Source organism: Phalangium opilio, unplaced genomic scaffold, assembly GCF_054372755.1.
Source record: "Phalangium opilio isolate 3A_F unplaced genomic scaffold, DU_Popi_V2 ptg000329l_1, whole genome shotgun sequence".
In the NCBI taxonomy this organism is placed as follows: Eukaryota; Metazoa; Arthropoda; class Arachnida; order Opiliones; family Phalangiidae; genus Phalangium; species Phalangium opilio.
Genome location: NW_028324226.1, coordinates 12,183,574 through 12,253,456, shown reverse-complemented (window position 1 = coordinate 12,253,456; position 69,883 = coordinate 12,183,574). Strand labels below are relative to the sequence as shown.

Genomic DNA, 69,883 nt, shown 5'->3' with positions numbered 1-69,883 from the left:
ATGAGATACGGGGATGTCCTTTGAGTATGTTATAGTCCAATTTGTCCCCCATCTAACCATTCTAAAAAAAATTGAGCTACGACAAACAGGGGCCGAGTAATTAAGCTAAACGTAAACAAACAACCCGTCCATAGGAAATGCAGTAGACTATATTTTGCAGGCCCATAACTCTGTGTCTACTAGAGATACGGGGATGTCCTTAGGATATGTTATAGTCCAAATTGTCTCCCATCTAACCATACTAAAAACATTGAGCTACGACAAACAGGGGCCGAGATATTAAGCAAAATGTTCGTCAACTTTGGTATCGTCTCACTTATTTTTATTATGTTACTTATGATTTTTGCACGAAACTTTGGAGGCTCATAACTCTTGTTCTACAAGAGATACTGGGCTCTCCTTTGGATATGTTATAGTACTCTTTACTCCCCATACAAGGATACTTTAAACTTGAGGCTACCTCAATATCGTCGTCAACTTATTTTTTGTCTCACTTATTGTTAGAAGGTTACTTTTGATTTTTGAAAATAAACTTTGCAGGCTCGTAACTCTGTTTCTACTGGATATACGGGGATGTCCTTTGAGTATGTTATAGACCAATTTGTCCCCCATCTAGCCATACTAAGAATTAGGGCTACGACAAACAGTAGTCGAGTAATTAAGCTAATCGTAAACAAACAAAGGAAATACATTAGACTAAATTCTGGAGGCTCGTAACTCTGGTTCTACCAGAGATACGGGGATGTAAATAATGTGACCTTGACACAAATGTTCGGATAATTATAAAGGTCTTTGCATGTTCCAAGCAAAAAAAAAAACTTCGCGGTTTCGAACCTGTGGCCTTCCGGGAGTGAGGCGGATGCGATAACCGCTACACTAAAGATATGTTATTATTTTTAATCGAAAGAACAGGGTCAAGTAATTAAGCAATACGTGAACAAACAAACCCCTCCATAGAAAATGCATTAGACTATACTTTGCAGGCTCGTAACTCTGTTTCTACTGGAGATACGGGGATGTCCTTTGAGTATGTTATAGTCCAATTTGTCCCCCATTTAACCATTCTAAAAAAATTGAGCTACGACAAACAGGGGCCGAGTAATTAAGCTAAACGTAAACAAACAACCCGTCCATAGGAAATGCAGTAGACTATATTTTGCAGGCCCATAACTCTGTGTCTACTAGAGATACGGGGATGTCCTTACGATATGTTATAGTCCAAATTGTTCCCCATCTAACCATACTAAAAACATTGAGCTACGAGAAACAGGGGCCGAGATATTAAGCAAAATGTTCGTCAACTTTGGTATCGTCTCACTTATTTTTATTATGTTACTTATGATTTTTGCACGAAACTTTGGAGGCTCATAATTCTTGTTCTACAAGAGATACTGGGATCTCCTTTGCATATGTTATAGTACTCTTTGCCCCCCATACAAGGATACTTTAAACTTGAAACTACCTCAATATCGTCGTCAACTTACTTTTTGTCTCACTTATTGTTAGAAGGTTACTTTTGATTTTTGAAAATAAACTTTGCAGGCTCGTAACTCTGTTTCTACTGGAGATACGGGGATGTCCTTTGAGTATGTTATAGACCAATTTGTCCCCCATCTAGCCATACTAAGAATTAGGGCTACGACAAACAGCAGTCGAGTAATTAAGCTAATCGTAAACAAACAAACCCCTCCATAGGAAATACATTAGACTAAATTCTGGAGGCTCGTAACTCTGGTTCTACCAGAGATACGGGGATGTAAATAATGTGACCTTGACACAAATGTTCGGATAATTATAAAAAGTCTTTGTATGTTCCAAGCAAAAAAAAAAACCTCGCGGTTTCGAACCTGTGGCCTTCCGGGAGTGAGGCGGATGCGATAACCGCTACACTAAAGATATGTTATTATTTTTAATCGAAAGAACAGGGTCAAGTAATTAAGCAATACGTGAACAAACAAACCCCTCCATAGAAAATGCATTAGACTATATTTTGCAGGCTCGTAACTCTGTTTCTACTGGAGATACGGGGATGTCCTTTGAGTATGTTATAGTCCAATTTGTCCCCCATCTAACCATACTAAAAACATTGAGCTACGAAAAAACAGTAGTCGAGTAATTAAGCTAATCGTAAACAAACAAACCCCTCCATAGGAAATCCATTAGACTAAATTCTGGAGGCTCGTAACTCTGGTTCTACCAGAGATACGGGGATGTAAATAATGTGACCTTGACACAAATGTTCGGATAATTATAAAAAAAAACTTCGCCGTTTCGAACCTGTGGCCTTCCGGGAGTGAGGCGGATGCGATAACCACTACACTAAAGATATGTTATTATTTTTAATCGAAAGAACAGGGTCAAGTAATTAAGCAATACGTGAAAAAACAAACCCCTCCATAGAAAATGCATTAGACTATAATTTGCAGGCTCGTAACTCTGTTTCTACTGGATATACGGGGATGTCCTTTGAGTATGTTATAGACCAATTTGTCCCCCATCTAGCCATACTAAGAATTAAGGCTACGACAAACAGTAGTCGAGTAATTAAGCTAATCGTAAACAAACAAAGGAAATACATTAGACTAAATTCTGGAGGCTCGTAACTCTGGTTCTACCAGAGATACGGGGATGTAAATAATGTGACCTTGACACAAATGTTCGGATAATTATAAAGGTCTTTGCATGTTCCAAGCAAAAAAAAAACTTCGCGGTTTCGAACCTGTGGCCTTCCAGGAGTGAGGCGGATGCGATAACCGCTACACTAAAGATATGTTATTATTTTTAATCGAAAGAACAGGGTCAAGTAATTAAGCAATACGTGAACAAACAAACCCCTCCATAGAAAATGCATTAGACTATACTTTGCAGGCTCGTAACTCTGTTTCTACTGGAGATACGGGGATGTCCTTTGAGTATGTTATAGTCCAATTTGTCCCCCATTTAACCATTCTAAAAAAATTGAGCTACGACAAACAGGGGCCGAGTAATTAAGCTAAACGTAAACAAACAACCCGTCCATAGGAAATGCAGTAGACTATATTTTGCAGGCCCATAACTCTGTGTCTACTAGAGATACGGGGATGTCCTTACGATATGTTATAGTCCAAATTGTTCCCCATCTAACCATACTAAAAACATTGAGCTACGAGAAACAGGGGCCGAGATATTAAGCAAAATGTTCGTCAACTTTGGTATCGTCTCACTTATTTTTATTATGTTACTTATGATTTTTGCACGAAACTTTGGAGGCTCATAATTCTTGTTCTACAAGAGATACTGGGATCTCCTTTGCATATGTTATAGTACTCTTTGCTCCCCATACAAGGATACTTTAAACTTGAGGCTACCTCAATATCGTCGTCAACTTACTTTTTGTCTCACTTATTGTTAGAAGGTTACTTTTGATTTTTGAAAATAAACTTTGCAGGCTCGTAACTCTGTTTCTACTGGAGATACGGGGATGTCCTTTGAGTATGTTATAGACCAATTTGTCCCCCATCTAGCCATACTAAGAATTAGGGCTACGACAAACAGCAGTCGAGTAATTAAGCTAATCGTAAACAAACAAACCCCTCCATAGGAAATACATTAGACTAAATTCTGGAGGCTCGTAACTCTGGTTCTACCAGAGATACGGGGATGTAAATAATGTGACCTTGACACAAATGTTCGGATAATTAAAAAAAAAAAACTTCGCGGTTTCGAACCTGTGGCCTTCCGGGAGTGAGGCGGATGCGATAACCGCTACACTAAAGATATGTTATTATTTTTAATCGAAAGAACAGGGTCAAGTAATTAAGCAATACGTGAACAAACAAACCCCTCCATAGAAAATGCATTAGACTATATTTTGCAGGCTCGTAACTCTGTTTCTACTGGAGATACGGGGATGTCCTTTGAGTATGTTATAGTCCAATTTGTCCCCCATCTAACCATACTAAAAACATTGAGCTACGACAAACAGTAGTCGAGTAATTAAGCTAATCGTAAACAAACAAACCCCTCCATAGGAAATCCATGAGACTAAATTCTGGAGGCTCGTAACTCTGGTTCTACCAGAGATACGGGGATGTAAATAATGTGACCTTGACACAAATGTTCGGATAATTATAAAAAAAAACTTCGCGGTTTCGAACCTGTGGCCTTCCGGGAGTGAGGCGGATGCGATAACCGCTACACTAAAGATATGTTATTATTTTTAATCGAAAGAACAGGGTCAAGTAATTAAGCAATACGTGAAAAAACAAACCCCTCCATAGAAAATGCATTAGACTATAATTTGCAGGCTCGTAACTCTGTTTCTACTGGAGATACGGGGATGTCCTTTGAGTATGTTATAGTCCAATTTGTCCCCCATCTAACCATACTAAAAACATTGAGCTACGACAAACAGGGGCCGAGTAATTAAGCTAAACGTAAACAAACAACCCGTTCATAGGAAATGCAGTAGACTACATTTTGCAGGCCCATAACTCTGTGTCTACTAGAGATACGGGGATGTCCTTAGGATATGTTATAGTCCAAATTGTCCTCCATCTAACCATACTAAAAACATTGAGCTACGACAAACAGGGGCCGAGATATTAAGCAAAATGTTCGTCAACTTTGGTATCGTCTCACTTATTTTTATTATGTTACTTATGATTTTTGCACGAAACTTTGGAGGCTCATAACTCTTGTTCTACAAGAGATACTGGGATCTCCTTTGGATATGTTATAGTACTCTTTGCTCCTCATACAAGGATACTTTAAACTTGAGGCTACCTCAATATCGTCGTCAACTTATTTTTTGTCTCACTTATTGTTAGAAGGTTACTTTTGATTTTTGAAAATATACTTTGCAGGCTCGTAACTCTGTTTCTACTGGAGATACGGGGATGTCCTTTGAGTATGTTATAGACCAATTTGTCCCCCATCTAGCCATACTAAGAATTAGGGCTACGACAAACAGTAGTCGAGTAATTAAGCTAATCGTAAACAAACAAAGGAAATACATTAGACTAAATTCTGGAGGCTCGTAACTCTGGTTCTACCAGAGATACGGGGATGTAAATAATGTGACCTTGACACAAATGTTCGGATAATTATAAAGGTCTTTGCATGTTCCAAGCAAAAAAAAAAACTTCGCGGTTTCGAACCTGTGGCCTTCCGGGAGTGAGGCGGATGCGATAACCGCTACACTAAAGATATGTTATTATTTTTAATCGAAAGAACAGGGTCAAGTAATTAAGCAATACGTGAACAAACAAACCCCTCCATAGAAAATGCATTAGACTATACTTTGCAGGCTCGTAACTCTGTTTCTACTGGAGATACGGGGATGTCCATTGAGTATGTTATAGTCCAATTTGTCCCCCATTTAACCATTCTAAAAAAATTGAGCTACGACAAACAGGGGCCGAGTAATTAAGCTAAACGTAAACAAACAACCCGTCCATAGGAAATGCAGTAGACTATATTTTGCAGGCCCATAACTCTGTGTCTACTAGAGATACGGGGATGTCCTTACGATATGTTATAGTCCAAATTGTTCCCCATCTAACCATACTAAAAACATTGAGCTACGAGAAACAGGGGCCGAGATATTAAGCAAAATGTTCGTCAACTTTGGTATCGTCTCACTTATTTTTATTATGTTACTTATGATTTTTGCACGAAACTTTGGAGGCTCATAATTCTTGTTCTACAAGAGATACTGGGATCTCCTTTGCATATGTTATAGTACTCTTTGCCCCCCATACAAGGATACTTTAAACTTGAAACTACCTCAATATCGTCGTCAACTTACTTTTTGTCTCACTTATTGTTAGAAGGTTACTTTTGATTTTTGAAAATAAACTTTGCAGGCTCGTAACTCTGTTTCTACTGGAGATACGGGGATGTCCTTTGAGTATGTTATAGACCAATTTGTCCCCCATCTAGCCATACTAAGAATTAGGGCTACGACAAACAGCAGTCGAGTAATTAAGCTAATCGTAAACAAACAAACCCCTCCATAGGAAATACATTAGACTAAATTCTGGAGGCTCGTAACTCTGGTTCTACCAGAGATACGGGGATGTAAATAATGTGACCTTGACACAAATGTTCGGATAATTATAAAAAGTCTTTGTATGTTCCAAGCAAAAAAAAAAACCTCGCGGTTTCGAACCTGTGGCCTTCCGGGAGTGAGGCGGATGCGATAACCGCTACACTAAAGATATGTTATTATTTTTAATCGAAAGAACAGGGTCAAGTAATTAAGCAATACGTGAACAAACAAACCCCTCCATAGAAAATGCATTAGACTATATTTTGCAGGCTCGTAACTCTGTTTCTACTGGAGATACGGGGATGTCCTTTGAGTATGTTATAGTCCAATTTGTCCCCCATCTAACCATACTAAAAACATTGAGCTACGAAAAAACAGTAGTCGAGTAAATAAGCTAATCGTAAACAAACAAACCCCTCCATAGGAAATCCATTAGACTAAATTCTGGAGGCTCGTAACTCTGGTTCTACCAGAGATACGGGGATGTAAATAATGTGACCTTGACACAAATGTTCGGATAATTATAAAAAAAAACTTCGCCGTTTCGAACCTGTGGCCTTCCGGGAGTGAGGCGGATGCGATAACCACTACACTAAAGATATGTTATTATTTTTAATCGAAAGAACAGGGTCAAGTAATTAAGCAATACGTGAAAAAACAAACCCCTCCATAGAAAATGCATTAGACTATAATTTGCAGGCTCGTAACTCTGTTTCTACTGGAGATACGGGGATGTCCTTTGAGTATGTTATAGTCCAATTTGTCCCCCATCTAACCATACTAAAAACATTGAGCTACGACAAACAGGGGCCGAGTAATTAAGCTAAACGTAAACAAACAACCCGTTCATAGGAAATGCAGTAGACAATATTTTGCAGGCCCATAACTCTGTGTCTACTAGAGATACGGGGATGTCCTTAGAAAATGTTATAGTCCAAATTGTCCGCCATCTAACCATACTTAAAACATTGAGCTACGACAAACAGGGGCCGAGATATTAAGCAAAATGTTCGTCAACTTTGGTATCGTCTCACTTATTTTTATTATGTTACTTATGATTTTTGCACGAAACTTTGGTATCGTCTCACTTATTTTTATTATGTTACTTATGATTTTTGCACGAAACTTTGGAGGCTCATAATTCTTGTTCTACAAGAGATACTGGGATCTCCTTTGCATATGTTATAGTACTCTTTGCTCCCCATAAAAGGATACTTTAAACTTGAGGCTACCTCAATATCGTCGTCAACTTACTTTTTGTCTCACTTATTGTAAGAAGGTTACTTTTGATTTTTGAAAATAAACTTTGCAGGCTCGTAACTCTGTTTCTACTGGAGATACGGGGATGTCCTTTGAGTATGTTATAGACCAATTTGTCCCCCATCTAGCCATACTAAGAATTAGGGCTACGACAAACAGCAGTCGAGTAATTAAGCTAATCGTAAACAAACAAACCCCTCCATAGGAAATACATTAGACTAAATTCTGGAGGCTCGTAACTCTGGTTCTACCAGAGATACGGGGATGTAAATAATGTGACCTTGACACAAATTTTCGGATAATTAAAAAAAAAAACTTCGCGGTTTCGAACCTGTGGCCTTCCGGGAGTGAGGCGGATGCGATAACCGCTACACTAAAGATATGTTATTATTTTTAATCGAAAGAACAGGGTCAAGTAATTAAGCAATACGTGAACAAACAAACCCCTCCATAGAAAATGCATTAGACTATATTTTGCAGGCTCGTAACTCTGTTTCTACTGGAGATACGGGGATGTCCTTTGAGTATGTTATAGTCCAATTTGTCCCCCATCTAACCATACTAAAAACATTGAGCTACGACAAACAGTAGTCGAGTAATTAAGCTAATCGTAAACAAACAAACCCCTCCATAGGAAATCCATGAGACTAAATTCTGGAGGCTCGTAACTCTGGTTCTACCAGAGATACGGGGATGTAAATAATGTGACCTTGACACAAATGTTCGGATAATTATAAAAAAAAACTTCGCGGTTTCGAACCTGTGGCCTTCCGGGAGTGAGGCGGATGCGATAACCGCTACACTAAAGATATGTTATTATTTTTAATCGAAAGAACAGGGTCAAGTAATTAAGCAATACGTGAAAAAACAAACCCCTCCATAGAAAATGCATTAGACTATAATTTGCAGGCTCGTAACTCTGTTTCTACTGGAGATACGGGGATGTCCTTTGAGTATGTTATAGTCCAATTTGTCCCCCATCTAACCATACTAAAAACATTGAGCTACGACAAACAGGGGCCGAGTAATTAAGCTAAACGTAAACAAACAACCCGTTCATAGGAAATGCAGTAGACTACATTTTGCAGGCCCATAACTCTGTGTCTACTAGAGATACGGGGATGTCCTTAGGATATGTTATAGTCCAAATTGTCCCCCATCTAACCATACTAAAAACATTGAGCTACGACAAACAGGGGCCGAGATATTAAGCAAAATGTTCGTCAACTTTGGTATCGTCTCACTTATTTTTATTATGTTACTTATGATTTTTGCACGAAACTTTGGAGGCTCATAATTCTTGTTCTACAAGAGATACTGGGATCTCCTTTGCATATGTTATAGTACTCTTTGCTCCCCATAAAAGGATACTTTAAACTTGAGGCTACCTCAATATCGTCGTCAACTTACTTTTTGTCTCACTTATTGTTAGAAGGTTACTTTTGATTTTTGAAAATAAACTTTGCAGGCTCGTAACTCTGTTTCTACTGGAGATACGGGGATGTCCTTTGAGTATGTTATAGACCAATTTGTCCCCCATCTAGCCATACTAAGAATTAGGGCTACGACAAACAGCAGTCGAGTAATTAAGCTAATCGTAAACAAACAAACCCCTCCATAGGAAATACATTAGACTAAATTCTGGAGGCTCGTAACTCTGGTTCTACCAGAGATACGGGGATGTAAATAATGTGACCTTGACACAAATGTTCGGATAATTAAAAAAAAAAACTTCGCGGTTTCGAACCTGTGGCCTTCCGGGAGTGAGGCGGATGCGATAACCGCTACACTAAAGATATGTTATTATTTTTAATCGAAAGAACAGGGTCAAGTAATTAAGCAATACGTGAACAAACAAACCCCTCCATAGAAAATGCATTAGACTATATTTTGCAGGCTCGTAACTCTGTTTCTACTGGAGATACGGGGATGTCCTTTGAGTATGTTATAGTCCAATTTGTCCCCCATCTAACCATACTAAAAACATTGAGCTACGACAAACAGTAGTCGAGTAATTAAGCTAATCGTAAACAAACAAACCCCTCCATAGGAAATCCATGAGACTAAATTCTGGAGGCTCGTAACTCTGGTTCTACCAGAGATACGGGGATGTAAATAATGTGACCTTGACACAAATGTTCGGATAATTATAAAAAAAAACTTCGCGGTTTCGAACCTGTGGCCTTCCGGGAGTGAGGCGGATGCGATAACCGCTACACTAAAGATATGTTATTATTTTTAATCGAAAGAACAGGGTCAAGTAATTAAGCAATACGTGAAAAAACAAACCCCTCCATAGAAAATGCATTAGACTATAATTTGCAGGCTCGTAACTCTGTTTCTACTGGAGATACGGGGATGTCCTTTGAGTATGTTATAGTCCAATTTGTCCCCCATCTAACCATACTAAAAACATTGAGCTACGACAAACAGGGGCCGAGTAATTAAGCTAAACGTAAACAAACAACCCGTTCATAGGAAATGCAGTAGACTACATTTTGCAGGCCCATAACTCTGTGTCTACTAAAGATACGGGGATGTCCTTAGGATATGTTATAGTCCAAATTGTCCCCCATCTAACCATACTAAAAACATTGAGCTACGACAAACAGGGGCCGAGATATTAAGCAAAATGTTCGTCAACTTTGGTATCGTCTCACTTATTTTTATTATGTTACTTATGATTTTTGCACGAAACTTTGGAGGCTCATAATTCTTGTTCTACAAGAGATACTGGGATCTCCTTTGCATATGTTATAGTACTCTTTGCTCCCCATAAAAGGATACTTTAAACTTGAGGCTACCTCAATATCGTCGTCAACTTACTTTTTGTCTCACTTATTGTTAGAAGGTTACTTTTGATTTTTGAAAATAAACTTTGCAGCCTCGTAACTCTGTTTCTACTGGAGATACGGGGATGTCCTTTGAGTATGTTATAGACCAATTTGTCCCCCATCTAGCCATACTAAGAATTAGGGCTACGACAAACAGCAGTCGAGTAATTAAGCTAATCGTAAACAAACAAACCCCTCCATAGGAAATACATTAGACTAAATTCTGGAGGCTCGTAACTCTGGTTCTACCAGAGATACGGGGATGTAAATAATGTGACCTTGACACAAATGTTCGGATAATTAAAAAAAAAAACTTCGCGGTTTCGAACCTGTGGCCTTCCGGGAGTGAGGCGGATGCGATAACCGCTACACTAAAGATATGTTATTATTTTTAATCGAAAGAACAGGGTCAAGTAATTAAGCAATACGTGAACAAACAAACCCCTCCATAGAAAATGCATTAGACTATATTTTGCAGGCTCGTAACTCTGTTTCTACTGGAGATACGGGGATGTCCTTTGAGTATGTTATAGTCCAATTTGTCCCCCATCTAACCATACTAAAAACATTGAGCTACGACAAACAGTAGTCGAGTAATTAAGCTAATCGTAAACAAACAAACCCCTCCATAGGAAATCCATGAGACTAAATTCTGGAGGCTCGTAACTCTGGTTCTACCAGAGATACGGGGATGTAAATAATGTGACCTTGACACAAATGTTCGGATAATTATAAAAAAAAACTTCGCGGTTTCGAACCTGTGGCCTTCCGGGAGTGAGGCGGATGCGATAACCGCTACACTAAAGATATGTTATTATTTTTAATCGAAAGAACAGGGTCAAGTAATTAAGCAATACGTGAAAAAACAAACCCCTCCATAGAAAATGCATTAGACTATAATTTGCAGGCTCGTAACTCTGTTTCTACTGGAGATACGGGGATGTCCTTTGAGTATGTTATAGTCCAATTTGTCCCCCATCTAACCATACTAAAAACATTGAGCTACGACAAACAGGGGCCGAGTAATTAAGCTAAACGTAAACAAACAACCCGTTCATAGGAAATGCAGTAGACTACATTTTGCAGGCCCATAACTCTGTGTCTACTAGAGATACGGGGATGTCCTTAGGATATGTTATAGTCCAAATTGTCCCCCATCTAACCATACTAAAAACATTGAGCTACGACAAACAGGGGCCGAGATATTAAGCAAAATGTTCGTCAACTTTGGTATCGTCTCACTTATTTTTATTATGTTACTTATGATTTTTGCACGAAACTTTGGAGGCTCATAACTCTTGTTCTACAAGAGATACTGGGATCTCCTTTGGATATGTTATAGTACTCTTTGCTCCCCATACAAGGATACTTTAAACTTGAGGCTACCTCAATATCGTCGTCAACTTATTTTTTGTCTCACTTATTGTTAGAAGGTTACTTTTGATTTTTGAAAATATACTTTGCAGGCTCGTAACTCTGTTTCTACTGGAGATACGGGGATGTCCTTTGAGTATGTTATAGACCAATTTGTCCCCCATCTAGCCATACTAAGAATTAGGGCTACGACAAACAGTAGTCGAGCAATTAAGCTAATCGTAAACAAACAAACCCCTCCATAGGAAATACATTAGACTAAATTCTGGAGGCTCGTAACTCTGGTTCTACCAGAGATACGGGGATGTAAATAATGTGACCTTGACACAAATGTTCGGATAATTATAAAGGTCTTTGTATGTTCCAAGCAAAAAAAAAAAACCTCGCGGTTTCGAACCTGTGGCCTTCCGGGAGTGAGGCGGATGCGATAACCGCTACACTAAAGATATGTTATTATGTTTAATCGAAAGAACAGGGTCAAGTAATTAAGCAATACGTGAACAAACAAACCCCTCCATAGAAAATGCATTAGACTATATTTTGCAGGCTCGTAACTCTGTTTCTACTGGAGATACGGGGATGTCCTTTGAGTATGTTATAGTCCAATTTGTCCCCCATCTAACCATACTAAAAACATTGAGCTACGACAAACAGTAGTCGAGTAATTAAGCTAATCGTAAACAAACAAACCCCTCCATAGGAAATCCATGAGACTAAATTCTGGAGGCTCGTAACTCTGGTTCTACCAGAGATACGGGGATGTAAATAATGTGACCTTGACACAAATGTTCGGATAATTATAAAAAAAAACTTCGCGGTTTCGAACCTGTGGCCTTCCGGGAGTGAGGCGGATGCGATAACCGCTACACTAAAGATATGTTATTATTTTTAATCGAAAGAACAGGGTCAAGTAATTAAGCAATACGTGAAAAAACAAACCCCTCCATAGAAAATGCATTAGACTATAATTTGCAGGCTCGTAACTCTGTTTCTACTGGAGATACGGGGATGTCCTTTGAGTATGTTATAGTCCAATTTGTCCCCCATCTAACCATACTAAAAACATTGAGCTACGACAAACAGGGGCCGAGTAATTAAGCTAAACGTAAACAAACAACCCGTTCATAGGAAATGCAGTAGACTACATTTTGCAGGCCCATAACTCTGTGTCTACTAGAGATACGGGGATGTCCTTAGGATATGTTATAGTCCAAATTGTCCCCCATCTAACCATACTAAAAACATTGAGCTACGACAAACAGGGGCCGAGATATTAAGCAAAATGTTCGTCAACTTTGGTATCGTCTCACTTATTTTTATTATGTTACTTATGATTTTTGCACGAAACTTTGGAGGCTCATAACTCTTGTTCTACAAGAGATACTGGGATCTCCTTTGGATATGTTATAGTACTCTTTGCTCCCCATACAAGGATACTTTAAACTTGAGGCTACCTCAATATCGTCGTCAACTTATTTTTTGTCTCACTTATTGTTAGAAGGTTACTTTTGATTTTTGAAAATATACTTTGCAGGCTCGTAACTCTGTTTCTACTGGAGATACGGGGATGTCCTTTGAGTATGTTATAGACCAATTTGTCCCCCATCTAGCCATACTAAGAATTAGGGCTACGACAAACAGTAGTCGAGCAATTAAGCTAATCGTAAACAAACAAACCCCTCCATAGGAAATACATTAGACTAAATTCTGGAGGCTCGTAACTCTGGTTCTACCAGAGATACGGGGATGTAAATAATGTGACCTTGACACAAATGTTCGGATAATTATAAAGGTCTTTGTATGTTCCAAGCAAAAAAAAAAAACCTCGCGGTTTCGAACCTGTGGCCTTCCGGGAGTGAGGCGGATGCGATAACCGCTACACTAAAGATATGTTATTATGTTTAATCGAAAGAACAGGGTCAAGTAATTAAGCAATACGTGAACAAACAAACCCCTCCATAGAAAATGCATTAGACTATATTTTGCAGGCTCGTAACTCTGTTTCTACTGGAGATACGGGGATGTCCTTTGAGTATGTTATAGTCCAATTTGTCCCCCATCTAACCATACTAAAAACATTGAGCTACGACAAACAGTAGTCGAGTAATTAAGCTAATCGTAAACAAACAAACCCCTCCATAGGAAATCCATGAGACTAAATTCTGGAGGCTCGTAACTCTGGTTCTACCAGAGATACGGGGATGTAAATAATGTGACCTTGACACAAATGTTCGGATAATTATAAAAAAAAACTTCGCGGTTTCGAACCTGTGGCCTTCCGGGAGTGAGGCGGATGCGATAACCGCTACACTAAAGATATGTTATTATTTTTAATCGAAAGAACAGGGTCAAGTAATTAAGCAATACGTGAAAAAACAAACCCCTCCATAGAAAATGCATTAGACTATAATTTGCAGGCTCGTAACTCTGTTTCTACTGGAGATACGGGGATGTCCTTTGAGTATGTTATAGTCCAATTTGTCCCCCATCTAACCATACTAAAAACATTGAGCTACGACAAACAGGGGCCGAGTAATTAAGCTAAACGTAAACAAACAACCCGTTCATAGGAAATGCAGTAGACTACATTTTGCAGGCCCATAACTCTGTGTCTACTAGAGATACGGGGATGTCCTTAGGATATGTTATAGTCCAAATTGTCCCCCATCTAACCATACTAAAAACATTGAGCTACGACAAACAGGGGCCGAGATATTAAGCAAAATGTTCGTCAACTTTGGTATCGTCTCACTTATTTTTATTATGTTACTTATGATTTTTGCACGAAACTTTGGAGGCTCATAATTCTTGTTCTACAAGAGATACTGGGATCTCCTTTGCATATGTTATAGTACTCTTTGCTCCCCATAAAAGGATACTTTAAACTTGAGGCTACCTCAATATCGTCGTCAACTTACTTTTTGTCTCACTTATTGTTAGAAGGTTACTTTTGATTTTTGAAAATAAACTTTGCAGGCTCGTAACTCTGTTTCTACTGGAGATACGGGGATGTCCTTTGAGTATGTTATAGACCAATTTGTCCCCCATCTAGCCATACTAAGAATTAGGGCTACGACAAACAGCAGTCGAGTAATTAAGCTAATCGTAAACAAACAAACCCCTCCATAGGAAATACATTAGACTAAATTCTGGAGGCTCGTAACTCTGGTTCTACCAGAGATACGGGGATGTAAATAATGTGACCTTGACACAAATGTTCGGATAATTAAAAAAAAAAACTTCGCGGTTTCGAACCTGTGGCCTTCCGGGAGTGAGGCGGATGCGATAACCGCTACACTAAAGATATGTTATTATTTTTAATCGAAAGAACAGGGTCAAGTAATTAAGCAATACGTGAACAAACAAACCCCTCCATAGAAAATGCATTAGACTATATTTTGCAGGCTCGTAACTCTGTTTCTACTGGAGATACGGGGATGTCCTTTGAGTATGTTATAGTCCAATTTGTCCCCCATCTAACCATACTAAAAACATTGAGCTACGACAAACAGTAGTCGAGTAATTAAGCTAATCGTAAACAAACAAACCCCTCCATAGGAAATCCATGAGACTAAATTCTGGAGGCTCGTAACTCTGGTTCTACCAGAGATACGGGGATGTAAATAATGTGACCTTGACACAAATGTTCGGATAATTATAAAAAAAAACTTCGCGGTTTCGAACCTGTGGCCTTCCGGGAGTGAGGCGGATGCGATAACCGCTACACTAAAGATATGTTATTATTTTTAATCGAAAGAACAGGGTCAAGTAATTAAGCAATACGTGAAAAAACAAACCCCTCCATAGAAAATGCATTAGACTATAATTTGCAGGCTCGTAACTCTGTTTCTACTGGAGATACGGGGATGTCCTTTGAGTATGTTATAGTCCAATTTGTCCCCCATCTAACCATACTAAAAACATTGAGCTACGACAAACAGGGGCCGAGTAATTAAGCTAAACGTAAACAAACAACCCGTTCATAGGAAATGCAGTAGACTACATTTTGCAGGCCCATAACTCTGTGTCTACTAGAGATACGGGGATGTCCTTAGGATATGTTATAGTCCAAATTGTCCCCCATCTAACCATACTAAAAACATTGAGCTACGACAAACAGGGGCCGAGATATTAAGCAAAATGTTCGTCAACTTTGGTATCGTCTCACTTATTTTTATTATGTTACTTATGATTTTTGCACGAAACTTTGGAGGCTCATAATTCTTGTTCTACAAGAGATACTGGGATCTCCTTTGCATATGTTATAGTACTCTTTGCTCTCCATAAAAGGATACTTTAAACTTGAGGCTACCTCAATATCGTCGTCAACTTACTTTTTGTCTCACTTATTGTTAGAAGGTTACTTTTGATTTTTGAAAATAAACTTTGCAGGCTCGTAACTCTGTTTCTACTGGAGATACGGGGATGTCCTTTGAGTATGTTATAGACCAATTTGTCCCCCATCTAGCCATACTAAGAATTAGGGCTACGACAAACAGCAGTCGAGTAATTAAGCTAATCGTAAACAAACAAACCCCTCCATAGGAAATACATTAGACTAAATTCTGGAGGCTCGTAACTCTGGTTCTACCAGAGATACGGGGATGTAAATAATGTGACCTTGACACAAATGTTCGGATAATTAAAAAAAAAAACTTCGCGGTTTCGAACCTGTGGCCTTCCGGGAGTGAGGCGGATGCGATAACCGCTACACTAAAGATATGTTATTATTTTTAATCGAAAGAACAGGGTCAAGTAATTAAGCAATACGTGAACAAACAAACCCCTCCATAGAAAATGCATTAGACTATATTTTGCAGGCTCGTAACTCTGTTTCTACTGGAGATACGGGGATGTCCTTTGAGTATGTTATAGTCCAATTTGTCCCCCATCTAACCATACTAAAAACATTGAGCTACGACAAACAGTAGTCGAGTAATTAAGCTAATCGTAAACAAACAAACCCCTCCATAGGAAATCCATGAGACTAAATTCTGGAGGCTCGTAACTCTGGTTCTACCAGAGATACGGGGATGTAAATAATGTGACCTTGACACAAATGTTCGGATAATTATAAAAAAAACTTCGCGGTTTCGAACCTGTGGCCTTCCGGGAGTGAGGCGGATGCGATAACCGCTACACTAAAGATATGTTATTATTTTTAATCGAAAGAACAGGGTCAAGTAATTAAGCAATACGTGAAAAAACAAACCCCTCCATAGAAAATGCATTAGACTATAATTTGCAGGCTCGTAACTCTGTTTCTACTGGAGATACGGGGATGTCCTTTGAGTATGTTATAGTCCAATTTGTCCCCCATCTAACCATACTAAAAACATTGAGCTACGACAAACAGGGGCCGAGTAATTAAGCTAAACGTAAACAAACAACCCGTTCATAGGAAATGCAGTAGACTACATTTTGCAGGCCCATAACTCTGTGTCTACTAGAGATACGGGGATGTCCTTAGGATATGTTATAGTCCAAATTGTCCCCCATCTAACCATACTAAAAACATTGAGCTACGACAAACAGGGGCCGAGATATTAAGCAAAATGTTCGTCAACTTTGGTATCGTCTCACTTATTTTTATTATGTTACTTATGATTTTTGCACGAAACTTTGGAGGCTCATAATTCTTGTTCTACAAGAGATACTGGGATCTCCTTTGCATATGTTATAGTACTCTTTGCTCCCCATAAAAGGATACTTTAAACTTGAGGCTACCTCAATATCGTCGTCAACTTACTTTTTGTCTCACTTATTGTTAGAAGGTTACTTTTGATTTTTGAAAATAAACTTTGCAGGCTCGTAACTCTGTTTCTACTGGAGATACGGGGATGTCCTTTGAGTATGTTATAGACCAATTTGTCCCCCATCTAGCCATACTAAGAATTAGGGCTACGACAAACAGCAGTCGAGTAATTAAGCTAATCGTAAACAAACAAACCCCTCCATAGGAAATACATTAGACTAAATTCTGGAGGCTCGTAACTCTGGTTCTACCAGAGATACGGGGATGTAAATAATGTGACCTTGACACAAATGTTCGGATAATTATAAAGGTCTTTGTATGTTCCAAGCAAAAAAAAAAAACCTCGCGGTTTCGAACCTGTGGCCTTCCGGGAGTGAGGCGGATGCGATAACCGCTACACTAAAGATATGTTATTATGTTTAATCGAAAGAACAGGGTCAAGTAATTAAGCAATACGTGAACAAACAAACCCCTCCATAGAAAATGCATTAGACTATATTTTGCAGGCTCGTAACTCTGTTTCTACTGGAGATACGGGGATGTCCTTTGAGTATGTTATAGTCCAATTTGTCCCCCATCTAACCATACTAAAAACATTGAGCTACGACAAACAGGGGCCGAGTAATTAAGCTAAACGTAAACAAACAACCCGTCCATAGGAAATGCAGTAGACTATATTTTGCAGGCCCATAACTCTGTGTGTACTAGAGATACGGGGATGTCCTTAGGATATGTTATAGTCCAAATTGTCCCCCATCTAACCATACTAAAAACATTGAGCTACGACAAACAGGGGCCGAGATATTAAGCAAAATGTTCGTCAACTTTGGTATCGTCTCACTTATTTTTATTATGTTACTTATGATTTTTGCACGAAACTTTGGAGGCTCATAACTCTTGTTCTACAAGAGATACTGGGATCTCCTTTGGATATGTTATAGTACTCTTTGCTCCCCATACAAGGATACTTTAAACTTGAGGCTACCTCAATATCGTCGTCAACTTATTTTTTGTCTCACTTATTGTTAGAAGGTTACTTTTGATTTTTGAAAATATACTTTGCAGGCTCGTAACTCTGTTTCTACTGGAGATACGGGGATGTCCGTTGAGTATGTTATAGACCAATTTGTCCCCCATCTAGCCATACTAAGAATTAGGGCTACGACAAACAGTAGTCGAGCAATTAAGCTAATCGTAAACAAACAAACCCCTCCATAGGAAATACATTAGACTAAATTCTGGAGGCTCGTAACTCTGGTTCTACCAGAGATACGGGGATGTAAATAATGTGACCTTGACACAAATTTTCGGATAATTATAAAGGTCTTTGTATGTTCCAAGCAAAAAAAAAAACCTCGCGGTTTCGAACCTGTGGCCTTCCGGGAGTGAGGCAGATGCGATAACCGCTACACTAAAGATATGTTATTATGTTTAATCGAAAGAACAGGGTCAAGTAATTAAGCAATACGTGAACAAACAAACCCCTCCATAGAAAATGCATTAGACTATATTTTGCAGGCTCGTAACTCTGTTTCTACTGGAGATACGGGGATGTCCTTTGAGTATGTTATAGTCCAATTTGTCCCCCATCTAACCATACTAAAAACATTGAGCTACGACAAACAGGGGCCGAGTAATTAAGCTAAACGTAAACAAACAACCCGTCCATAGGAAATGCAGTAGACTATATTTTGCAGGCCCATAACTCTGTGTGTACTAGAGATACGGGGATGTCCTTAGGATATGTTATAGTCCAAATTGTCCCCCATCTAACCATACTAAAAACATTGAGCTACGACAAACAGGGGCCGAGATATTAAGCAAAATGTTCGTCAACTTTGGTATCGTCTCACTTATTTTTATTATGTTACTTATGATTTTTGCACGAAACTTTGGAGGCTCATAACTCTTGTTCTACAAGAGATACTGGGATCTCCTTTGGATATGTTATAGTACTCTTTGCTCCCCATACAATGATACTTTAAACTTGAGGCTACCTCAATATCGTCGTCAACTTATTTTTTGTCTCACTTATTGTTAGAAGGTTACTTTTGATTTTTGAAAATAAACTTTGCAGGCTCGTAACTCTGGTTCTACCAGAGATACGGGGATGTAAATAATGTGACCTTGACACAAATGTTCGGATAATTATAAAGGTCTTTGCATGTTCCAAGCAAAAAAAAAACTTCGCGGTTTCGAACCTGTGGCCTTCCGGGAGTGAGGCGGATGCGATAACCGCTACACTAAAGATATGTTATTATTTTTAATCGAAAGAACAGGGTCAAGTAATTAAGCAATACGTGAACAAACAAACCCCTCCATAGAAAATGCATTAGGCTATATTTGCAGGCTCGTAACTCTGTTTCTACTGGAGATACGGGAATGTCCTTTGAGTATGTTATAGTCCAATTTGTCCCCCATCTAACCATACTAAAAACATTGAGCTACGACAAACAGGGGCCGAGATATTAAGCAAAATGTTCGTCAACTTTGGTATCGTCTCACTTATTTTTATTATGTTACTTATGATTTTTGCACGAAACTTTGGAGGCTCATAATTCTTGTTCTACAAGAGATACTGGGATCTCCTTTGCATATGTTATAGTACTCTTTGCTCCCCATACAAGGATACTTTAAACTTGAGGCTACCTCAATATCGTCGTCAACTTACTTTTTGTCTCACTTATTGTTAGAAGGTTACTTTTGATTTTTGAAAATAAACTTTGCAGGCTCGTAACTCTGTTTCTACTGGAGATACGGGGATGTCCTTTGAGTATGTTATAGACCAATTTGTCCCCCATCTAGCCATACTAATAATTAGGGCTACGACAAACAGCAGTCGAGTAATTAAGCTAATCGTAAACAAACAAACCCCTCCATAGGAAATACATTAGACTAAATTCTGGAGGCTCGTAACTCTGGTTCTACCAGAGATACGGGGATGTAAATAATGTGACCTTGACACAAATGTTCGGATAATTATAAAGGTCTTTGTATGTTCCAAGCAAAAAAAAAAAACTCGCGGTTTCGAACCTGTGGCCTTCCGGGAGTGAGGCGGATGCGATAACCGCTACACTAAAGATATGTTATTATTTTTAATCGAAAGAACAGGGTCAAGTAATTAAGCAATACGTGAACAAACAAACCCCTCCATAGAAAATGCATTAGACTATATTTTGCAGGCTCGTAACTCTGTTTCTACTGGAGATACGGGGATGTCCTTTGAGTATGTTATAGTCCAATTTGTCCCCCATCTAACCATACTAAAAACATTGAGCTACGACAAACAGTAGTCGAGTAATTAAGCTAATCGTAAACAAACAAACCCCTCCATAGGAAATCCATTAGACTAAATTCTGGAGGCTCGTAACTCTGGTTCTACCAGAGATACGGGGATGTAAATAATGTGACCTTGACACAAATGTTCGGATAATTATAAAAAAAAACTTCGCGGTTTCGAACCTGTGGCCTTCCGGGAGTGAGGCGGATGCGATAACCGCTACACTAAAGATATGTTATTATTTTTAATCGAAAGAACAGGGTCAAGTAATTAAGCAATACGTGAACAAACAAACCCCTCCATAGAAAATGCATTAGACTATATTTTGCAGGCTCGTAACTCTGTTTCTACTGGAGATACGGGGATTAGAGAGCTGCAACTCCGTGGAATAACTCCGAAACCCGCTGGGTTCCGCGTTTAAGTGATGGGAACTCCAGGAGTTGGAAATGCTTTTCTGAGATAAAATTGGAGTTGGGTGGCAGTGGAAGTTTTCGTGTGCGGAGTTGGGAGGCAATGGGAATAATTATAATTATAATTGCGGAGTTGGGAGGCAATGGAAAATTATCTTAAAACATGGAAATCTACGGAGTTGGAAAACTTGAGTCTGGTAATTGGTAGGGCTCCAATTTAAAAGCGGACTTTGGCGTTGTTTGTCTTCTGAAGCTTCGTACAAAATTCTTTTTCACCCGTAACCCCACGTGACACGTCCCCTCAGTGAGTCTCTCACACAATGGGGCCGAGGGCGCTTTCCTTTTCTCTTAAACCCATTGACAAAAGTCTCCTTTCTAGCTTTGATGCATATTAAAGTAAGGCAGTAGGCATATTGGCAGGCACAACTAATAACAGAATGGACTGTAGTGTTAGTATTTCTTGATTCGTGAAGTTCGTGGCCTTGTCCTTCAAAATAGCAGTTGCGAAGCGAATCAGTCCGATTTTAATTACATAGCTAATTTAAGAAACTAAGCGTAAAATATGACCCAACGACAACGCGTAGCGCCTTTCCTCCCCAAATCTCAAGTTTTAATGTCCAGAATTATTTTAAGAGTAAATATTATTTCTTATTTGAAAATGATAATTTATAAGCACTCGTGATATCAATCTCAGGTCAAACTTGAAAGAAAACTAATGTTCTACACGTTTTACTTGAACTTTCTATTTTTCCAATTCTAAAGAGTAAAGAAATCTTCCAAAGACTAGAAACTAGAAAGGTTTTAATGGACGAAGTTAGAAGGAGTTTAAGAAATTTTAATTTTCAGGGAAGGAGTTGGAAGGAGTTTAAGAAATTTTAGTTTTCAGGGAAGGAGTTGGGAGGAGTTAAAGGAATTTTAATTTTCATGCAAGGAATTGGAAGTAGTTTAAGAAATTTTATTTTTCATGGAAGGAGTTGGGAGGAGTTTAATAAATTTTAATTTTCATGGAAGGAGTTGGGAGGAGTTATACATTTCGCTTGGTGGAGTTCTGCGGAGTTGAAACTTTTGATTATGGCATTGGGAGGAATTGGAGCCATTGTTGTGTATTGCCTTGGAGTTGGAAGGAGTTGGAGGTTAATATTTTCATTTTGCAGCTCTCTAACGGGGATGTCCTTTGAGTATGTTATAGTGCAATTTGTCCCCCATCTAACCATACTAAAAACATTGAGCTACGACAAACAGTAGTCGAGTAATTAAGCTAATCATAAACAGACAAACCCCTCCATAGGAAATACATTAGACTAAATTCTGGAGGCTCGTAACTCTGGTTCTACCAGAGATACGGGGATGTAAATAATGTGACCTTGACACAAATGTTCGGATAATTATAAAAAAAAACTTCGCGGTTTCGAACCTGTGGCCTTCCGGGAGTGAGGCGGATGCGATAACCGCTACACTAAAGATATGTTATTATTTTTAATCGAAAGAACAGGGTCAAGTAATTAAGCAATACGTGAACAAAAAAACCCCTCCATAGGAAATGCATTAGAATATATTTTGCAGGCCCATAACTCTGTGTCTACTAGAGATACGGGGATGTCCTTAGGATATGTTATAGTCCAAATTGTCCCCCATCTAACCATACTAAAAACATTGAGCTACGACAAACAGGGGCCGAGATATTAAGCAAAATGTTCGTCAACTTTGGTATCGTCTCACTTATTTTTATTATGTTACTTAAGATTTTTGCACTAAACTTTGGAGGCTCATAACTCTTGTTCTACAAGAGATACTGGGATCTCCTTTGCATATGTTATAGTACTCTTTGCTCCCCATACAAGGATACTTTAAACTTGAGGCTACCTCAATATCGTCGTCAACTTACATTTTGTCTCACTTATTGTTAGAAGGTTACTTTTGATTTTTGAAAATAAACTTTGCAGGCTCGTAACTCTGTTTCTACTGGAGATACGGGGATGTCCTTTGAGTATGTTATAGACCAATTTGTCCCCCATCTAGCCATACTAAGAATTAGGGCTACGACAAACAGCAGTCGAGTAATTAAGCTAATCGTAAACAAACAAACCCCTCCATAGGAAATACATTAGACTAAATTCTGGAGGCTCGTAACTCTGGTTCTACCAGAGATACGGGGATGTAAATAATGTGACCTTGACACAAATGTTCGGATAATTATAAAGGTCTTTGCATGTTCCAAGCAAAAAAAAAAACTTCGCGGTTTCGAACCTGTGGCCTTCCGGGAGTGAGGCGGATGCGATAACCGCTACACTAAAGATATGTTATTATTTTTAATCGAAAGAACAGGGTCAAGTAATGAAGCAATACGTGAACAAACAAACCCCTCCATAGAAAATGCATTAGACTATATTTGCAGGCTCGTAACTCTGTTTCTACTGGAGATACGGGGATGTCCTTTGAGTATGTTATAGTCCAATTTGTCCCCCATCTAACCATACTAAAAACATTGAGCTACGACAAACAGGGGCCGAGATATTAAGCAAAATGTTCGTCAACTTTGGTATCGTCTCACTTATTTTTATTATGTTACTTATGATTTTTGCACGAAACTTTGGAGGCTCATAACTCTTGTTCTACAAGAGATACTGGGATCTCCTTTGGATATGTTATAGTACTCTTTGCTCCCCATACAAGGATACTTTAAACTTGAGGCTACCTCAATATCGTCGTCAACTTATTTTTTGTCTCACTTATTGTTAGAAGGTTACTTTTGATTTTTGAAAATAAACTTTGCAGGCTCGTAACTCTGGTTCTACCAGAGATACGGGGATGTAAATAATGTGACCTTGACACAAATGTTCGGATAATTATAAAGGTCTTTGCATGTTCCAAGCAAAAAAAAAAACTTCGCGGTTTCGAACCTGTGGCCTTCCGGGAGTGAGGCGGATGCGATAACCGCTACACTAAAGATATGTTATTATTTTTAATCGAAAGAACAGGGTCAAGTAATTAAGCAATACGTGAACAAAAAAACCCCTCCATAGGAAATGCATTAGAATATATTTTGCAGGCCCATAACTCTGTGTCTACTAGAGATACGGGGATGTCCTTAGGATATGTTATAGTCCAAATTGTCCCCCATCTAACCATACTAAAAACATTGAGCTACGACAAACAGGGGCCGAGATATTAAGCAAAATGTTCGTCAACTTTGGTATCGTCTCACTTATTTTTATTATGTTACTTAAGATTTTTGCACTAAACTTTGGAGGCTCATAACTCTTGTTCTACAAGAGATACTGGGATCTCCTTTGCATATGTTATAGTACTCTTTGCTCCCCATACAAGGATACTTTAAACTTGAGGCTACCTCAATATCGTCGTCAACTTACATTTTGTCTCACTTATTGTTAGAAGGTTACTTTTGATTTTTGAAAATAAACTTTGCAGGCTCGTAACTCTGTTTCTACTGGAGATACGGGGATGTCCTTTGAGTATGTTATAGACCAATTTGTCCCCCATCTAGCCATACTAAGAATTAGGGCTACGACAAACAGCAGTCGAGTAATTAAGCTAATCGTAAACAAACAAACCCCTCCATAGGAAATACATTAGACTAAATTCTGGAGGCTCGTAACTCTGGTTCTACCAGAGATACGGGGATGTAAATAATGTGACCTTGACACAAATGTTCGGATAATTATAAAGGTCTTTGCATGTTCCAAGCAAAAAAAAAAACTTCGCGGTTTCGAACCTGTGGCCTTCCGGGAGTGAGGCGGATGCGATAACCGCTACACTAAAGATATGTTATTATTTTTAATCGAAAGAACAGGGTCAAGTAATGAAGCAATACGTGAACAAACAAACCCCTCCATAGAAAATGCATTAGACTATATTTGCAGGCTCGTAACTCTGTTTCTACTGGAGATACGGGGATGTCCTTTGAGTATGTTATAGTCCAATTTGTCCCCCATCTAACCATACTAAAAACATTGAGCTACGACAAACAGGGGCCGAGATATTAAGCAAAATGTTCGTCAACTTTGGTATCGTCTCACTTATTTTTATTATGTTACTTATGATTTTTGCACGAAACTTTGGAGGCTCATAACTCTTGTTCTACAAGAGATACTGGGATCTCCTTTGGATATGTTATAGTACTCTTTGCTCCCCATACAAGGATACTTTAAACTTGAGGCTACCTCAATATCGTCGTCAACTTATTTTTTGTCTCACTTATTGTTAGAAGGTTACTTTTGATTTTTGAAAATAAACTTTGCAGGCTCGTAACTCTGGTTCTACCAGAGATACGGGGATGTAAATAATGTGACCTTGACACAAATGTTCGGATAATTATAAAGGTCTTTGCATGTTCCAAGCAAAAAAAAAAACTTCGCGGTTTCGAACCTGTGGCCTTCCGGGAGTGAGGCGGATGCGATAACCGCTACACTAAAGATATGTTATTATTTTTAATCGAAAGAACAGGGTCAAGTAATTAAGCAATACGTGAACAAACAAACCCCTCCATAGGAAATGCATTAGAATATATTTTGCAGGCCCATAACTCTGTGTCTACTAGAGATACGGGGATGTCCTTAGGATATGTTATAGTCCAAATTGTCCCCCATCTAACCATACTAAAAACATTGAGCTACGACAAACAGGGGCCGAGATATTAAGCAAAATGTTCGTCAACTTTGGTATCGTCTCACTTATTTTTATTATGTTACTTATGATTTTTGCACTAAACTTTGGAGGCTCATAACTCTTGTTCTACAAGAGATACTGGGATCTCCTTTGCATATGTTATAGTACTCTTTGCTCCCCATACAAGGATACTTTAAACTTGAGGCTACCTCAATATCGTCGTCAACTTACTTTTAGTCTCACTTATTGTTAGAAGGTTACTTTTGATTTTTGAAAATAAACTTTGCAGGCTCGTAACTCTGTTTCTACTGGATATACGGGGATGTCCTTTGAGTATGTTATAGACCAATTTGTCCCCCATCTAGCCATACTAAGAATTAGGGCTACGACAAACAGTAGTCGAGTAATTAAGCTAATCGTAAACAAACAAAGGAAATACATTAGACTAAATTCTGGAGGCTCGTAACTCTGGTTCTACCAGAGATACGGGGATGTAAATAATGTGACCTTGACACAAATGTTCGGATAATTATAAAGGTCTTTGCATGTTCCAAGCAAAAAAAAAAACTTCGCGGTTTCGAACCTGTGGCCTTCCGGGAGTGAGGCGGATGCGATAACCGCTACACTAAAGATATGTTATTATTTTTAATCGAAAGAACAGGGTCAAGTAATTAAGCAATACGTGAACAAACAAACCCCTCCATAGAAAATGCATTAGACTATATTTTGCAGGCTCGTAACTCTGTTTCTACTGGAGATACGGGGATGTCCTTTGAGTATGTTATAGTCAAATTTGTCCCCCATCTAACCATACTAAAAACATTGAGCTACGACAAACAGTAGTCGAGTAATTAAGCTAATCGTAAACAAACAACCCGTCCATAGGAAATGCAGTAGACTATATTTTGCAGGCCCATAACTCTGTGTCTACTAGAGATACGGGGATGTCCTTACGATATGTTATAGTCCAAATTGTCCCCCATCTAACCATACTAAAAACATTGAGCTACGACAAACAGGGGCCGAGATATTAAGCAAAATGTTCGTCAACTTTGGTATCGTCTCACTTATTTTTATTATGTTACTTATGATTTTTGCACGAAACTTTGGAGGCTCATAATTCTTGTTCTACAAGAGATACTGGGATCTCCTTTGCATATGTTATAGTACTCTTTGCTCCCCATACAAGGATACTTTAAACTTGAAACTACCTCAATATCGTCGTCAACTTACTTTTTGTCTCACTTATTGTTAGAAGGTTACTTTTGATTTTTGAAAATAAACTTTGCAGGCTCGTAACTCTGTTTCTACTGGAGATACGGGGATGTCCTTTGAGTATGTTATAGACCAAATTGTCCCCCATCTAGCCATACTAAGAATTAGGGCTACGACAAACAGCAGTCGAGTAATTAAGCTAATCGTAAACAAACAAACCCCTCCATAGGAAATACATTAGACTAAATTCTGGAGGCTCGTAACTCTGGTTCTACCAGAGATACGGGGATGTAAATAATGTGACCTTGACACAAATGTTCGGATAATTATAAAGGTCTTTGTATGTTCCAAGCAAAAAAAAAAACCTCGCGGTTTCGAACCTGTGGCCTTCCGGGAGTGAGGCGGATGCGATAACCGCTACACTAAAGATATGTTATTATTTTTAATCGAAAGAACAGGGTCAAGTAATTAAGCAATACGTGAACAAACAAACCCCTCCATAGAAAATGCATTAGACTATATTTTGCAGGCTCGTAACTCTGTTTCTACTGGAGATACGGGGATGTCCTTTGAGTATGTTATAGTCCAATTTGTCCAATATCTAACCATACTAAAAACATTGAGCTACGACAAACAGTAGTCGAGTAATTAAGCTAATCGTAAACAAACAAACCCCTCCATAGGAAATACATTAGACTAAATTCTGGAGGCTCGTAACTCTGGTTCTACCAGACATACGGGGATGTAAATAATGTGACCTTGACACAAATGTTCGGATAATTATAAAAAAAAACTTCGCGGTTTCGAACCTGTGGCCTTCCGGGAGTGAGGCGGATGCGATAACCACTACACTAAAGATATGTTATTATTTTTAATCGAAAGAACAGGGTCAAGTAATTAAGCAATACGTGAAAAAACAAACCCCTCCATAGAAAATGCATTAGACTATAATTTGCAGGCTCGTAACTCTGTTTCTACTGGAGATACGGGGATGTCCTTTGAGTATGTTATAGTCCAATTTGTCCCCCATCTAACCATACTAAAAACATTGAGCTACGACAAACAGGGGCCGAGTAATTAAGCTAAACGTAAACAAACAACCCGTTCATAGGAAATGCAGTAGATTATATTTTGCAGGCCCATAACTCTGTGTCTACTAGAGATACGGGGATGTCCTTAGGATATGTTATAGTCCAAATTGTCCGCCATCTAACCATACTAAAAACATTGAGCTACGACAAACAGGGGCCGAGATTTTAAGCAAAATGTTCGTCAACTTTGGTATCGTCTCACTTATTTTTATTATGTTACTTATGATTTTTGCACGAAACTTTGGAGGCTCATAATTCTTGTTCTACAAGAGATACTGGGATCTCCTTTGCATATGTTATAGTACTCTTTGCTCCCCATACAAGGATACTTTAAACTTGAGGCTACCTCAATATCGTCGTCAACTTACTTTTTGTCTCACTTATTGTTAGAAGGTTACTTTTGATTTTTGAAAATAAACTTTGCAGGCTCGTAACTCTGTTTCTACTGGAGATACGGGGATGTCCTTTGAGTATGTTATAGACCAATTTGTCCCCCATCTAGCCATACTAAGAATTAGGGCTACGACAAACAGCAGTCGAGTAATTAAGCTAATCGTAAACAAACAAACCCCTCCATAGGAAATACATTAGACTAAATTCTGGAGGCTCGTAACTCTGGTTCTACCAGAGATACGGGGATGTAAATAATGTGACCTTGACACAAATGTTCGGATAATTATAAAAAAAAACTTCGCGGTTTCGAACCTGTGGCCTTCCGGGAGTGAGGCGGATGCGATAACCGCTACACTAAAGATATGTTATTATTTTTAATCGAAAGAACAGGGTCAAGTAATTAAGCAATACGTGAATAAACAAACCCCTCCATAGAAAATGCATTAGACTATAATTTGCAGGCTCGTAACTCTGTTTCTACTGGAGATACGGGGATGTCCTTTGAGTATGTTATAGTCCAATTTGTCCCCCATCTAACCATACTAAAAACATTGAGCTACGACAAACAGGGGCCGAGTAATTAAGCTAAACGTAAACAAACAACCCGTTCATAGGAAATGCAGTAGATTATATTTTGCAGGCCCATAACTCTGTGTCTACTAGAGATACGGGGATGTCCTTAGGATATGTTATAGTCCAAATTGTCCGCCATCTAACCATACTAAAAACATTGAGCTACGACAAACAGGGGCCGAGATATTAAGCAAAATGTTCGTCAACTTTGGTATCGTCTCACTTATTTTTATTATGTTACTTATGATTTTTGCACGAAACTTTGGAGGCTCATAATTCTTGTTCTACAAGAGATACTGGGATCTCCTTTGCATATGTTATAGTACTCTTTGCTCCCCATACAAGGATACTTTAAACTTGAGGCTACCTCAATATCGTCGTCAACTTACTTTTTGTCTCACTTATTGTTAGAAGGTTACTTTTGATTTTTGAAAATAAACTTTGCAGGCTCGTAACTCTGTTTCTACTGGAGATACGGGGATGTCCTTTGAGTATGTTATAGACCAATTTGTCCCCCATCTAGCCATACTAAGAATTAGGGCTACGACAAACAGCAGTCGAGTAATTAAGCTAATCGTAAACAAACAAACCCCTCCATAGGAAATACATTAGACTAAATTCTGGAGGCTCGTAACTCTGGTTCTACCAGAGATACGGGGATGTAAATAATGTGACCTTGACACAAATGTTCGGATAATTATAAAGGTCTTTGTATGTTCCAAGCAAAAAAAAAAAAACCTCGCGGTTTCGAACCTGTGGCCTTCCGGGAGTGAGGCGGATGCGATAACCGCTACACTAAAGATATGTTATTATTTTTAATGAAAGAACCGGGTCAAGTAATTAAGCAATACGTGAACAAACAAACCCCTCCATAGAAAATGCATTAGACTATACTTTGCAGGCTCGTAACTCTGTTTCTACTGTAGATACGGGGATGTCCTTGGGATTTGTTATAGTCCAAATTGTCCTTCATCTAACCATACTAAAAACTTTGGGCTACGACAAACAGGGGCCGAGTACTTAAGCAAAACGTAAAGAAACAAACCCCCTCCATAGGAAATGAGTTAGACTATATTTTGCAGGCTCGTAACTCTGTTTCCACTGGAGATACGGGGGTGTCCTTTGAGTATGTTATAGTCCAATTTGTCCCCCATCTAACCATACTAAAAACATTGAGCTACGACAAACAGGGGCCGAGTAATTAAGCTAAATGTAAACAAACAACCCGTCCATAGGAAATGCATTAGACTATACTTTGCAGGCCCATAACTCTGTGTCTACTAGAGATACCGGGATGTCCTTAGGATATGTTATAGTCCAAATTGTCCCCCATCTAACCATACTAAAAACATTGAGCTACGACAAACAAGAGCTGAGATATTAAGCAAAATGTTCGTCAACTTTGGTATCGTCTCACTTATTTTTATTATGTTACTTATGATTTTTGCACGAAACTTTGGAGGCTCATAACTCTTGTTCTACAAGAGATACTGGGATCTCCTTTGGATATGTTATAGTACTCTTTGCTCCCCATACAAGGATACTTTAAACTTGAGGCTACCTCAATATCGTCGTCAACTTATTTTTTGTCTCACTTATTGTTAGAAGGTTACTTTTGATTTTTGAAAATATACTTTGCAGGCTCGTAACTCTGTTTCTACTGGAGATACGGGGATGTCCTTTGAGTATGTTATAGACCAATTTGTCCCCCATCTAGCCATACTAAGAATTAGGGCTACGACAAACAGTAGTCGAGCAATTAAGCTAATCGTAAACAAACAAACCCCTCCATAGGAAATACATTAGACTAAATTCTGGAGGCTCGTAACTCTGGTTCTACCAGAGATACGGGGATGTAAATAATGTGACCTTGACACAAATGTTCGGATAATTATAAAAAAAACTTCGCGGTTTCGAACCTGTGGCCTTCCGGGAGTGAGGCGGATGCGATAACCGCTACACTAAAGATATGTTATTATTTTTAATCGAAAGAACAGGGTCAAGTAATTAAGCAATACGTGACGAAACAAACCCCTCCATAGGAAATGCATTACACTATATTTTGCAGGCCCATAACTCTGTGTCTACTAGAGATACGGGGATGTCCTTAGGAAATGTTATAGTCCAAATTGTCCCCCATCTAACCATACTAAAAACATTGAGCTACGACAAACAAGGGCCGAGATATTAAGCAAAATGTTCGTCATTTTTGGTATCGTCTCACTTATTTTTATTATGTTACTTATGATTTTTGCACTAAACTTTGGAGGCTCATAACTCTTGTTCTACAAGAGATACTGGGATCTCCTTTGGATAAGTTATAGTACTCTTTGCTCCCCATACAAGGATACTTTAAACTTGAGGCTACCTCAATATCGTCGTCAACTTATTTTTTGTCTCACTTATTGTTAGAAGGTTACTTTTACTTAGCTCAATGTTTTTAGTATGGTTAGATGGGGGAAAAATTGGACTATAACATACTCAAAGGACATCCCCGTATCTACAGTAGAAAGAGAGGTACGAGCGTGCAAAGTATAGTCTAATGCATTTTCTATGGAGGGGTTTGTTTGTTCACGTATTGCTTAATTACTTGACCCTGTTCTTTCGATTAAAAATAATAACATATCTTTAGTGTTGCGGTTATCGCATCCGCCTCACTCCCGGAAGGCCACAGGTTCGAAACCGCGAAGTTTTTTTTTTATAATTGTTGTAGTTTTCTATTTGATTATCTTAATAAACGTTTGTGCATAATAAAAGATTTATTTGTCACGATAAAAAGTACGCGTTGCTACATGGTAGCTGATCTTAAGAGAAGTGCTTCCTTGAAATATATCTACCGATAAGGAAGACTCGGTTTCACTCTTGTTTTATCTTATGCCAATAGATAAAATAGTTTTTTAACTAACATAGTTTTTTACATTATACAACAAGCTTTTTTTTTTTATACGGTCTATGCAGGTGAGAACCACGCCGGAGTTTTCAATGGTCGTCCATACGATGAAGTGGGTGTCTTGACAATTGTTTGTGGGAAAGGTGGTACGGTTGGTGGTCGAGATTTTATTAGAGCAGTTTGTTGTGGGATCATCCTTGGCCCGGTTTCATCACGTGTTGACGTCTCTTGCAGGGATTGTCTTGATGGGTTCACGATGTGTGATTCGAAAGGGTGGTTAGCATCTAATTCATGGATATCTGGAAGATTAGGTAGGATAGATGATCGCTGGGAGTGATCTGTCAATGCACTGGAAGATCTCGGAGACGTCGTCTCTGTCACAGCGACAGGTTTGTACGCATAATGAGCCACTTTAGGGGTTTTGTTGAAAGCTTCTTCAAGGAGGTTAGCACATGAGTTGTTTTGAAATCTTTGTGCGTTAATCCTTCTCGGAATTTCTGGCTTATTTTGATTGTCGGGTTTTCGTTGAATTTGAGGGCGAAGGTGAATTCTTGATCGCCGGAAAATTTGATTTTGTTCCGTTTCTATGATGTAGGAATCTGGGGAGGTAGCTTTATGGAGTATTATTGCCGGTTTCTAAGAACGTGTTCCCACGAAGTACCAGACTTTCTCCCCTATCTCGAGTGGACGTAGATTTCTATGCGGTTTTGTGTCAGCATGTCTTTGCATGGTGAACTGTCTGTGTTGTAGTCCAGATATGATTTCTTGTGTCGGAAAATTCGGGTTGAGTGATGCGTCATTCATTGTGATGGGACTACGAAGTTTTCTCCCCATTAGCATTTCTGCAGGTGTGAGAAGATTTTCCAATGGAGTCGTCCGGTATTCTAGCAAGATTTGATTGAGGTCTTTGCCTTCAGGTTGCGATTTAGCTAGGTAGCTCTTTAGCGTTTGGACCATGCGCTCTGCTAATCCATTACTTTGCGGGTGATAAGGACTCGATGTGATTTGTTCCACGCCCCATTTTTCGAGAAATTTCGTAAACATGTATGAGGAGTAGGGTGGTCCATTGTCCGACTGAAAACGTCTTGGAATGCCATGGCGGGCAAAATTTGGTGTTAGGAACTTGATGACAGCTTCAGCATTCGTAGTTGTCAATTCTTGTGCTTCTACATATTTCGAAAAGTGGTCAATCAGAAGAATATAGTTTTTAGAGCGGAATTTGAACAGATCAGACGAGACCGTGTGCCATGGATGTGGTGGAATTGTCAAGGGATGTAAAGGCATCGCAGTGTTTTCGCGTTCTCTTTCCTTGCAAACGGGGCAATTTGCTATAAATCTGGTAATGTCGGCAGTCATTGTCGGCCAGTATACATTCATTTTGGCTTTTGCGAGACAAGCTGTAACACCTTGATGTATGGCGTGTATCTGCTTCATAGTGTCTCCTTGTAATATTGCCGGAACCAACAGACGATCGCCTCTGTATAGGAGTCCGTTCTGTGAGTGTATTTCCTCCTGTAGTGCCCAGAATGCCCTTACGCCAGGAAGACGGATTGACTTGTGATGCAAGGGCCAGCCATTTTCCACGTAGCTTTGAATCTGTTGCAGGTCAGGATCTTGATTTGTTGCGTGTTTTAACTTGCGGAGTCGGTCATCGGAAAGAGTGGTCAGAGTATATATTGTTGCAGCGGGACCTTCCAAAAAGTCCGTTGTCATTGTGCAGTTGGGTTGTGGTACTCTCGAGAGGGCGTCAGCGATGAAAAGCTTGGTACCAGGAACATAAATTAATGTCGGGTCATACCGCGCCAACCGCAATGTTAGGCGCTGGAGCCTCGGAGAGAGAAGATGGAACGGCTTCCGGATAATGGCAAGCAGCGGCTTGCGGTCTGTCTGCACTGTTAGTGGGGCGGCTGCCACATAATAATGAAAGTGTTCGCATGCATATAATATGGCGAGCAGCTCCTTTTCAATTTGAGCGTAGCGCGTTTGTGCGGATGTAAAGGTCATCGACGCGTATTCAATAGGTTTGCCTTGCTGCAGAAGTACGGCACCAATTCCATGTTGACTAGCGTCGACGGATACAGTGTTATGTAGTTTGGGATTGTAAAATGTTAACACTGGCGCTGAAGTGATGGCTTGTTTCAAGTCGTCATAAGCGTCTTGGTGGGTTTCGTCCCATCGAAATACTGTGTCTTGCTTGAGAAGAGGCCGTAGGGGAGCAGTTCGTTCGGAATATCCAGAAATAAATTTTGCCATGAAGTTAACCATGCCCAGAAATCTTAGTAGTGCCGGTTTGTCCGCTGGTGGTGGTAGTTCTCTGATCGCTCCAACCTTCTCCGGATCAGTTTCGACGCCCTTGGGAGATATGATATGACCGAGATATTTGATGCGGGTAACGGCTAGTTGGATCTTTTTGGAATTAAACATCAGTCCTTTTCTTTGCGCCCGTTCCAATACTGTATATAGGATTTTGTTTTATTCTGCTTCGTTTGAACCGTGTATAAGGAAGTCGTCTGTGGCAATTCGTGTTCGAGGTATATCGCCAAATATAGAATTCATTATCCTTTGGCAGTATTCAGAAGCAGTGGATATCCCGTAGGGTAGACGCGTGAATCGGAAATTTCCAAATGGCGTTGCAAATGTGCACATTCGAGAGCTCTCTGGTGTAAGTTCGATTTGCCAAAAGGCCGATTTGGCATCCAATGCGGTGAAAACTTGGGCGTCAGATAACTCAGAGAAGATTTGTTGGGATGTTGGCATGGGATAGTGTTCTCTTAATAGTGCCTTGTTCAAATTGCGCGGATCCAAACAAATGCGGATGTCATTGCCTGGTTTGGGAACCACTACCATTGGATGAAGCCATTCTGTGTGTTCGGTGACAGGAACTATGACCTGAGCAGCGACCATGCGTTGTATTTCGGCTTGAACCCGTGGAATCAGTTGGATCGGGATTTTGCGGGCTGGTGTTCTTGTTGGGATCGCATCCGGGCGAAGTTTCATGTGATGTTGTCCCGGGAGTTTTCCTACCGTGTCAAAAACATCAGGGAATCTCTTCATTATTTCTTGTGGCGTGCTAGTCGCAACATCAGGTGGCACTGTGCAAGAATGTAGGGACGCGGTTGCTTGCGGTGGAGTCCTAATACCAACGGCAGGTTGGAGTGCCATGAATGGGGGAATTGCGCTATGTTCATTGTGTGGTAATCTTGTGATTAGGCCGAGTTTTCGAGATGCACTCGCTCCAATGATGGGAGTTTGATCCTTTGGCGTTATATAGAAGTCGAGCGGTATGGAGGCGAGGTTTGAGGAGCAGATGAGTTGAGTCATACCCAGAACTTCGACAGCATGCCCAGAATATGCTTTGATTATGTGTCTTGGGGTTAACATGGCGGGCCGTGGATGTAGCCGAGAGTACAGTGCTTCCGGAATAACGTTGACTTGGGAGCCCGTATCGATTTTAAAGGTGGTCGGTGTATTCGCCACCATGGGTTGTGCCCGCCAGAGATGGTCATCTTCCAGATTTGCAAATGTTGCGTGTAGTGTCAGAGAAGATAAGTACAAGAATTCGTCATTTTGGATTGTGTGGTTGTCGTCATACATTATTTCGTCTGCACGTCGGATGTTGTGTCCGTGTTCTTCGTCAGTGGTACGGGAAATTGGTAGATAAGCATTAAGTTCATTGATGGCACGGCAAACCGTTGACCAGTGGTTCGGTCCTCCGCAAGCCCGACATGTGGATCCCATTGCGGGACATTGTTGTGATAGGTGTCGCAGACCGCATCGTGTGCAGGTTGGGTCTGAAGATGCAGAATTCTGGCTTGGTCGACGTCGTGGCGGCACAGCGGATCGAAATTGCGAGGTTGGGCGGAAGTTGTTCCTGTCTGGAGCGATTTGGTGGTAATTGTTGTTGCGAGTCCTTGGCCGACCCCGTTGTGCATGATATTGGCTTGTAGATTGGCGGTCGCGCCAGTGTTGGACGTTAGTGAGGCTATTCACTTCATGTACCATAGAATATTCCTGCTCTGGCTGTCCGTATGAGGAGGTGAGTATGGATTTTGTTGGATTGATTACTTGGGCCTGAAGCATGGACGTTTCCTCAGCTTGGGCTATGGCTATAGCTTGGCCCAGCGAGAGTGGTTCTAGTTTTAGTAGTTGTTTTCGAACCTCGGCATTGGTCGTTCCTATCGCAATCTGGGTGGCTACCAGCGAGTCCGTCAGGTTGGGTTTGTCCAGATCACATTGGGCTGCGAGAGTTTTGATTTTCGTCAGGTAGACATCAAATGGTTCGCCTGACTCTTGTTTCGTTGTAAAGAACTTGTACAGAGAATAGGTTACGTTTTTATATGGTTTATAATAGGCGTCGAAGGCATCATAGACGTTTTGTAGCGTACGATTGCCGATGGTGGATGTAAACGAGAGTGTTTTGTAAATCCGTAGTCCCTCCGTACCGATGACGTGTAGAAATACATTAAGTTGCAGTTCATGCTCTTCCTTGTTAAGTTTTGAGGCAATGGCGTAAATTTTGAAGCGTTCCTTGTAAGCCTCCCAGGCTTCCGCTGGACTGTTCCCAGGTGTAAAAGGTTCCGGACTTTTGAAGGAGGCCATCATATTTGTAACGATACGCGAGTGGGTGGTTGGGCCTGAATTATAAAAATTACCCCACTTCTGACACCATGTTGTTGTTTTCTATTTGATTATTTTAATAAAAGTTTGTGCATAATAAAAGATTTATTTGTCACGATAAAAATTACGCGTTGTTACATGGTAGCTGATCTTAAGAGAAGTGCTTCCTTGAAATATATCTACCGATAAGGAAGACTCGGTTTCACTCTTGTTTTATCTTATGCCAATAGATAAAATAGTTTTTTAACTAACATAGTTTTTTACATTATACAACAATAATTATCCGAACATTTGTGTCAAGGTCACATTATTTACATCCCGTATCTCTGGTAGAACCAGAGTTACGAGCCTCCAGAATTTAGTCTAATGTATTTCCTATGGAGGGGTTTGTTTGTTTACGATTAGCTTAATTACTCGACTACTGTTTGTCGTAGCCCTAATTCTTAGTATGGCTAGATGAGGGACAAATTGGTCTATAACATACTCAAAGGACATCCCCGTATCTCCAGTAGAAACAAAGTTACGAGCCTGCAAAGTTTATTTTCAAAAATCAAAAGTAACCTTCTAACAATAAGTGAGACAAAAAATAAGTTGACGACGATATTGAGGTAGCCTCAAGTTTAAAGTATCCTTGTATGGGGAGCAAAGAGTACTATAACATATCCAAAGGAGATCCCAGTATCTCTTGTAGAACAAGAGTTATGAGCCTCCAAAGTTTAGTGCAAAAATCATAAAAAACATAATAAAATAAGTGAGACGATACCAAAGTTGACGAACATTTTGCTTAATATCGCGGCCCCTGTTTGTCGTAGCTCAATGTTTTTAGTATGGTTAGATGGAGGACAATTTGGACTTTAACATATCCTAAGGACATCCCCGTATCTCTAGTAGACACAGAGTTATGGGCCCGCAAAGTATAGTCTAATGCATTTCCTATGAACGGGTTGTTTGTTTACGTTTAGCTTAATTACTCGGCCCCTGTTTGTCGTAGCTCAATGTTTTTATAATGGTTAGATGGGGGACAAATTGGACTAAACCATACTCAAAGGACATCCCCGTATCTCCAGTAGAAACAGAGTTACGAGCCTGCAAAGTATAGTCTAATGCATTTCCTATGGAGGGGTTGTTTGTTTACGTTTAACTTAAGTACTCGGCCCCTATTTGTCGTAGCCCAAAGTTTTTAGTATGGTTAGATGGGGGACAATTTGGACTATAACATATCCTAAGGACATCCTCGTATCTCCAGTAGAAACAGAGTTACGAGCCTGCAAATTATAGTCTAACTCATTTCCTATGGAGGGGGTTTGTTTCTTTACGTTTTGCTTAAGTACTCGGCCCCTGTTTGTCGTAACCCAAATATTTTAGTATGGTTAGATGAAGGACAAGTTGGACAATACCATACTCAAAGGACATCCCCGTATCTCCAGTAGAAACAGAGTTACGAGCCTGCAAAGTATAGTCTAATGCATTTCCTATGGAGGGGTTTGTTTGTTCACGTATTGCTTAATTACTTGACCCTGTTCTTTCGATTAAAAATAATAACATATCTTTAGTGTAGCGGTTATCGCATCCGCCCCACTCTCGGAAGGCCACAGGTTCGAAACCGCGAAGTTTTTTTTTTTGCTTGGAACATGCAAAGACCTTTATAATTATCCGAACATTTGTGTCAAGGTCACACTATTTACGTCCCCGCATCTCTGGTAGAACCAGAGTTACGAGCCTCCAGAATTTAGTCTAATGTATTTCCTATGGAGGGGTTTGTTTGTTTACGATTAGCTTAATTACTCGACTACTGTTTGTCGTAGCCCTAATTCTTAGTATGGCTAGATGGGGGACAAATTGGTCTATAACATACTCGAAGGACATCCCCGTATCTCCAGTAGAAACAGAACTACGAGCCTGCAAAGTTTATTTTCAAAAATCAAAAGTAACCTTCTAACAATAAGTGAGACAAAAAATAAGTTGACGACGATATTGAGGTAGCCTCAAGTTTAAAGTATCCTTGTATGGGGAGCGAAGAGTACTATAACATATCCAAAGGAGATCCCATTATCTCTTGTAGAACAAGAGTTATGAGCCTCCAAAATTTAGTGCAAAAATCATAAGTAACATAATAAAAATAAGTGAGACGATACCAAAGTTGACGAACATTTTGCTTAATATCTCGGCCCCTGTTTGTCGTAGCTCAATGTTTTTAGTATGGTTAGATGAGGGACAATTTGGACTATAACATATCCTAAGGACATCCCCGTATCTCTAGTAGACACAGAGTTATGGGCCTACAAAGTATAGTCTAATGCATTTCCTATGGACGGGTTGTTTGTTTACGTTTAGCTTAATTACTCGGCCCCTGTTTGTCGTAGCTCATTGTTTTTAGTATGATTAGATGGGGGACAAATTGGACTATAACATACTCAAAGGACATCGCCGTATCTCCAGTAAAAACAGAGTTAAGAGCCTGCAAAGTATAGTCTAATGCATTTTCTATGGAGGGGTTTGTTTGTTCACGTATTGCTTAACTTCGGTGATCGGACGTGAACCGGTGTATTCAGCGTGATATGGCCGTTGCCGAGAGTGCTAGTTAATAATTCGAATTTAAATTAAGTGAGACAAATTAACCTTCATCATTTTAAAACAATAACAAAAAGAAAACATGTTTGCTTTTTTCATATCTATTGAAATTTAAAAGAGGAAAAAAAAGTGAAAAAGTCAACGGCACGCAGTGTTCCTAAGTGGTCTCCCTCCCAAGTAGTGACTGCGCTCGACGCTGCTTAACTTCGGTTATCGGACGAGAACCGGTGTATTCAGCGTGATATGGCCGTTGCCGAGAGTGCTAGTTAATTCGAATTTAAATTAAGTGAGACAAATTAACCTTCATCATTTTAAAACTATAACAAAAAGAAAACATGTTTGCTTTTTTCATATCTATTAAAATTTAAAAGAGGAAAAAAAAGTGAAAAAGCCAACGGCACGCAGTGTTCCTAAGTGGTCTCTCTCCCAAGTAGTGACTGCGCTCGACGCTGCTTAACTTCTGTTATCGGACGGGAATCGGTGTATTCAGCGTGATATGGCCGTTGCCGAGAGTGCTAGTTAATAATTTGATTTAATTAACTTTCATCTTTATAAAACAATAACAAAAAGAAGATATGTTTGCTTTTTTCATATCTGGTGGGATTTGAAAGAGGAAACAAAAGTGAAAAAGCAAACGGCACGCAGTATTCCCAAGTACTGACTGCGCTCGACGCTGCTAACGTCGGCGATCGGACGAGAACCGGTGTTCTCAGCGTGATATGGCCGTTGCCGAGAGTGCTAGAATTTAAATTAAGTGAGACAAATTAACCTTCATATTTTTCAAACAATAACAAAAAGAAAATATGTTTGCTTTTTTCATATCTATTGGAATTTAAAAGAGGAAAAAAAAGTGAAAAAGCCAACGGCACGCAGTGTTCCTAAGTGGTCTCCCTCCCAAGTAGTGACTGCGCTCGACGCTGCTTAACTTCGGTTATCGAACGAGAACCGGTGTATTCAGCGTGATATGGCCGTTGCCGAGAGTGCTAGTTAATAATTTGAATTTAATTAACTTTCATCTTTATAAAACAATAACTAAAAGAAGATTTGTTTGCTTTTTTCATATCTGTTGGAATTTGAAAAAGGAAACAAAAGTGAAAAAAGCAAACGGCACGCAGTATTCCCAAGTACTGACTGCGCTCGACGCTGCTAACGTCGGCGATCGGACGAGAACCGGTGTTCTCAGCGTGATATGGCCGTTGCCGAGAGTGCTAGATAATAATTCGAATTTAAATTAAGTGAGACAAATTAACCTTCATCTTTTTCAAACAATAACAAAAAGAAAATATGTTTGCTTTTTTCATATCTATTGGAATTTAAAAGAGAAAAAAAAAGTGAAAAAGCTAACGGCACGCAGTGTTCCTAAGTGGTCGCCCTCCCAAGTACTTACTGCGCTCGACGCTGCTTAACTTCGGTTATCGGACGAGAACCGGTGTATTCAGCGTGATATGGCCGTTGCCGAGAGTGCTAGTTAATAATTCGAATTTAAATTAAGTGAGACAAATTAACGTTCATCATTTTAAAACAATAACAAAAAGAAAACATGTTTGCTTTTTTCATATCTATTAAAATTTAAAAGAGGAAAAAAAAAGTGAAAAAGCCAACGCCACGCAGTGTTCCTAAGTGGTCTCCCTCCCAAGTAGTGACTGCGCTCGACGCTGCTTAACTTCGGTTATCTGACGAGAACCGGTGTATTCAGCGTGATATGGCCGTTGCCGAGAGTGCTAGTTAATAATTTGAATTTAATTAACTTTCATCTTTATAAAACAATAACTAAAAGAAGATTTGTTTGCTTTTTTCATATCTGTTGGAATTTGAAAAAGGAAACAAAAGTGAAAAAAGCAAACGGCACGCAGTATTCCCAAGTACTGACTGCGCTCGACGCTGCTAACGTCGGCGATCGGACGAGATCCGGTGTTCTCAGCGTGATATGGCCGTTGCCGAGAGTGCTAGATAATAATTCGAATTTAAATTAAGTGAGACAAATTAACCTTCATCTTTTTCAAACAATAACAAAAAGAAAATATGTTTGCTTTTTTCATATCTATTGGAATTTAAAAGAGGAAAAAAAAGTGAAAAAGTTAACGGCACGCAATGTTCCTAAGTGGTCGCCCTCCCAAGTACTGACTGCGCTCGACGCTGCTTAACTTCGGTTATCGGACGAGAACCGGTGTATTCAGCGTGATATGGCCGTTGCCGAGAGTGCTAGTTAATAATTTGAATTTAATTAACCTTCATCTTTATAAAACAATAAAAAAAAGAAGATATGTTTGCTTTTTTCATATCTGGTGGAATTTAAAAGAGGAAACAAAAGTGAAAAAACAAACGGCACGCAATATTCCCAAGTACTGTATGCGCTCGACGCTGCTTAACTTCGGTGATCGAACGTGAACCGGTGTTTTCAGCGTGATATGGCCATTGCCGAGAGTGCTAGATAATAATTCGAATTTAAATTAAGTGAGACAAATTAACCTTCATCTTTTTCAAACAATAACAAAAAGAAAATATGTTTGCTTTTTTCATATCTATTGGAATTTAAAAGAGGAAAAAAAAGTGAAAAAGCTAACGGCACGCAGTGTTCCTAAGTGGTCGCCCTCCCAAGTACTGACTGCGCTCGACGCTGCTTAACTTCGGTTATCGTACGAGAACCGGTGTATTCAGCGTGATATGGCCGTTGCCGAGAGTGCTAGTTAATAATTTGAATTTAATTAACCTTCATCTTTATAAAACCATAACAAAAAGAAGATATGTTTGCTTTTTTCATATCTGGTGGAATTTAAAAAGGAAACAAAGGTGAAAAAGCAAAGGGCACGCAGTATTCCCAAGTACTGTATGCGCTCGACGCTGCTTTACTTCGGTGATCGGACGTGAACCGGTGTTTTCAGCGTGATATGGCCGTTGCCGAGAGTGCTAGTTAATAATTCGAATTTAAATTAAGTGAGACAAATTAACTTTCATCATTTTAAAACAATAACAAAAAGAAAACGTGTTTGCTTTTTTCATATCTATTAAAATTTAAAAGAGGAAAAAAAGTGAAAAAGCCAACGGCACGCAGTGTTCCTAAGTGGTCTCCCTCTGTTATTAATCGAGACGAAAGGATACCTTCTTTTATATTTAACGAAAATGTGAATTTAATTTCCAAAACAAATAACAAGTACAAAATGTGGAATTCGCTAAGAATAACTCGATCTGAACAGTTCAAAGTCAGTCGATCTTCTGGCTTCTTTTTCTCTTTCTTGAGTAAAGATTGTCCCCTAAGGGTTAGGGGTTTCGTTTTATTATAGAAGAGCAAGGGAGAGTTTTCTCCGCTCTCCCAAAATACAGGGTGGTCCTTTTTAGGGCTCGCTAAAAGTCAACTCGAGCACTATAGTTTTATTGCCCCTGCCGTTCCTTCGTGACAATTTGGAAGCCAAGAAAACTCTCTCTTTCGGTAAGTTAAAAGGGATAGAACTTCTGGTTTTGTTAAATTTTATCTTAAACTTGGGGGAAAATATGGTCCTTCTTTGTTCGGAAGAGTTTCAAAATATTACAAGTGTTTCTTCTTTAAATTGTAGAAATGAAAAATATATAGTTCAAAAATAATTAGGATTTCCTAGAATCCCAACACTCCCGCCAAATGAGTGTGTATACCGTTCACACTCATTTCCGCACTAATAATCGTAAACCTCGAGAGGACACAATAATTTTATCGGACGTTTAATGACCGATTCGAGAGGAGCTGTTTTAACCGTACACGACCGTACGAGTCCGTCTCTTCCCACGTGCGTTTCAGTGACGCGCGCGATTTTCCAAAGAAGCCGTGGTGTATTTTCGTCCACGACTAATACGACGTCTCCTTTATTTATGTCTCCCCCTTTCTTTGATTTCAGCTCGTGAAGTGACTTTAAATCTAAAATGTATTCCTTTTTCCATCGTTTCGAGAGACGAGATAATACATTTTGTTGGTGATACCAACGTTTTCTTAGTTGATTTCCGGTAGTGTTTGATGGTTCCTTTTCGATAGAGTTATGAGGGAATGCCGTGAGTCTGTTTCCGGTAAGAAAGTGAGCCGGAGTGAGCGGAGCCGGGTCTCCAGAGTCGTCGTTGACATAAGTGATAGGCCTGGAGTTGATGACCGCTTCTACCTCCGTTATTACCGTTCGCATTTCATCAAAGGTTAAAAATGCTTTTCCCAAGTTTTTCTTTAGAGCCATCTTCATAGTTCCAACCATTCTTTCCCAGAATCCCCCGAACCAGGGGGCTCTTTCCGTTATATACTTCCATTCTATGCGAAGGACGCCTAGTTTTTCTTTTACTCTTTTGGGATCAATTTTTTCCCAAACCCTTGAAATCTCTTTTTCCGCTCGTTTGAATGTTTTAGCATTGTCCGTATAGATTATACGAACAAAACCCCTTCTGGATATGAAGCGTCTGAGGGCGAGTAGAAAGCATTCCGTAGAAAGGTCATTCACTAATTCCAGATGAATCGCCCTAGTGACAGCGCACGTAAATAGTGCAACATAGGCCTTCTTCCTCAAATCGTTTTCCCCTTTAATGTATAAAGGTCCCGCAAAGTCAATGCCGGTAACCTCAAAAACTCTAGCGTCCAAGATTCTGTCGGGGGGAAGCTGAGCCGTTTTTTCTTCTGGAGGTTTGCTTCTCCATCTTTTGCAAGTGGCACATTTGGCTATGCATTTCTTCGTTAGTTGGCGCGCCCTTACAATCCAATACTCCTCCCTTACTTGGGTTAGGGTCGCCGTGGTCCCGGTGTGAAGAACCGTTCGATGGGCGGCCATTATGACCAGCTCTGAGAATTTATGGGTAGGGGGCAATAATATAGGGTGTTTTTCTCCATAAGAGAATTCTGAATTTTTTAATCGGCCCCCTACTCGTAGAACGCCCCCTTTGTCCAGAAAAGGGTCAAGAGTCGATATTTTTGAGCGAGTTAATTTCTTTCCTTCTTCTAGTTCTTTGATTTCACATCCAAATTCTTCTTTTTGGATGGTTTTTATCCAAAACGTTTGGGCATCCCGAACTTCTTCCACGCTCAAATTTTCTTCCGTACGTTTCACCTTGTTTTTGCAAATACTAGCAAATCTCCTAATCCAAGCGGTAACCCGCAAAATTCGTTCAAATTTCTCGAACCTGTCTAGTTCGAAAAGCCTCTCGGAAGGGTTTACCTTGCAAACGTTTTGTGATATAGACTTGTATGTTGATCTTAAATCTTCTGTCAATATCCTTCTAAGAGCTTCATTTTTAGACTCATCTCCTTCCTTCTTCTTTTTAATTGGCCATGTTTCTTCGGGTAAACGTAACCACTTTGGCCCTTGCCACCATTCTTCGTTCCTAATCAATCCTTCCATACTTTGCCCACGACTTAAATGATCCGCCGGGTTATCTTTTCCGCGACAATAACTCCAATTCTTCGAGTTTGTTAACTTCTGTATTTCCGCGACTCGGTTAGCTACGAACGGTGCCCATTTTGAGACTGGACCTTTTATTCTATGCACCGTTGCTTCTGAATCGCTCCAAAAATAGAGTTTAGATGAATCGACGGGAAAAAGCGGAAACAGCCTAGAAGTCAATCGCGCACCTACCACAGCTCCCATTAATTCTAACCGCGGGATGGTAGCCTTCTTAATTGGTGCTACTCTTGTTTTCGACGTTACAAGAGTAACCGCTATTCCGCCCGAGATCGTGACGCGACGGACGTAAACGATCGCACCATAAGCCCGTTGGCTCGCGTCGGTAAAGCAATGTAGTTGAATGTCAGCGGTTTCCACGTCGGTATTCAACGCGTAATAATATCTAGGGATCGCGATATTTCCGATTTGATTCAGTTCCGTACGCCAATCGTCCCATTTCTTCTGTAAGGGGTCGGATAGTTTATCGTCCCAGTCTAGGCCTTCTTGCCAAAGCTCTTGAAATAAGATCTTTATGCGAATCGTGAATGGTGCTAGGAATCCTAAAGGATCAAATATTTTTGCCGATGCCTTTAGCACGCTTCTCTTCGTGTTTGGTAATTCGCTGATAGAGCTCAAAAGCTGTTCCGACTCGAACGAAAATAAATCGGTGGAGGGTTCCCAAGTGAGGCCTAAAATCTTCATTGTAGTTTTTTCAGAGAAACTAATTTTCTCATTCGAACAGGCCACTTCAAAGCCCTTTTCTTCCCATAGCTCCCTTAGTGGGTGGGAGTTTGTCTGCCATTTGCGTAGACGGAATCCCCCCGCTGACATGATTTCTCTCGAATTCGAGCTCAGTTCATACGCTTCTTCTTCGGTTTTTGCCCCCGATATCAAGTCATCAACAAACGTGTCGTTTTCCAACGCTTCCTTCGATTTAGGGTACAATTCGGTATATTTCTCTGTGTGGAAACGCATCGTTCCATTTAGAAGAAAGGGACTAGAGGTGACACCGAAAAGGACCCTCGTGAACCGATATTTCTTTATCTTCAGACTTTCTCCCGCTTGAGGGAGTGTCCCGTCAATCCAAAGAAAGCGTACCGAATCCCGATCGCTTTCTTCAAGCCCAATTTGTAAGAATGCCTTTTCGACATCCGCTACCACAGCAATTTTATGAGAGCGAAACTTGATCAATACATTTAATATGTCTGGTGTTAGATGTGGTCCAGGATGTAAACAATCATTTAGAGAGGGATTCCCCGCGTCGTGAGCAGACCCATCGAAAACAATTCTAATTCTAGTGGTGAGTCTCTCATTATCAACTACGGCCATGTGGGGTAAATAATACAACCCTTCGGGCATTTCTTCGTTTCCTTCCCCCACTGGAACCTCTTCTATTATTCCTTTGCTTTTATATTCTGTTAAAATTCGATCGTATTCTTCATATAGAACTTGGTCCTTCTGTAGGCGTTTAACCAAACCAATTAATCTTCTTCTCGAATTAACGTAATTATTCGATAGAGCCGACTTTTCAGTTTTCCATGGTAAATGTACCGTGTACATTTTCCCGTCAAATTGAATATTCTTCTTAAATTCTTTGACAACTACTTGGTCAGCCTCTGATAGGACTTCTGAGCCTTCATCTTTTATACCAAGGGATTCGAGTTCCCAGAAAAGCCGTAGATCCTTTGATATCACATCAGCATCTTCAATGGTAGTCACCATTACGGAATTTACGCATATTGTTGATGCTCCCACCGTTGGGGTTGAGTAAACACTGTCAGTAGGCCCGTTGAGTACCCATCCAAAAATCGTTTCTATGGCCGCTAATGATTCGCTTAATCTTTCATACCGACAGTTAATTATTTTCCAATAGAAATCCGATCCAATAAGCACTGATATTTCGCTGTTTACTCCGCCCACTTGGTCAATGTGGTCCGCTAACGGAAAACTTTTCTTCGCCATGATTTTATAAATTTCTTCTCCGGGGGCTCTGAATTCTGCCGAATTTATAATGGGTGTTTCTAGCGCGTCTAGCTCTATGTAGTTGTTATTGACCAAACTCTTCAACTTAATTTTGACCTTTCGGTACCTCATTAGTTTAGGAGGCTCTCCAAATCCATGCACTTGAATATCTTCTACCCCAATGACCGGAAGTTTGAGCTTCTTAGAAATTTCTTCTTTAACAAAAGTGCGCTGGCTCCCATCATCTAGCATCAGCCTTACATTACAGCTGCCTCCTTCCCCCTCTGCTCTAACGGTTGCCGTTTTTAATAAGACTGTTTGTCCTACCTTGGGTTCGACCATTTTCACCATGTTGACAGCTTGTTGTACTTGAGTGTTATCTGTTTCATCTTTCTCATTGTGGTTCTCCTTCGTGGTTATCTCCTTTTCGCAAACGGCGGCATGATGTTTCCCGCCACAATTGTTACACTTGAATGGTGGGTTGCAATATTTAGCAAGATGTTTACCGTAAACGCATTTGTAGCATTGACCTTTGGTTTTGAGAATTTGCTTTCTTTCCTCAACTCTTCGTATAGTCTTGCATTGTTCCGCCTTATGACCTGACTTTCCACAAAATAGACAAGATGAATCCGCGCCGGTTGTCAACATTGAAGCCGATGATGTCCTATGCCCGTTAGACTGCTGTCTGTCCGTTTTAATCCGATTCCCGCCGTTAGCCGTCATGTTATTGTAATAGCCTTTTGAAGGCCTCGATGTGAATTCTTCTTCGTAATGTTTTTTCTTAAAGGTCATTGCTCGCTCACGGCATCTAAGTTCCTTTCGCAAAAATTCAAGCAATGACTCTATCTCGAGTTGTCCGTCTTCTTCACCACTCCGATAAAACTCTAGGGTGATATCGTCCGGTAACTTGTTTAATAAATTATGACATAAATACGAGCCATATTTATCCGAATCTCCCACGCCACTTCTCCAGAGTGTTTGTAAACTCTTAATTTCAACTTCGCACGAGTCCACAAATCTTCGCAGAGCGTTAACGTCAAACCCTTTACTTACTGGCGTAATGTTGATTAATCTGTTAATATGTTCTGTTTCTAGTACTTGTTTTTTGCCGAATCGTCTCTTCAAATTGTCTACAGCCCCGTAATAATTATCTTCGTTGAGCGAAAGACCTCTTACAGAGTTCAAAGCCGTGCCGGTTAGATAACTTTTTAAATACACGAACTTGTTAACGGGGTTTAGAGTACAGTTACTATGTACCGCGACGTCAAACTGAGACCAAAAATCTTCCCACTCACTACGAGTTCCATCAAATTTCGCTATTTCCAATCGAGGTAAATTATTAATTGCCGGTACCTGAATAACAGTCGGTGCAGATATATTCTGTGAGTTTTGAGTCGAAGCTATATTCGTATTTCTCCCGCCGTTTCCTCCCGATGATATTGACACAGTTTCCGTCGCGTTGACCTTCTTTACAGCATGCGCTACGCGAGTTCTGCACACGATCACTTTATCCAAATATTTCTCGACTTCTTCGATTTCCTCTTCTTCTTCGTCCCCCATTATAAACGGGGAAATTTTGCCGTTTAATTCAATTAACACGTCTTCTTTGTTCTTAAGTTGAGTCATGTACGCTTCTATGAGAACAAAGTTCGGTTCATTCCGCGATAACTCTTCTTCTATTTTATTCACACATCTTGTGACTTGTCCTCGATAGGTTGTCCTCCTTCTCATATTCTGATGAAGCTCGTTTTCATCCCGATCACCTTCTTCGTCCGCCATATTATTATCCTTTCGTTCGCCGCCTTGGTCGCGTCTTCTTCTTATTAAAACCTCTAACTCGCGATTAAACTTTATAAGCTAAAGGTCCCGGGTTTCGGCACCATGTTATTAATCGAGACGAAAGGATACCTTCTTTTATATTTAAGGAAAATGTGAATTTAATTTCCAAAACAAATAACAAGTACAAAATGTGGAATTCGCTAAGAATAACTCGATCTGAACAGTTCAAAGTCAGTCGATCTTCTGGCTTCTTTTTCTCTTTCTTGAGTAAAGATTGTCCCCTAAGGGTTAGGGGTTTCGTTTTATTATAGAAGAGCAAGGGAGAGTTTTCTCCGCTCTCCCAAAATACAGGGTGGTCCTTTTTAGGGCTCGCTAAAAGCCAACTCGAGCACTATAGTTTTATTGCCCCTGCCGTTCCTTCGTGACAATTTGGAAGCCAAGAAAACTCTCTCTTTCGGTAAGTTAAAAGGGATAGAACTTCTGGTTTTGTTAAATTTTATCTTAAACTTGGGGGAAAATATGGTCCTTCTTTGTTCGGAAGAGTTTCAAAATATTACAAGTGTTTCTTCTTTAAATTGTAGAAATAAAAAATATATAGTTCAAAAATAATTAGGATTTCCTAGAATCCCAACACCCTCCCAAGTAATGACTGCGCTCGACGCTGCTTAACTTCGGTTATCGGACGAGAATCGGTGTATTCAGCGTGATATGGCCGTTCCCGAGAGTGCTAGTTCATCTTTATAAAACAATAACAAAAAGAAGATATGTTTGCTTTTTTCATATCTGGCGGAATTTGAAAGAGGAAACAAAAGTGAAAAAGCAAACGGCACGCAGTATTCCCAAGTACTGACTGCGCTCGACGCTGCTTAACTTCGTTTATCGGACGAGAACCGGTGTATTCAGCGTGATATGGCCGTTGCCGAGAGTGCTAGTTAATAATTCGAATTTAAGTTAAGTGAGACAAATTAACCTTCATCATTTTAAAACAATAACAAAAAGAAAACATGTTTGCTTTTTTCATATCTATTAAAATTTAAAAGAGGAAAAAAAAGTGAAGAAGCCAACGGCACGCAGTGTTCCTAAGTGGTCTCCCTCCCAAGTAGTGACTGCGCTCGACGCTGCTTAACTTCGGTTATCTGACGAGAACCGGTGTATTCAGCGTGATATGGCCGTTGCCGAGAGTGCTAGTTAATAATTTGAATTTAATTAACTTTCATCTTTATAAAACAATAACTAAAAGAAGATTTGTTTGCTTTTTTCATATCTGTTGGAATTTGAAAAAGGAAACAAAAGTGAAAAAAGCAAACGGCACGCAGTATTCCCAAGTACTGACTGCGCTCGACGCTGCTAACGTCGGCGATCGGACGAGATCCGGTGTTCTCAGCGTGATATGGCCGTTGCCGAGAGTGCTAGATAATAATTCGAATTTAAATTAAGTGAGACAAATTAACCTTCATCTTTTTCAAACAATAACAAAAAGAAAATATGTTTGCTTTTTTCATATCTATTGGAATTTAAAAGAGGAAAAAAAAGTGAAAAAGCTAACGGCACGCAGTGTTCCTAAGTGGTCTCCCTCCCAAGTAGTGACTGCGCTCGACGCTGCTTAACTTCGGTTATCTGACGAGAACCGGTGTATTCAGCGTGATATGGCCGTTGCCGAGAGTGCTAGTTAATAATTTGAATTTAATTAACCTTCAACTTTATAAAACAATAAGAAAAAGAAAATATGTTTGCTTTTTTCATATCTATTGGAATTTAAAAGAGGAAAAAAAAGTGAAAAAGCTAACGGCACGCAGTGTTCCTAAGTGGTCGCCCTCCCAAGTACTGACTGCGCTCGACGCTGCTTAACTTCGGTTATCGGACGAGAACCGGTGTATTTAGCGTGATATGGCCGTTGCCGAGAGTGCAAGTTAATAATTTGAATTTAATTAACCTTCAACTTTATAAAACAATAAGAAAAAGAAGATATGTTTGCTTTTTCCATATCTGGTGGAATTTAAAAGAGGAAACAAAAGTGAAAAAACAAACGGCACGCAGTATTCCCAAGTACTGTATGCGCTCGACGCTGCTTAACTTCGGTGATCGGAAGGGAACCGGTGTTTTCAGCGTGATATGGCCGTTGCCGAGAGTGCTAGTTAATAATTCGAATTTAAATTAAGTGAGACAAATTAACCTTCATCATTTTAAAACAATAACAAAAAGGAAACCTGTTTGCTTTTTACATATCTATTAAAATTTAAAAGAGGAAAAAAAGTGAAAAAGCCAACGGCACGCAGTGTTCCTAAGTGGTCTCCCTCCCAAGTAATGACTGCGCTCGACGCTGCTTAACTTCGGTTATCTGACGAGAACCGGTGTATTCAGCGTGATATGGCCGTTGCCGAGAGTGCTAGTTAATAATTTGAATTTAATTAACTTTCATCTTTATAAAACAATAACTAAAAGAAGATTTGTTTGCTTTTATCATATCTGGTGGAATTTGAAAGAGGAAACTAAAGTGAAAAAAGCAAACGGCACGCAGTATTCCCAAGTACTGACTGCGCTCGACGCTGCTAACGTCGGCGATCGGACGAGAACCGGTGTTCTCAGCGTGATATGGCCGTTGCCGAGAGAGCTAGATAATAATTCGAATTTAAATTAAGTGGGACAAATTAACCTTCATCTTTTTCAAACAATAACAAAAGAAAATATGTTTGCTTTTCTCATATCTATTGGAATTTAAAAGAGGAAAAAAAAGTGAAAAAGCTAACGGCACGCAGTGTTCCTAAGTGGTCGCCCTCCCAAGTACTGACTGCGCTCGACGCTGCTTAACTTCGGTTATCGGACGAGAACCGGTGTATTTAGCGTGATATGGCCGTTGCCGAGAGTGCAAGTTAATAATTTGAATTTAATTAACCTTCATCTTTATAAAACAATAAGAAAAAGAAGATATGTTTGCTTTTTTCATATCTGGTGGAATTTAAAAGAGGAAACAAAAGTGAAAAAACAAACGGCACGCAGTATTCCCAAGTACTGTATGCGCTCGACGCTGCTTAACTTCGGTGATCGGACGGGAACCGGTGTTTTCAGCGTGATATGGCCGTTGCCGAGAGTGCTATTTAATAATTCGAATTTAAATTAAGTGAGACAAATTAACCTTCATCATTTTAAAACAATAACAAAAAGGAAACCTGTTTGCTTTTTACATATCTATTAAAATTTAAAAGAGGAAAAAAAGTGAAAAAGCCAACGGCACGCAGTGTTCCTAAGTGGTCTCCCTCCCAAGTAATGACTGCGCTCGACGCTGCTTAACTTCGGTTATCTGACGAGAACCGGTGTATTCAGCGTGATATGGCCGTTGCCGAGAGTGCTAGTTAATAATTTGAATTTAATTAACTTTCATCTTTATAAAACAATAACTAAAAGAAGATTTGTTTGCTTTTTTCATATCTGTTGGAATTTGAAAAAGGAAACAAAAGTGAAAAAAGCAAACGGCACGCAGTATTCCCAAGTACTGACTGCGCTCGACGCTGCTAACGTCGGCGATCGGACGAGAACCGGTGTTCTCAGCGTGATATGGCCGTTGCCGAGAGAGCTAGATAATAATTCGAATTTAAATTAAGTGGGACAAATTAACCTTCATCTTTTTCAAACAATAACAAAAGAAAATATGTTTGCTTTTCTCATATCTATTGGAATTTAAAAGAGGAAAAAAAAGTGAAAAAGCTAACGGCACGCAGTGTTCCTAAGTGGTCGCCCTCCCAAGTACTGACTGCGCTCGACGCTGCTTAACTTCGGTTATCGGACGAGAACCGGTGTATTTAGCGTGATATGGCCGTTGCCGAGAGTGCAAGTTAATAATTTGAATTTAATTAACCTTCATCTTTATAAAACAATAAGAAAAAGAAGATATGTTTGCTTTTTTCATATCTGGTGGAATTTAAAAGAGGAAACAAAAGTGAAAAAACAAACGGCACGCAGTATTCCCAAGTACTGTATGCGCTCGACGCTGCTTAACTTCGGTGATCGGACGGGAACCGGTGTTTTCAGCGTGATATGGCCGTTGCCGAGAGTGCTATTTAATAATTCGAATTTAAATTAAGTGAGACAAATTAACCTTCATCATTTTAAAACAATAACAAAAAGGAAACCTGTTTGCTTTTTACATATCTATTAAAATTTAAAAGAGGAAAAAAAGTGAAAAAGCCAACGGCACGCAGTGTTCCTAAGTGGTCTCCCTCCCAAGTAATGACTGCGCTCGACGCTGCTTAACTTCGGTTATCTGACGAGAACCGGTGTATTCAGCGTGATATGGCCGTTGCCGAGAGTGCTAGTTAATAATTTGAATTTAATTAACTTTCATCTTTATAAAACAATAACTAAAAGAAGATTTGTTTGCTTTTATCATATCTGGTGGAATTTGAAAGAGGAAACTAAAGTGAAAAAAGCAAACGGCACGCAGTATTCCCAAATACTGACTGCGCTCGACGCTGCTAACGTCGGCGATCGGACGAGAACCGGTGTTCTCAGCGTGATATGGCCGTTGCCGAGAGTGCTAGATAATAATTCGAATTTAAATTAAGTGAGACAAATTAACCTTCATCTTTTTCAAACAATAACAAAAAGAAAATATGTTTGCTTTTTTCATATCTATTGGAATTTAAAAGAGGAAAAAAAAGTGAAAAAGTTAACGGCACGCAGTGTTCCTAAGTGGTCGCCCTCCCAAGTACTGACTGCGCTCGACGCTGCTTAACTTCGGTTATCGGACGAGAACCGGTGTATTCAGCGTGATATGGCCGTTGCCGAGAGTGCTAGTTAATAATTTGAATTTAATTAACCTTCATCTTTATAAAACAATAACAAAAAGAAGATATGTTTGCTTTTTTCATATCTGGTGGAATTTAAAAGAGGAAACAAAAGTGAAAAAACAAACGGCACGCAATATTCCCAAGTACTGTATGCGCTCGACGCTGCTTAACTTCGGTGATCGAACGTGAACCGGTGTTTTCAGCGTGATATGGCCATTGCCGAGAGTGCTAGATAATAATTCGAATTTAAATTAAGTGAGACAAATTAACCTTCATCTTTTTCAAACAATAACAAAAAGAAAATATGTTTGCTTTTTTCATATCTATTGGAATTTAAAAGAGGAAAAAAAAGTGAAAAAGCTAACGGCACGCAGTGTTCCTAAGTGGTCGCCCTCCCAAGTACTGACTGCGCTCGACGCTGCTTAACTTCGGTTATCGGACGAGAACCGGTGTATTTAGCGTGATATGGCCGTTGCCGAGAGTGCAAGTTAATAATTTGAATTTAATTAACCTTCATCTTTATAAAACAATAACAAAAAGAAGATATGTTTGCTTTTTTCATATCTGGTGGAATTTAAAAGAGGAAACAAAAGTGAAAAAACAAACGGCACGCAGTATTCCCAAGTACTGTATGCGCTCGACGCTGCTTAACTTCGGTGATCGGACGGGAACCGGTGTTTTCAGCGTGATATGGCCGTTGCCGAGAGTGCTAGTTAATAATTCGAATTTAAATTAAGTGAGACAAATTAACCTTCATCATTTTAAAACAATAACAAAAAGGAAACCTGTTTGCTTTTTACATATCTATTAAAATTTAAAAGAGGAAAAAAAGTGAAAAAGCCAACGGCACGCAGTGTTCCTAAGTGGTCTCCCTCCCAAGTAATGACTGCGCTCGACGCTGCTTAACTTCGGTTATCTGACGAGAACCGGTGTATTCAGCGTGATATGGCCGTTGCCGAGAGTGCTAGTTAATAATTTGAATTTAATTAACTTTCATCTTTATAAAACAATAACTAAAAGAAGATTTGTTTGCTTTTTTCATATCTGTTGGAATTTGAAAAAGGAAACAAAAGTGAAAAAAGCAAACGGCACGCAGTATTCCCAAGTACTGACTGCGCTCGACGCTGCTAACGTCGGCGATCGGACGAGATCCGGTGTTCTCAGCGTGATATGGCCGTTGCCGAGAGTGCTAGATAATAATTCGAATTTAAATTAAGTGAGACAAATTAACCTTCATCTTTTTCAAACAATAACAAAAAGAAAATATGTTTGCTTTTTTCATATCTATTGGAATTTAAAAGAGGAAAAAAAAGTGAAAATGCTAACGGCACGCAGTGTTCCTAAGTGGTCGCCCTCCCAAGTACTGACTGCGCTCGACGCTGCTTAACTTCGGTTATCGTACGAGAACCGGTGTATTTAGCGTGATATGGCCGTTGCCGAGAGTGCAAGTTATTAATTTGAATTTAATTAACCTTCATCTTTATAAAACAATAACAAAAAGAAGATATGTTTGCTTTTTTCATATCTGGTGGAATTTAAAAGAGGAAACAAAAGTGAAAAAACAAACGGCACGCAGTATTCCCAAGTACTGTATGCGCTCGACGCTGCTTAACTTCGGTGATCGGACGGGAACCGGTGTTTTCAGCGTGATATGGCCGTTGCCGAGAGTGCTAGTTAATAATTCGAATTTAACTTAAGTGAGACAAATTAACCTTCATCATTTTAAAACAATAACAAAAAGAAAACCTGTTTGCTTTTTACATATCTATTAAAATTTAAAAGAGGAAAAAAAAGTGAAAAAGCCAACGGCACGCAGTGTTCCCAAGTGGTCTCCCTCTCAAGTAATGACTGCGCTCGACGCTGCTTAACTTCGGTTATCTGACGAGAACCGGTGTATTCAGCGTGATATGGCCGTTGCCGAGAGTGCTTGTTAATAATTTGAATTTAATTAACTTTCATCTTTATAAAACAATAACTAAAAGAAGATATGTTTGCTTTTTTCATATCTGGTGGAATTTAAAAAGGAAACAAAAGTGAAAAAGCAAAGGGCACGCAGTATTCCCAAGTACTGACTGCGCTCGACGCTGCTTAACTTCGGTTATCGGACGAGAACCGGTGTATTCAGCGTGATATGGCCGTTGCCGAGAGTGCTAGTTAATAATTCGAATTTAAATTAAGTGAGACAAATTAACCTTCATCATTTTAAAACAATAACAAAAAGAAAACATGTTTGCTTTTTTCATATCTATTAAAATTTAAAAGAGGAAAAAAAAGTGAAAAAGCCAACGGCACGCAGTGTTCCTAAGTGGTCTCCCTCCCAAGTAGTGACTGCGCTCGACGCTGCTTAACTTCGGTTATCTGACGAGAACCGGTGTATTCAGCGTGATATGGCCGTTGCCGAGAGTGCTAGTTAATAATTTGAATTTAATTAACTTTCATCTTTATAAAACAATAACTAAAAGAAGATTTGTTTGCTTTTTTCATATCTGTTGGAATTTGAAAAAGGAAACAAAAGTGAAAAAAGCAAACGGCACGCAGTATTCCCAAGTACTGACTGCGCTCGACGCTGCTAACGTCGGCGATCGGACGAGATCCGGTGTTCTCAGCGTGATATGGCCGTTGCCGAGAGTGCTAGATAATAATTCGAATTTAAATTAAGTGAGACAAATTAACCTTCATCTTTTTCAAACAATAACAAAAAGAAAATATGTTTGCTTTTTTCATATCTATTGGAATTTAAAAGAGGAAAAAAAAGTGAAAAAGCTAACGGCACGCAGTGTTCCTAAGTGGTCGCCCTCCCAAGTACTGACTGCGCTCGACGCTGCTTAACTTCGGTTATCGGACGAGAACCGGTGTATTTAGCGTGATATGGCCGTTGCCGAGAGTGCAAGTTAATAATTTGAATTTAATTAACCTTCATCTTTATAAAACAATAAGAAAAAGAAGATATGTTTGCTTTTTTCATATCTGGTGGAATTTAAAAGAGGAAACAAAAGTGAAAAAACAAACGGCACGCAGTATTCCCAAGTACTGTATGCGCTCGACGCTGCTTAACTTCGGTGATCGGACGGGAACCGGTGTTTTCAGCGTGATATGGCCGTTGCCGAGAGTGCTAGTTAATAATTCGAATTTAAATTAAGTGAGACAAATTAACCTTCATCATTTTAAAACAATAACAAAAAGGAAACCTGTTTGCTTTTTACATATCTATTAAAATTTAAAAGAGGAAAAAAAGTGGAAAAGCCAACGGCACGCAGTGTTCCTAAGTGGTCTCCCTCCCAAGTAATGACTGCGCTCGACGCTGCTTAACTTCGGTTATCTGACGAGAACCGGTGTATTCAGCGTGATATGGCCGTTGCCGAGAGTGCTAGTTAATAATTTGAATTTAATTAACTTTCATCTTTATAAAACAATAACTAAAAGAAGATTTGTTTGCTTTTATCATATCTGGTGGAATTTGAAAGAGGAAACTAAAGTGAAAAAAGCAAACGGCACGCAGTATTCCCAAGTACTGACTGCGCTCGACGCTGCTAACGTCGGCGATCGGACGAGAACCGGTGTTCTCAGCGTGATATGGCCGTTGCCGAGAGTGCTAGATAATAATTCGAATTTAAATTAAGTGAGACAAATTAACCTTCATCTTTTTCAAACAATAACAAAAAGAAAATATGTTTGCTTTTTTCATATCTATTGGAATTTAAAAGAGGAAAAAAAAGTGAAAAAGTTAACGGCACGCAGTGTTCCTAAGTGGTCGCCCTCCCAAGTACTGACTGCGCTCGACGCTGCTTAACTTCGGTTATCGGACGAGAACCGGTGTATTCAGCGTGATATGGCCGTTGCCGAGAGTGCTAGTTAATAATTTGAATTTAATTAACCTTCATCTTTATAAAACAATAACAAAAAGAAGATATGTTTGCTTTTTTCATATCTGGTGGAATTTAAAAGAGGAAACAAAAGTGAAAAAACAAACGGCACGCAATATTCCCAAGTACTGTATGCGCTCGACGCTGCTTAACTTCGGTGATCGAACGTGAACCGGTGTTTTCAGCGTGATATGGCCATTGCCGAGAGTGCTAGATAATAATTCGAATTTAAATTAAGTGAGACAAATTAACCTTCATCTTTTTCAAACAATAACAAAAAGAAAATATGTTTGCTTTTTTCATATCTATTGGAATTTAAAAGAGGAAAAAAAAGTGAAAAAGCTAACGGCACGCAGTGTTCCTAAGTGGTCGCCCTCCCAAGTACTGACTGCGCTCGACGCTGCTTAACTTCGGTTATCGGACGAGAACCGGTGTATTTAGCGTGATATGGCCGTTGCCGAGAGTGCAAGTTAATAATTTGAATTTAATTAACCTTCATCTTTATAAAACAATAACAAAAAGAAGATATGTTTGCTTTTTTCATATCTGGTGGAATTTAAAAGAGGAAACAAAAGTGAAAAAACAAACGGCACGCAGTATTCCCAAGTACTGTATGCGCTCGACGCTGCTTAACTTCGGTGATCGGACGGGAACCGGTGTTTTCAGCGTGATATGGCCGTTGCCGAGAGTGCTAGTTAATAATTCGAATTTAAATTAAGTGAGACAAATTAACCTTCATCATTTTAAAACAATAACAAAAAGGAAACCTGTTTGCTTTTTACATATCTATTAAAATTTAAAAGAGGAAAAAAAGTGAAAAAGCTAACGGCACGCAGTGTTCCTAAGTGGTCGCCCTCCCAAGTACTGACTGCGCTCGACGCTGCTTAACTTCGGTTATCGGACGAGAACCGGTGTATTTAGCGTGATATGGCCGTTGCCGAGAGTGCAAGTTAATAATTTGAATTTAATTAACCTTCATCTTTATAAAACAATAACAAAAAGAAGATATGTTTGCTTTTTTCATATCTGGTGGAATTTAAAAGAGGAAACAAAAGTGAAAAAACAAACGGCACGCAGTATTCCCAAGTACTGTATGCGCTCGACGCTGCTTAACTTCGGTGATCGGACGGGAACCGGTGTTTTCAGCGTGATATGGCCGTTGCCGAGAGTGCTAGTTAATAATTCGAATTTAAATTAAGTGAGACAAATTAACCTTCATCATTTTAAAACAATAACAAAAAGGAAACCTGTTTGCTTTTTACATATCTATTAAAATTTAAAAGAGGAAAAAAAGTGAAAAAGCCAACGGCACGCAGTGTTCCTAAGTGGTCTCCCTCCCAAGTAATGACTGCGCTCGACGCTGCTTAACTTCGGATATCTGACGAGAACCGGTGTATTCAGCGTGATATGGCCGTTGCTGAGAGTGCTAGTTAATAATTTGAATTTAATTAACTTTCATCTTTATAAAACAATAACTAAAAGAAGATTTGTTTGCTTTTATCATATCTGGTGGAATTTGAAAGAGGAAACTAAAGTGAAAAAAGCAAACGGCACGCAGTATTCCCAAGTACTGACTGCGCTCGACGCTGCTAACGTCGGCGATCGGACGAGAACCGGTGTTCTCAGCGTGATATGGCCGTTGCCGAGAGAGCTAGATAATAATTCGAATTTAAATTAAGTGGGACAAATTAACCTTCATCTTTTTCAAACAATAACAAAAGAAAATATGTTTGCTTTTTTCATATCTATTGGAATTTAAAAGAGGAAAAAAAAGTGAAAAAGCTAACGGCACGCAGTGTTCCTAAGTGGTCGCCCTCCCAAGTACTGACTGCGCTTGACGCTGCTTAACTTCGGTTATCGGACGAGAACCGGTGTATTTAGCAGGTGCTGTGGAAAAACTATGACATTTTTCGTAACATCTGAGACCTCACAACACCGCTCCCGGATGGGCTCGAACCACCAACCTATTGGTTAACAGCCGAACGCGCTAACCATTGAGCCACGGAAGCTCAGTAGTTAAATGGTTGTCAGGTATTGTGGAGAAACTCTGACTTTTTACGTTACATCTGAGACCCCACAAAACGCTCTCGGAGGGGCTCGAACCACCAACCTTTTGAATAACAGCTGAGCGCACTAACCATTGCGCCACGAAAGCCCAAAAATTAAATGTTCGTCAGGTATTGTGGAAAAACTCTGACTTTTCACGTTACATCTGAGACACCACAAAACGCTCCCGGATGGGCTCGAACCACCAAACTTTCGGTTCGTCAGTTATTGTGGAAAACGTTTGACTTTTTACGTTACATCTGAGACCTCACAACACCGCTCCCAGATGGGCTCGAACCACCAACCTATTGGTTAACAGCCGAACGCGCTAACCATTGAGCCACGGAAGTTCAGAAATTAAATGTTTGTGCCGTATTGTGAAAAAGTATTGACTTTTTACGTTACATCTGAGACCCCACAACACCTCTCCTGGGTGGGCTGGAACCACCAACCTTTCGGTTAACAGCCGAACGCGCTAACCATTGCGCCACGGAATCCCAAATATTAATTGGTCGTCAGGTATTGTGGAAAAACCTCGACTTTTTACGTCACATCTGAGACCTCACAGCACCGCTCCCGGGAGGGCTCAAACCACCACTCTTTTGAATAACAGCTGAACGCGATAACCATTGCGCCACGGAAGCCCAAAAATTGAATGGTCGTCAGGTATTGTGGAAAAACCTTGACTTTTTACGCCACGTCTGAGACCTCACAACACCGGTTTCGGGTGGGCTCGAACCACCAACTTATTGGTTAACAGCCGAACGCGCTAACCATTGAGCCACGGAAGTTCGAAAATTATATGATTGTCTCGTATTGTGGAAAAACTCTGACTTTTTACGTCACATCTGACACCTCACAACACCGCTCCGGGGAGGGCTTAAACCACCAGTCTTTTGAATAACAGCTGAACGCGCTAACCATTGCGCCACGGAAGCCCAAATATTAAATGGTCGTCAGGTATTGTGGAAAACTCTTGACTTTTTACGTCACATCTGAGACCTCACAACACCGCTCCCGGATGGGCTCGAACCACCAACCTTTCGGTTAACAGCCGAAAGCGCTAACCAATGCGGCACGGAAACCCAAAAATAAAATGGTTGTCAGGTATTGTGGAAAAACTTTGGTTTTTACGTTACATTTGAGATCCCACAACACCGGTCCCGGGTGGGCTCGAACCACCAACCTATTGGTTAACAGCCGAACGTGCTAACCATTGCGCCACGGAAGCCCAAAAATTAAATGGTCGTCAGATATTTAATTTTTGGGCTTCCGTGGCGCAATGGTTAGCGCGTTCAGCTGTCAATCGAAAGGTTGGTGGTTCGAGCCCATCCGGGAGCGGTGTTGTGAGGTCTCAGATGTGAAGTAAAAAGTCAGAGTTTTACCTCAATACCTGACGAAAATTAAATTTTTGGGCTTCAGTGGCGCAATGGTCAGCGCGTTCAGCTGTTAACCGAAAGGTTGGTGGTTCGAGCCCATCCGGGAGCGGTGTTGTGTGGTTTCAGATGTAGCGTGAAAAGTCAAACTTTTTCCATAATACGTGATAACCATTTATTTTCTGAGCTTCCGTGGCTCAAATGTTAGCGCGTTCGGCTGTTAACCAATAGGTTGGTGGTTCGAGCCCACCCGGGAGCGGTGTTGTGAGGTCTCAGATGTGAAGTAAAAAGTCAAAGTTTTACTTCAATACCTGACGACCATTTAATATTTGGGCTTCCGTTGCGCTATGGTTAGCGAGTTCGGCTGTTAACCGAAAGGTTGGTGGTTCGAGCCCACCCGGGAGCGGTGTTGTGGGATCTCTAAAGTAACGTAAAAACCCAAAGTTTTCCCACAATACCTGACGACCATTTCGTTTTTGGGCGTTCGTGGCGCAATGGTTAGCGCGTTCGGTTGTTAACCGAAAGGTTGGTGGTTCGAGCCCATCCGGGAGCGGTGTTGTGACGTCTCAGATGTTACGTAAAATGTCAGAGTTTTTCCACAATACCTGACGAACATTTCATTTTTGGGCTTCCGTGGCGCAATAATTAGCGCGTCTAGCTGTTAATCGATAGGTTGGTTGTTCGAGCCCACCCGGGAGCGGTGTTTTGGGATCTCAAATGTAACGTAAATAGCCAAAGTTTTTCCATAATACGTGATAACCATTTATTTTCTGAGCTTCCGTGGCTCAATGGTTAGCGCGTTCGGCTGTTAACCAATAGGGTGGTGGTTCGAGCCCATCCGGGAGAAGTGTTGTGACGTCTCAGATGTAACGTAAAATGTCCGAGTTTTTCCACAATACCTGACGAACATTTAATTTTTGGGCTTCCGTGGCTCAATGGTTAGCGCGTTCGGCTGTTAACCAAGAGGTTGGTGGTTCGAGCCCATCCGGGAGAAGTGTTGTGACGTCTCAGATGTAACGTAAAATGTTAGAGTTTTTCCACAATACCTGACGAACATTTAATTTTTGGGCTTCCGTGGCTCAATGGTTAGAGCGTTCCGCTGTTAACCAATAGGTTGGTGGTTCGAGCCCTCCCGGGAGCGGTGTTGTGACGTCTCAGATGTAACGTAAAATGTCAGAGTTTTTCCACAATACTTGACGAGCATTTTATTTTTGGGCTTCCGTGGCGCAATGGTTAGCGCGTTCAGCTGTTAATCGAAAGGTTGGTGGTTCGAGCCCATCCGGGAGCGGTGTTGTGAGGTCTCAGATGTGAAGTAAAAAGTCAAAGTTTTACCTCAATACCTGACGAAAATTAAATTTTTGGGCTTCAGTGGCGCAATGGTCAGCGCGTTCAGCTGTTAACCGAAAGGTTGGTGGTTCGAGCCCACGCGGGAGCGGTGTATTTGGATCTCAAATGTAACGTAAATAGCCAAAGTTTTTCCACAATACCTGACGACCATTTAATTTTTGGGCGTCCGTGGCGAATGGTTAGCGCGTTCGGCTGTTAACCGAAAGGTTGGTGGTTCGAGCCCATCCGGGAGCGGTGTTGTGAGGTCTCAGATGTGAAGTAAAAAGTCAAAGTTTTACCTCAATACCTGACGAAAATTTAATTTTTGGGCTTCAGTGGCGAAATGGTTAGCGCGTTCGGCTGTTAACCAATAGGTTGGTGGTTCGAGCCCATCCGGGAGAAGTGTTGTGACGTCTCAGATGTAACGAAAAATGTCAGAGTTTTTCCACAATACCTGACGAACATTTAATTTTTGGGCTTCCGTGGCTCAATGGTTAGAGCGTTCCGCTGTTAACCAATAGGTTGGTGGTTCGAGCCCTCCCGGGAGCGGTGTTGTGACGTCTCAGATGTAACGTAAAATGTCAGAGTTTTTCCACAATACTTGACGAGCATTTTATTTTTGGGCTTCCGTGGCGCAATGGTTAGCGCGTTCAGCTGTTAATCGAAAGGTTGGTGGTTCGAGCCCATCCGGGAGCGGTGTTGTGAGGTCTCAGATGTGAAGTAAAAAGTCAAAGTTTTACCTCAATACCTGACGAAAATTAAATTTTTGGGCTTCAGTGGCGCAATGGTCAGCGCGTTCAGCTGTTAACCGAAAGGTTGGTGGTTCGAGCCCACGCGGGAGCGGTGTATTTGGATCTCAAATGTAACGTAAATAGCCAAAGTTTTTCCACAATACCTGACGACCATTTAATTTTTGGGCGTCCGTGGCGAATGGTTAGCGCGTTCGGCTGTTAACCGAAAGGTTGGTGGTTCGAGCCCATCCGGGAGCGGTGTTGTGAGGTCTCAGATGTGAAGTAAAAAGTCAAAGTTTTACCTCAATACCTGACGAAAATTTAATTTTTGGGCTTCAGTGGCGAAATGGTTAGCGCGTTCGGCTGTTAACCAATAGGTTGGTGGTTCGAGCCCATCCGGGAGAAGTGTTGTGACGTCTCAGATGTAACGAAAAATGTCAGAGTTTTTCCACAATACCTGACGAACATTTAATTTTTGGGCTTCCGTGGCTCAATGGTTAGCGCGTTCGGCTGTTAACCAATAGGTTGGTGGTTCGAGCCTATCCGGGAGAAGTGTTGTGACGTCTCAGATGTAACGTAAAATGTCAGAGTTTTTCCACAATACCTGACGAACATTTAATTTTTGGGCTTCCGTGGCTCAATGGTTAGAGCGTTCGGCTGTTAACCCATAGGTTGGTGGTTCGAGCCCTCCCGGGAGCGGTGTTGTGACGTCTCAGATGTAACGTAAAATGTCAGAGTTTTTCCACAATACTTGACGAGCATTTTATTTTTGGGCTTCCGTGGCGCAATGGTTAGCGCGTTCAGCTGTTAATCGAAAGGTTGGTGGTTCGAGCCCATCCGGGAGCGGTGTTGTGAGGTCTCAGATGTGAAGTAAAAAGTCAAAGTTTTACCTCAATACCTGACGAAAATTAAATTTTTGGGCTTCAGTGGCGCAATGGTCAGCGCGTTCAGCTGTTAACCGAAAGGTTGGTGGTTCGAGCCCACCCGGGAGCGGTGTATTTGGATCTCAAATGTAACGTAAATAGCCAAAGTTTTTCCACAATACCTGACGACCATTTAATTTTTGGGCGTCCGTGGCGAATGGTTAGCGCGTTCGGCTGTTAACCGAAAGGTCGGTGGTTCGAGCCCATCCGGGAGCGGTGTTGTGAGGTCTCAAATGTGAAGTAAAAAGTCAAAGTTTTACCTCAATACCTGACGAAAATTTAATTTTTGGGCTTCAGTGGCGCAATGGTTAGCGCGTTCGGCTGTTAACCAATAGGTTGGTGGTTCGAGCCCATCCGGGAGAAGTGTTGTGACGTCTCAGATGTAACGTAAAATGTCAGAGTTTTTCCACAATACCCGACGAACATTTAATTTTTGGGCTTCCGTGGCTCAATGGTTAGCGCGTTCGGCTGTTAATCGAAAGGTTGGTGGTTCGAGCCCATCCGGGAGCGGTGTTTTGAGGTCTCAGATGTGACGTAAAAAGTCAATACCTGACGAGCATTTAATTTTTGGGCTTCCGTGGCGCAATGGTTAGCGCGTTCAGCTGTTAACCAATAGGTTGGTGGTTCGATCCCACCCGGGAGCGGTGATGTGGGATTTCAAATGTAACGTAGAAAGCCAAAGTTTTTCCACAATACCTGACGACCATTTATTTTTCTGGCTTCCTTGGCGCAATGGTTAGCGCGTTCGGCTGTTAACCGAAAGGTTGGTGGTTCGAGCCCACCCGGGAGACGTGTTGTGGGGTCTCAGATGTAGCGTAAAAAGTCAAAACTTTTTCACAATACGTGACAACCATTTAATTTCTGAGCTTCCGTGGCTCAATGGTTAGCGCGTTCGGCTGTTAACCAATAGGTTGGTGGTTCGAGCCCATCCGGGAGCGGTGTTGTGAGGTCTCAGATGTGACGTAAAAAGTCAAGGTTTTTACACAATACCTGACGAGCATTTAATTTTTGGGCTTCCGTGGCGCAATGGTTAGCGCGTTCAGCTGTTAACCAATAGGTTGGTGGTTCGAGCCCATCCGGGAGCGGTGTTGTGAGGTCTCAGATGTGACGTAAAAAGTCAAGGTTTTTACACAATACCTGACGAGCATTTTATTTTTGGGCTTCCGTGGCGCAATGGTCAGCGCGTTCAGCTGTTAACCGAAAGGTTGGTGGTTCGAGCCCACCCGGGAGCGGTGTATTTGGATCTCAAATGTAACGTAAATAGCCAAAATTTTTCCACAATACCCGACGAACATTTAATTTTTGGGCTTCAGTGGCGCAATGGTTAGCGCGTTCAGCTGTTAACCAATAGGTTGGTGGTTCGAGCCCACCCGGGAGCGGTGATGTAGGGTTTCAAATGTAACGTAGAAAGTCAAAACTTTTTCACAATACGTGACAACCATTTAATTTCTGAGCTTCCGTGGCTCAATGGTTAGCGCGTTCGGCTGTTAACCAATAGGTTGGTGGTTCGAGCCCATCCGGGAGCGGTGTTGTGAGGTCTCAGATGTGACGTAAAAAGTCAAGGTTTTTACACAATACCTGACGAGCATTTAATTTTTGGGCTTCCGTGGCGCAATGGTTAGCGCGTTCAGCTGTTAACCAATAGGGTGGTGGTTCGAGCCCATCCGGGAGCGGTGTTGTGAGGTCTCAGATGTGACGTAAAAAGTCAAGGTTTTTACACAATACCTGACGAGCATTTAATTTTTGGGCTTCCGTGGCGCAATGGTTAGCGCGTTCAGCTGTTAACCAATAGGTTGGTGGTTCGAGCCCACCCGGGAGCGGTGATGTAGGGTCTCAAATGTAACGTAGAAAGCCAAAGTTTTTCCACAATACCTGACGACCATTTATTTTTTGGGCTTCCTTGGCGCAATGGTTAGCGCGTTCGGCTGTTAACCGAAAGGTTGGTGGTTCGAGCCCAACCGGGAGAGGTGTTGTAGGGTCTCAGATGTAACGTAATAAGTCATAACTTATCCACAATACGTGACAACCATTTAATTTCTGAGCTTCCGTGGATCAATGGTTAGCGCGTTCGGCTGTTAACCAATAGGTTGGTGGTTCGATCCCACCCGGGAGCGGTGTTGTGGGATCTCAAATGTAACGTAGAAAGCCAAAGTTTTTCCACAATACCTGACGACCATTTAGTTTTTGGGCTTCCGTGGCGCAATGGATAGCGCGTTCGGATGTAAACCAATAGGTTGGTGTTTCGAGCCCACCCGGGAGCGGCGTTGTGAGGTCTCAGATGTGACGTAAAAAGTCAAGGTTTTTCCACAATACCAGACGACCATTTAATTTTTGGGCTTCCGTGGCGCAATGGTTAGCGCGTTCAGCTGCTATTCAAAAGACTGGTGTTTTGAGCCCTCCCGGGAGCGGTGTTGTGACGTCTCAGATGTAACATAAAATGTCAGAGTTTTTCCACAATACCTGACGAACATTGAATTTTTGGGCTTCCGTGGCGCAATGGTTAGCGCGTTCAGCTGTTAATCGAAAGGTTGGTGGTTCGAGCCCACCATCGAGAGGTGTTGTGGGGTCTCAGATGTAGCGTAAAAAGTCAAAACTTCAAATTCAAATTCAAAATGTTTATTTTTTACTTTTCATTACATATACAGTTTGCTACGGGGCTAAGTCACAACACCTGACGGCCATTCAATTTTTGGGCTTCCGTGGCGCAATGGTTAGCGCGTTCGGCTGTTAACCAATAGGTTGGTGGTTCGAGCCCATACGTAAAAAGTCAAGGTTTTTTCCACAAAACCTGACGACCATTTATTTTTTGGGCTTCCGTGGCGCAATGGTTAGCGCGTTCGGCTGTTAACCATTAGGTTGGTGGTTCGAGCCCATCCGGGAGCGGTGTTGTGAGGTCTCAGATGTGACGTAAAAAGTCAAGGTTTTTACACAATACCTGACGAGCATTTAATTTTTGGGCTTCCGTGGCGCAATGGTTAGCGCGTTCAGCTGTTAACCAATAGATTGGTGGTTTGAGCCCACCCGGGAGCGGTGTTGTGGGATCTCAAATGGAACGTAGAAAACCAAAGTTTTTCCACAATACCTGACGACCATTTAGTTTTTGGGCTTCCGTGGCGCAATGGTTAGCGCGTTCGGTTGTTAACCAATAGGTTGGTGGTTCGAGCCCACCCGGGAGGGGTGATGTGGGATCTCAAATGTAACGTAGAAAGCCAAAGTTTTCCCACAATACCTGACGACCATTTATTTTTTGGGCTTCCTTGGCGCAATGGTTAGCGCGTTCGGCTGTTAACCGAAAGGTTGGTGGTTCGAGCCCAACCGAGAGAGGTGTTGTAGGGTCTCAGATGTAACGTAATAAGTCATAACTTATCCACAATACCTGACAACCATTTAATTTCTGAGCTTCCGTGGCTCAATGGTTAGCGCTTTCGGCTGTTAACCAATAGGTTGGTGGTTCGAGCCCATCCGGGGGCGGGGGGGTTGAGGTCTCAGATGTAACGTAAAATGTCAGAGTTTTTCCACAATACCTGACGAACATTTAATTTGTGGGCTTCCGTGGCGCAATGATTAGCGCGTTTAGCTGTTAATCGGAAGGTTGAAGGTTCGAGCCCACCCGGGAGAGGTGTTGTGGGGTCTCAGATGTAGCGTAAAAAGTCAAAACTTTTCCACAATACGTGACAACCATTTAATTTCTGAGCTTCCGTGGCTCAATGGTTAGCGCGTTCGGCTGTTAACCAATAGGTTGGTGGTTCGAGCCCATCCGGGAGCGGTGTTGTGACGTCACAGATGTGACGTAAAAAGTCAAGGTTTTTTCCACAACACCTGACGACCATTTATTTTTTGGGCTTCCGTGGCGCAATGGTTAGCGCGTTCGGCTGTTAACCAATAGGTTGGTGGTTCGAGCCCATCCGGGAGCGGTGTTGTGAGGTCTCAGATGTGACGTAAAAAGTCAAGGTTTTTCCATAATACCTCACGAACATTTAATTTTTGGGCTTCCTTGGCGCAATGGTTAGCGCGTTCGGCTGTTAACCAATAGGTTGGTGGTTCGAGCCCATCCGGGAGCGGTGTTGTGACGTCACAGATGTGACGTAATAAGTCAAGGTTTTTTCCACAACACCTGACGACCATTTATTTTTTGGGCTTATGTGGCGCAATGGTTAGCGCGTTCGGCTGTTAACCAATAGGTTGGTGGTTCGAGCCCATCCGGGAGCGGTGTTGTGAGGTCTCAGGTGTAACGTATAATGTCAGAGTTTTTCCACAATACCTGACGAACATTTAATTTTTGAGCTTCCGTGGCGCAATGATTAGCGCGTTCAGCTGTTAATCGAAAGGTTGAAGGTTCGAGCCCACCCGGGAGAGGTGTTGTGGGGTCTCAGATGTAGCGTAAAAAGTCAAAACTTCAAATTCAAATTCAAAATGTTTATTTTTTACTTTTCATTACATATACAGTTTGCTACGGGGCTAAGTCACAACACCTGACGGCCATTCAATTTTTGGGCTTCCGTGGCGCAATGGTTAGCGCGTTCGGCTGTTAACCAATAGGTTGGTGGTTCGAGCCCATACGTAAAAAGTCAAGGTTTTTTCCACAACACCTGACGACCATTTATTTTTTGGGCTTCCGTGGCTCAATGGTTAGCGCGTTCGGCTGTTAACCAATAGGTTGGTGGCTCGAGCTCATCCGGGAGCGGTGTTGTGCGGTCTCAGATGTGACGTAAAAAGTCAAGGTTTTTCCACAATACGTGACGAACATTTAATTTTTGGGCTTCCTTGGCGCAATGGTTAGCGCGTTCGGCTGTTAACCGAAAGGTTGGTGGTTCGAGCACAACCGGGAGAGGTGTTGTAGGGTCTCAGATGTAACGTAATAAGTCATAACTTATCCACAATACCTGACAACCATTTAATTTCTGAGCTTCCGTGGCTCAATGGTTAGCGCGTTCGGCTGTTAACCAATAGGTTGGTGGTTCGAGCCCATCCGGGAGCGGTGTTGTGAGGTCTCAGATGTCAAGGTTTTTTCCACAACACCTGACGACCATTTAATTTTTGGGCTTCCGTGGCGCAATGGTTAGCGCGTTCGGCTGTTAACCAATAGGTTGGTGGTTTGAGCCCATCCGGGAGCGGTGTTGTGAGGTCTCAGATGTAACGTAAAATGTCAGAGTTTTTCCACAATACCTGACGAACATTTAATTTTTGGGCTTCCGTGGCGCAATGATTAGAGCGTTCAGCTGTTAACCGAAAGGTTGGTGGCTCGAGCCCATCCGGGAGCGGTGTTGTGACGTCTCAGATGTAACGAAAAATGTCAGAGTTTTTCCACAATACCTGACGAACATTTAATTTTTGGGCTTCCGTGGCGCAATTATTAGCGCGTTCAACTGTTAATCGAAAGGCTGGTGGTTCAAGCCCACCCGGAAGAGGTGTTGTGGGGTCTCAGATGTAGCGTAAAAAGTCAAAACGTTTCCACAATATGTGACAACCATTTAAATTCTGAGCTTCCGTGGCTCAATGTTAGCGAATTCGGCTGTTAACCAATAGGTTGGTGGTTCGAGCCCACCCGGAAGCGGTGGTGTGGGATCTCAAATGTAACGAAGAAAGCCAAAGTTTTGCCACAATACCTGACGACCATTAAATTTTTGGGCTTCCTTGGCGCAATGGTTAGCGCGTTCGGCTGTTAACCGAAAGGTTGGTGGTTCGAGCCCAACCGGAAGAGGTGTTGTAGGGTCTCAGATGTAACGTAAAAATTCATAATTTATCCACAATACCTGACAACCATTTAATTTCGGAGCTTCCGTGGCTCAAAGGTTAGCGCGTTCGGCTGTTAACCAATAGGTGTGTGGTTCGAGCCCATCCGGGAGCGGTGTTGTGACGTCTCAGATGAGACCTAAAAAGTCAAGGTTTTTTCCACAACACCTGACGACCATTTAATTTTTGGGCTTCCGTGGCGCAATGGTTAGCGCGTTTGGCTGTTAACCAATAGGTTGGTGGTTCGAGCCCATCCGGGAGCGGTGTTGTGACGTCTCAGATGTAACGAAAAATGTCAGAGTTTTTCCACAATACCTGACGAACATTTAATTTTTGGGCTTCCGTGGCGCAATTATTAGCGCGTTCAACTGTTAATCGAAAGGCTGGTGGTTCAAGCCCACCCGGAAGAGGTGTTGTGGGGTCTCAGATGTAGCGTAAAAAGTCAAAACGTTTCCACAATATGTGACAACCATTTAAATTCTGAGCTTCCTTGGCTCAATGTTAGCGAATTCGGCTGTTAACCAATAGGTTGGTGGTTCGAGCCCACCCGGGAGCGGTGGTGTGGGATCTCAAATGTAACGAAGAAAGCCAAAGTTTTGCCACAATACCTGACGACCATTAAATTTTTGGGCTTCCTTGGCGCAATGGTTAGCGCGTTCGGCTGTTAACCGAAAGGTTGGTGGTTCGAGCCCAACCGGAAGAGGTGTTGTAGGGTCTCAGATGTAACGTAAAAAGTCATAACTTATCCACAATACCTGACAACCATTTAATTTCGGAGCTTCCGTGTCTCAAAGGTTAGCGCGTTCGGCTGTTAACCAATAGGTGTGTGGTTCGAGCCCATCCGGGAGCGGTGTTGTGACGTCTCAGATGAGACCTAAAAAGTCAAGGTTTTTTCCACAACACCTGACGACCATTTAATTTTTGGGCTTCCGTGGCGCAATGGTTAGCGCGTTCGGCTGTTAACCAATAGGTTGGTGGTTCGAGCCCATCCGGGAGCGGTGTTGTGACGTCTCAGATGTAACGAAAAATGTCAGAGTTTTTCCACAATACCTGACGAAC

The 69,883-nt window shown here is 40.8% G+C and overlaps 2 protein-coding genes, 1 non-coding gene and 35 pseudogenes across 3 annotated transcripts; 1 reads left to right on the top strand and 37 right to left on the bottom strand.

The window, feature by feature from the left end:
* Window positions 1-34,204: 34,204 nt before the first annotated feature.
* On the bottom strand, window positions 34,205-36,334 carry LOC149610942 (uncharacterized). Its single transcript, XM_089858819.1, has one exon. The coding sequence runs from the start codon at window positions 36,332-36,334 to the stop codon at window positions 34,205-34,207; it is 2,130 nt and encodes a 709-aa protein (XP_089714945.1).
* Window positions 36,335-39,056: 2,722 nt separating this feature from the next.
* Window positions 39,057-39,175, bottom strand: LOC149610941 (5S ribosomal RNA; annotated as a pseudogene).
* Window positions 39,176-39,309: 134 nt separating this feature from the next.
* On the bottom strand, window positions 39,310-39,428 carry LOC149610940 (5S ribosomal RNA; annotated as a pseudogene).
* A 349-nt stretch (window positions 39,429-39,777) lies between these two features.
* Window positions 39,778-39,896, bottom strand: LOC149610939 (5S ribosomal RNA; annotated as a pseudogene).
* A 362-nt stretch (window positions 39,897-40,258) lies between these two features.
* Window positions 40,259-40,377, bottom strand: LOC149610938 (5S ribosomal RNA; annotated as a pseudogene).
* Window positions 40,378-40,515: 138 nt separating this feature from the next.
* LOC149610937 (5S ribosomal RNA) lies at window positions 40,516-40,634 on the bottom strand (annotated as a pseudogene).
* A 362-nt stretch (window positions 40,635-40,996) lies between these two features.
* Window positions 40,997-41,115, bottom strand: LOC149610936 (5S ribosomal RNA; annotated as a pseudogene).
* Window positions 41,116-41,477: 362 nt separating this feature from the next.
* Window positions 41,478-41,596, bottom strand: LOC149610935 (5S ribosomal RNA; annotated as a pseudogene).
* Window positions 41,597-42,567: 971 nt separating this feature from the next.
* Window positions 42,568-48,042, bottom strand: LOC149610934 (uncharacterized). The gene has a single exon (XM_089858818.1). The coding sequence runs from the start codon at window positions 48,040-48,042 to the stop codon at window positions 42,568-42,570; it is 5,475 nt and encodes a 1,824-aa protein (XP_089714944.1).
* A 1,058-nt stretch (window positions 48,043-49,100) lies between these two features.
* LOC149610933 (5S ribosomal RNA) lies at window positions 49,101-49,219 on the bottom strand (annotated as a pseudogene).
* Window positions 49,220-49,581: 362 nt separating this feature from the next.
* On the bottom strand, window positions 49,582-49,700 carry LOC149610932 (5S ribosomal RNA; annotated as a pseudogene).
* Window positions 49,701-49,822: 122 nt separating this feature from the next.
* Window positions 49,823-49,941, bottom strand: LOC149610931 (5S ribosomal RNA; annotated as a pseudogene).
* Window positions 49,942-50,063: 122 nt separating this feature from the next.
* On the bottom strand, window positions 50,064-50,166 carry LOC149610930 (5S ribosomal RNA; annotated as a pseudogene).
* A 136-nt stretch (window positions 50,167-50,302) lies between these two features.
* Window positions 50,303-50,421, bottom strand: LOC149610929 (5S ribosomal RNA; annotated as a pseudogene).
* A 361-nt stretch (window positions 50,422-50,782) lies between these two features.
* LOC149610928 (5S ribosomal RNA) lies at window positions 50,783-50,901 on the bottom strand (annotated as a pseudogene).
* Window positions 50,902-51,023: 122 nt separating this feature from the next.
* Window positions 51,024-51,126, bottom strand: LOC149610927 (5S ribosomal RNA; annotated as a pseudogene).
* A 136-nt stretch (window positions 51,127-51,262) lies between these two features.
* LOC149610926 (5S ribosomal RNA) lies at window positions 51,263-51,381 on the bottom strand (annotated as a pseudogene).
* Window positions 51,382-51,742: 361 nt separating this feature from the next.
* On the bottom strand, window positions 51,743-51,861 carry LOC149610925 (5S ribosomal RNA; annotated as a pseudogene).
* A 122-nt stretch (window positions 51,862-51,983) lies between these two features.
* Window positions 51,984-52,086, bottom strand: LOC149610924 (5S ribosomal RNA; annotated as a pseudogene).
* Window positions 52,087-52,222: 136 nt separating this feature from the next.
* LOC149610923 (5S ribosomal RNA) lies at window positions 52,223-52,341 on the bottom strand (annotated as a pseudogene).
* A 362-nt stretch (window positions 52,342-52,703) lies between these two features.
* Window positions 52,704-52,822, bottom strand: LOC149610922 (5S ribosomal RNA; annotated as a pseudogene).
* Window positions 52,823-53,184: 362 nt separating this feature from the next.
* LOC149610921 (5S ribosomal RNA) lies at window positions 53,185-53,303 on the bottom strand (annotated as a pseudogene).
* A 122-nt stretch (window positions 53,304-53,425) lies between these two features.
* On the bottom strand, window positions 53,426-53,528 carry LOC149610920 (5S ribosomal RNA; annotated as a pseudogene).
* A 136-nt stretch (window positions 53,529-53,664) lies between these two features.
* Window positions 53,665-53,783, bottom strand: LOC149610919 (5S ribosomal RNA; annotated as a pseudogene).
* Window positions 53,784-54,145: 362 nt separating this feature from the next.
* Window positions 54,146-54,264, bottom strand: LOC149610918 (5S ribosomal RNA; annotated as a pseudogene).
* A 122-nt stretch (window positions 54,265-54,386) lies between these two features.
* LOC149610917 (5S ribosomal RNA) lies at window positions 54,387-54,489 on the bottom strand (annotated as a pseudogene).
* A 137-nt stretch (window positions 54,490-54,626) lies between these two features.
* LOC149610916 (5S ribosomal RNA) lies at window positions 54,627-54,745 on the bottom strand (annotated as a pseudogene).
* A 361-nt stretch (window positions 54,746-55,106) lies between these two features.
* Window positions 55,107-55,225, bottom strand: LOC149610915 (5S ribosomal RNA; annotated as a pseudogene).
* Window positions 55,226-55,587: 362 nt separating this feature from the next.
* On the bottom strand, window positions 55,588-55,706 carry LOC149610914 (5S ribosomal RNA; annotated as a pseudogene).
* A 122-nt stretch (window positions 55,707-55,828) lies between these two features.
* On the bottom strand, window positions 55,829-55,931 carry LOC149610913 (5S ribosomal RNA; annotated as a pseudogene).
* A 136-nt stretch (window positions 55,932-56,067) lies between these two features.
* LOC149610912 (5S ribosomal RNA) lies at window positions 56,068-56,186 on the bottom strand (annotated as a pseudogene).
* A 362-nt stretch (window positions 56,187-56,548) lies between these two features.
* LOC149610911 (5S ribosomal RNA) lies at window positions 56,549-56,667 on the bottom strand (annotated as a pseudogene).
* A 362-nt stretch (window positions 56,668-57,029) lies between these two features.
* Window positions 57,030-57,148, bottom strand: LOC149610910 (5S ribosomal RNA; annotated as a pseudogene).
* Window positions 57,149-57,270: 122 nt separating this feature from the next.
* On the bottom strand, window positions 57,271-57,373 carry LOC149610909 (5S ribosomal RNA; annotated as a pseudogene).
* A 136-nt stretch (window positions 57,374-57,509) lies between these two features.
* LOC149610908 (5S ribosomal RNA) lies at window positions 57,510-57,628 on the bottom strand (annotated as a pseudogene).
* A 122-nt stretch (window positions 57,629-57,750) lies between these two features.
* On the bottom strand, window positions 57,751-57,853 carry LOC149610907 (5S ribosomal RNA; annotated as a pseudogene).
* Window positions 57,854-57,989: 136 nt separating this feature from the next.
* Window positions 57,990-58,108, bottom strand: LOC149610906 (5S ribosomal RNA; annotated as a pseudogene).
* Window positions 58,109-60,003: 1,895 nt separating this feature from the next.
* On the top strand, window positions 60,004-60,076 carry TRNAD-GUC (transfer RNA aspartic acid (anticodon GUC)). Its single transcript has one exon. It is a non-coding gene; the product is annotated as a tRNA-Asp (tRNA).
* The last annotated feature ends 9,807 nt before the right edge of the window (window positions 60,077-69,883 follow it).

Excerpts from the sequence above, each read along its gene's own strand:
- LOC149610942 (XM_089858819.1), bottom strand. The coding sequence starts at position 36,334 with ATGATGGCCTCCTTCAAAAGTCCGGAACCTTTTACACCTGGGAACAGT.
- LOC149610934 (XM_089858818.1), bottom strand. The coding sequence starts at position 48,042 with ATGGCGGACGAAGAAGGTGATCGGGATGAAAACGAGCTTCATCAGAAT.